Consider the following 72089-nt stretch of genomic DNA (forward strand, 5'->3'; position numbering starts at 1 on the left):
CACATCAAAGATGCTGAGAGTACATAAAAATGTCCCTATACCTTCTTTTTATGTCATGACACACCAAGAACAGTATAATTAAGTATCGATATTTAAAAAAAAAATAAAGAAAAAAAAAATAGGCTATCAGCGGGAATCGAACCCGGGTCGCTGCGTTAGTAGTCAAGTGCCCGCAACGAAAGACTAACGTGGCATTGCTGAAGGGAATTGTAATGAAAATTACTTTTAATACTATTGGTATCGTAAACTATCCCAAGCAAAGTCACCATCGGACTGGAGGTTACATTCGGGAAAAGCTTCAGGGTTACATTCGGGAATTTGTTTTACGAGTGTAACCTCCAAAAGGTTACAATCGATACTTTTTTTTCCGAATGTCAATTCCAAAAAGTAGCATTAGGAAAATAAAACAGTATACTTGGAAAAAAAGGTATATCAATTTATCGAGCGCTATGCTCTATGTTAGAATCTACTTAATCAAGTTATCCAAGGAATCTAGTTAGTTCTTGTGTGCATAAAATATGTACAGGATCCTGAACAAAGCATGAGCACATCAAAGATGCTGAGAGTACATTAAAATGTCCCTATACCTTCTTTTTATGTCATGACACACCAAGAACAGTATAATTAAGTATCGATATTAAAAAAAAAAAAATAAAGAAAAAAAAAAGGTTATAAGCGGGAATCGAACCCGGGTCGCTGCGTTAGTAGTCAAGTGCCCGCAACGAAAGACTAACGTGGCATTGCTGAAGGGAATTGTAATGAAAATTACTTTTAATACTATTGGTATCGTAAACTATCAAAAGCAAAGTCACCATCGGACTGGAGGTTACATTCGGGAAAAGCTTCAGGGTTACATTCGGGAATTTGTTTTACGAGTGTAACCTCCAAAAGGTTACAATCGATAATTTTTTCCCGAATGTAAATTCCAAAAAGTAACATTAGGAAAATAAAACAGTATACTCGGAAAAAAAGGTATATCAATCTATCGAGCGCTATGCTCTATGTTAGAATCTACTTAATCAAGTTATGCAAGGAATCTAGTTAGTTCTTGTGTGCATAAAATATGTGCAGGATCCTGAACAAAGCATGAGCACATCAAAGATGCTGAGAGTACATAAAAATGTCCCTATACCTTCTTTTTATGTCATGACACACCAAGAACAGTATAATTAAGTATCGATATTTAAAAAAAAATTAAAGAAAAAAAAAATAGGCTATCAGCGGGAATCGAACCCGGGTCGCTGCGTTAGTTGCAAGTGCCCGCAACGAAAGACTAACGTGGCATTGCTGAAAGGAATTGTAATGAAAATTACTTTTAATACTATTGGTATCGTACACTATCCCAAGCAAAGTCACCATCGGACTGGAGGTTACATTCGGGAAAAGCTTCAGGGTTACATTCGGGAATTTGTTTTACGAGTGTAACCTCCAAAAGGTTACAATCGATATTTTTTTTTCCGAATGTAAATTCCAAAAAGTAACATTAGGAAAATAAAACAGTATACTCGGAAAAAAAGGTATATCAATCTATCGAGCGCTATGCTCTATGTTAGAATCTACTTAATCAAGTTATCCAAGAAATCTAGTTAGTTCTTGTGTGCATAAAATATGTACAGGATCCTGAACAAAGCATGAGCACATCAAAGATGCTGAGAGTACATAAAAATGTCCCTATACCTTCTTTTTATGTCATGACACACCAAGAACAGTATAATTAAGTATCGATATTTAAAAAAAAATAAAGAAAACATAATAGGCTATCAGCGGGAATCGAACCCGGGTCGCTGCGTTAGAAGTGAAGTGCCCGCAACGAAAGACTAACGTGGCATTGCTGAAGGGAATTGTAATGAAAATTACTTTTAATACTATTGGTATCGTAAACTATCCCAAGCAAAGTCACCATCGGACTGGAGGTTACATTCGGGAAAAGCTTCAGGGTTACATTCGGGATTTGTTTTACGAGTGTAACCTCCAAAAGGTTACAATCGATAATTTTTTTTCCGAATGTAAATTCCAAAAAGTAACATTAGGAAAAATAAAACAGTATACTCGGAAAAAAGGTATATCAATCTATCGAGCGCTATGCTCTATGTTAGAATCTACTTAATCAAGTTATCCAAGAAATCTAGTTAGTTCTTGTGTGCATAAAATATGTACAGGATCCTGAACAAAGCATGAGCACATCAAAGATGCTGAGAGTACATAAAAATGTCCCTATACCTTCTTTTTATGTCATGACACACCAAGAACAGTATAATTAAGTATCGATATTAAAAAAAAAATAATAAAGAAAAAAAAATAGGCTATCAGAGGGAATCGAACCCGGGTCGCTGCGTTAGTAGTCAAGTGCCCGCAACAAAAGACAAACGTGGCATTGCTGAAGGGAATTGTAATGAAAATTACTTTTAATACTATTGGTATCGTAAACTATCCCAAGCAATGTCACCATCGGACTGGAGGTTACATTCGGGAAAAGCTTCCGGGTACATTCGGGAATTTGTTTTACGAGTGTAACCTCCAAAAGGTTACAATCGATAATTTTTTTTTCGAATGTAAATTCTAAAAAGTAACATTAGGAAAAATAAAACAGTATACTCGGAAAAAAGGTATATCAATCTATCGAGCGCTATGCTCTATGTTAGAATCTACTTAATCAAGTTATCCAAGAAATCTAGTTAGTTCTTGTGTGCATAAAATATGTACAGGATCCTGAACAAAGCATGAGCACATCAAAGATGCTGAGAGTACATAAAAATGTCCCTATACCTTCTTTTTATGTCATGACACACCAAGCACAGTATAATTAAGTATCGATATTAAAAAAAAATAAATAAAGAAAAAAAAAAATAGGCTATCAGCGGGAATCGAACCCGGGTCGCTGCGTTAGTAGTCAAGTGCCCGCAACGAAAGACAACCGTGGCATTACTGAAGGGAATTGTAATGAAAATTACTTTTAATACTATTGGTATCGTAAACTATCCCAAGCAATGTCACCATCGGACTGGAGGTTACATTTTGGAAAAGCTTCAGGGTTACATTCGGGAATTTGTTTTACGAGTGTAACCTCCAAAAGGTTACAATCGATAATTTTTTTTCCGAATGTAAATTCCAAAAAGTAACATTAGGAAAAATAAAACAGTATACTCGGAAAAAAGGTATATCAATCTATCGAGCGCTATGCTCTATGTTAGAATCTACTTAATCAAGTTATCCAAGGAATCTAGTTAGTTCTTGTGTGCATAAAATATGTACAGGATCCTGAACAAAGCATGAGCACATCAAAGATGCTGGGAGTACATAAAAATGTCCCTATACCTTCTTTTTATGTCATAACACACCAAGAACAGTATAATTAAGTATCGATATTAAAAAAAAAAATAAAGAAAAAAAAATAGGCTATCAGCGGGAATCGAACCCGGGTCGCTGCGTTAGTAGTCAAGTGCCCGCAACGAAAGACAAACGTGGCATTGCTGAAGGGAATTGTAATGAAAATTACTTTTAATACTATTGGTATCGTAAACTATCCCAAGCAAAGTCACCATCGGACTGGAGGTTACATTCGGGAAAAGCTTCAGGGTTACATTCGGGAATTTGTTTTACGAGTGTAACCTCCAAAAGAATATAATCGATATTTTTTTTTCCGAATGTAAATTCCAAAAAGTAACATTAGGAAAAATAAAACAGTATACTCGGAAAAAAAGGTATATCAATCTATCGAGCGCTATGCTCTATGTTAGAATCTACTTAATCAAGTTATCCAAGGAATCTAGTTAGTTCTTGTGTGCATAAAATATGTACAGGATCCTGAACAAAGCATGAGCACATCAAAGATGCTGAGAGTACATAAAAATGTCCCTATACCTTCTTTTTATGTCATGACACACCAAGAACAGTATAATTAAGTATCGATATTTAAAAAAAAATAAAGAAAAAAAAATAGGCTATCAGCGGGAATCGAACCCGGTTCGCTGCGTTAGTAGTCAAGTGCCCGCAACGAAAGACTAACGTGGCATTGCTGAAGGAAATTGTAATGAAAATTACTTTTAATACTATTGGTATCGTAAACTATCCCAAGCAAAGTCACCATCGGACTGGAGGTTACATTCGGGAAAAGCTTCAGGGTTACATTCGGGAATTTGTTTTGCGAGTGTAACCTCCAAAAGGTTACCATCGATAATTTTTTTTCCGAATGTAAATTCCAAAAAGTAACATTAGGAAAATAAAACAGTATACTCGGAAAAAAAGGTATATCAATCTATCGAGCGCTATGCTCTATGTTAGAATCTACTTAATCAAGTTATCCAAGGAATCTAGTTAGTTCTTGTGTGCATAAAATATGTACAGGATCCTGAACAAAGCATGAGCACATCAAAGATGCTGGGAGTACATAAAAATGTCCCTATACCTTCTTTTGATGTCATGACACACCAAGAACAGTATAATTAAGTATCGATATTAAAAAAAAAAATAAAGAAAAAAAAATAGGCTATCAGCGGGAATCGAACCCGGGTCGCTGCGTTAGTAGTCAAGTGCCCGCAACGAAAGACAAACGTGGCATTGCTGAAGGGAATTGTAATGAAAATTACTTTTAATACTATTGGTATCGTAAACTATCCCAAGCAAAGTCACCATCGGACTGGAGGTTACATTCGGGAAAAGCTTCAGGGTTACATTCGGGAATTTGTTTTACGAGTGTAACCTCCAAAAGGTTACAATCGATACTTTTTTTTCCGAATGTCAATTCCAAAAAGTAGCATTAGGAAAATAAAACAGTATACTTGGAAAAAAAGGTATATCAATTTATCGAGCGCTATGCTCTATGTTAGAATCTACTTAATCAAGTTATCCAAGGAATCTAGTTAGTTCTTGTGTGCATAAAATATGTACAGGATCCTGAACAAAGCATGAGCACATCAAAGATGCTGAGAGTACATTAAAATGTCCCTATACCTTCTTTTTATGTCATGACACACCAAGAACAGTATAATTAAGTATCGATATTAAAAAAAAAAAAATAAAGAAAAAAAAAAGGTTATCAGCGGGAATCGAACCCGGGTCGCTGCGTTAGTAGTCAAGTGCCCGCAACGAAAGACTAACGTGGCATTGCTGAAGGGAATTGTAATGAAAATTACTTTTAATACTATTGGTATCGTAAACTATCAAAAGCAAAGTCACCATCGGACTGGAGGTTACATTCGGGAAAAGCTTCAGGGTTACATTCGGGAATTTGTTTTACGAGTGTAACCTCCAAAAGGTTACAATCGATAATTTTTTCCCGAATGTAAATTCCAAAAAGTAACATTAGGAAAATAAAACAGTATACTCGGAAAAAAAGGTATATCAATCTATCGAGCGCTATGCTCTATGTTAGAATCTACTTAATCAAGTTATGCAAGGAATCTAGTTAGTTCTTGTGTGCATAAAATATGTGCAGGATCCTGAACAAAGCATGAGCACATCAAAGATGCTGAGAGTACATAAAAATGTCCCTATACCTTCTTTTTATGTCATGACACACCAAGAACAGTATAATTAAGTATCGATATTTAAAAAAAAATTAAAGAAAAAAAAAATAGGCTATCAGCGGGAATCGAACCCGGGTCGCTGCGTTAGTTGCAAGTGCCCGCAACGAAAGACTAACGTGGCATTGCTGAAAGGAATTGTAATGAAAATTACTTTTAATACTATTGGTATCGTACACTATCCCAAGCAAAGTCACCATCGGACTGGAGGTTACATTCGGGAAAAGCTTCAGGGTTACATTCGGGAATTTGTTTTACGAGTGTAACCTCCAAAAGGTTACAATCGATATTTTTTTTTCCGAATGTAAATTCCAAAAAGTAACATTAGGAAAATAAAACAGTATACTCGGAAAAAAAGGTATATCAATCTATCGAGCGCTATGCTCTATGTTAGAATCTACTTAATCAAGTTATCCAAGGAATCTAGTTAGTTCTTGTGTGCATAAAATATGTACAGGATCCTGAACAAAGCATGAGCACATCAAAGATGCTGAGAGTACATAAAAATGTCCCTATACCTTCTTTTTATGTCATGACACACCAAGAACAGTATAATTAAGTATCGATATTTAAAAAAAAATAAAGAAAACATAATAGGCTATCAGCGGGAATCGAACCCGGGTCGCTGCGTTAGAAGTGAAGTGCCCGCAACGAAAGACTAACGTGGCATTGCTGAAGGGAATTGTAATGAAAATTACTTTTAATACTATTGGTATCGTAAACTATCCCAAGCAAAGTCACCATCGGACTGGAGGTTACATTCGGGAAAAGCTTCAGGGTTACATTCGGGATTTGTTTTACGAGTGTAACCTCCAAAAGGTTACAATCGATAATTTTTTTTCCGAATGTAAATTCCAAAAAGTAACATTAGGAAAAATAAAACAGTATACTCGGAAAAAAGGTATATCAATCTATCGAGCGCTATGCTCTATGTTAGAATCTACTTAATCAAGTTATCCAAGAAATCTAGTTAGTTCTTGTGTGCATAAAATATGTACAGGATCCTGAACAAAGCATGAGCACATCAAAGATGCTGAGAGTACATAAAAATGTCCCTATACCTTCTTTTTATGTCATGACACACCAAGAACAGTATAATTAAGTATCGATATTAAAAAAAAAATAATAAAGAAAAAAAAATAGGCTATCAGAGGGAATCGAACCCGGGTCGCTGCGTTAGTAGTCAAGTGCCCGCAACAAAAGACAAACGTGGCATTGCTGAAGGGAATTGTAATGAAAATTACTTTTAATACTATTGGTATCGTAAACAATCCCAAGCAATGTCACCATCGGACTGGAGGTTACATTCGGGAAAAGCTTCCGGGTACATTCGGGAATTTGTTTTACGAGTGTAACCTCCAAAAGGTTACAATCGATAATTTTTTTTTCGAATGTAAATTCTAAAAAGTAACATTAGGAAAAATAAAACAGTATACTCGGAAAAAAGGTATATCAATCTATCGAGCGCTATGCTCTATGTTAGAATCTACTTAATCAAGTTATCCAAGGAATCTAGTTAGTTCTTGTGTGCATAAAATATGTACAGGATCCTGAACAAAGCATGAGCACATCAAAGATGCTGAGAGTACATAAAAATGTCCCTATACCTTCTTTTTATGTCATGACACACCAAGCACAGTATAATTAAGTATCGATATTAAAAAAAAATAAATAAAGAAAAAAAAAAATAGGCTATCAGCGGGAATCGAACCCGGGTCGCTGCGTTAGTAGTCAAGTGCCCGCAACGAAAGACAACCGTGGCATTACTGAAGGGAATTGTAATGAAAATTACTTTTAATACTATTGGTATCGTAAACTATCCCAAGCAATGTCACCATCGGACTGGAGGTTACATTTTGGAAAAGCTTCAGGGTTACATTCGGGAATTTGTTTTACGAGTGTAACCTCCAAAAGGTTACAATCGATAATTTTTTTTCCGAATGTAAATTCCAAAAAGTAACATTAGGAAAAATAAAACAGTATACTCGGAAAAAAGGTATATCAATCTATCGAGCGCTATGCTCTATGTTAGAATCTACTTAATCAAGTTATCCAAGGAATCTAGTTAGTTCTTGTGTGCATAAAATATGTACAGGATCCTGAACAAAGCATGAGCACATCAAAGATGCTGGGAGTACATAAAAATGTCCCTATACCTTCTTTTTATGTCATGACACACCAACAACAGTATAATTAAGTATCGATATTAAAAAAAAAAATAAAGAAAAAAAAATAGGCTATCAGCGGGAATCGAACCCGGGTCGCTGCGTTAGTAGTCAAGTGCCCGCAACGAAAGACAAACGTGGCATTGCTGAAGGGAATTGTAATGAAAATTACTTTTAATACTATTGGTATCGTAAACTATCCCAAGCAAAGTCACCATCGGACTGGAGGTTACATTCGGGAAAAGCTTCAGGGTTACATTCGGGAATTTGTTTTACGAGTGTAACCTCCAAAAGAATATAATCGATATTTTTTTTTCCGAATGTAAATTCCAAAAAGTAACATTAGGAAAAATAAAACAGTATACTCGGAAAAAAAGGTATATCAATCTATCGAGCGCTATGCTCTATGTTAGAATCTACTTAATCAAGTTATCCAAGGAATCTAGTTAGTTCTTGTGTGCATAAAATATGTACAGGATCCTGAACAAAGCATGAGCACATCAAAGATGCTGAGAGTACATAAAAATGTCCCTATACCTTCTTTTTATGTCATGACACACCAAGAACAGTATAATTAAGTATCGATATTTAAAAAAAAATAAAGAAAAAAAAATAGGCTATCAGCGGGAATCGAACCCGGTTCGCTGCGTTAGTAGTCAAGTGCCCGCAACGAAAGACTAACGTGGCATTGCTGAAGGAAATTGTAATGAAAATTACTTTTAATACTATTGGTATCGTAAACTATCCCAAGCAAAGTCACCATCGGACTGGAGGTTACATTCGGGAAAAGCTTCAGGGTTACATTCGGGAATTTGTTTTGCGAGTGTAACCTCCAAAAGGTTACCATCGATAATTTTTTTTCCGAATGTAAATTCCAAAAAGTAACATTAGGAAAATAAAACAGTATACTCGGAAAAAAAGGTATATCAATCTATCGAGCGCTATGCTCCATGTTAGAATCTACTTAATCAAGTTATCCAAGGAATCTAGTTAGTTCTTGTGTGCATAAAATATGTACAGGATCCTGAACAAAGCATGAGCACATCAAAGATGCTGGGAGTACATAAAAATGTCCCTATACCTTCTTTTGATGTCATGACACACCAAGAACAGTATAATTAAGTATCGATATTAAAAAAAAAAATAAAGAAAAAAAAATAGGCTATCAGCGGGAATCGAACCCGGGTCGCTGCAATAGTAGTCAAGTGCCCGCAACGAAAGACAAACGTGGCATTGCTGAAGGGAATTGTAATAAAAATTACTTTTAATACTATTGGTATCGTAAACTATCCCAAGCAAAGTCACCATCGGACTGGAGGTTACATTCGGGAAAAGCTTCAGGGTTACATTCGGGAATTTGTTTTACGAGTGTAACCTCCAAAAGGATACAATCGATATTTTTTTTTCCGAATGTAAATTCCAAAAAGTAACATTAGGAAAAATAAAACAGTATACTCGGAAAAAAAGGTATATCAATCTATCGAGCGCTATGCTCTATGTTAGAATCTACTTAATCAAGTTATCCAAGGAATCTAGTTAGTTCTTGTGTGCATAAAATATGTACAGGATCCTGAACAAAGCATGAGCACATCAAAGATGCTGAGAGTACATAAAAATGTCCCTATACCTTCTTTTTATGTCATGACACACCAAGAACAGTATAATTAAGTATCGATATTTAAAAAAAAAATAAAGAAAAAAAAAATAGGCTATCAGCGGGAATCGAACCCGGGTCGCTGCGTTAGTAGTCAAGTGCCCGCAACGAAAGACTAACGTGGCATTTCTGAAGGGAATTGTAATGAAAATTACTTTTAATACTATTGGTATCGTACACTATCCCAAGCAAAGTCACCATCGGACTGGAGGTTATATTCGGGAAAAGCTTCAGGGTTACATTCGGGAATTTGTTTTACGAGTGTAACCTCCAAAAGGTTACAATCGATAATTTTTTTTCCGAATGTCAATTCCAAAAAGTAGCATTAGGAAAATAAAACAGTATACTCGGAAAAAAAGGTATATCAATTTATCGAGCGCTATGCTCTTTGTTAGAATCTACTCAATCAAGTTATCCAAGGAATCTAGTTAGTTCTTGTGTGCATAAAATATGTACAGGATCCTGAACAAAGCATGAGCACATCAAAGATGCTGAGAGTACATAAAAATGTCCCTATACCTTCTTTTTATGTCATGACACACCAAGAACAGTATAATTAAGTATCGATATTTAAAAAAAAATAAAGAAAAAAAAATAGGCTATCAGCGGGAATCGAACCCGGGTCGCTGCGTTAGTAGTGAAGTGCCCGCAACGAAAGACTAACGTGGCATTGCTGAAGGGAATTGTAATGAAAATTACTTTTAATACTATTGGTATCGTAAACTATCCCAAGCAAAGTCACCATCGGACTGGAGGTTACATTCGGGAAAAGCTTCAGGGTAACATTCGGGATTTGTTTTACGAGTGTAACCTCCAAAAGGTTACCATCGATAATTTTTTTTCAGAATGTAAATTCCAAAAAGTAACATTAGGAAAGATAAAACAGTATACTCGGAAAAAATGGTATATCAATCTATCGAGCGCTATGCTCTATGTTAGAATCTACTTAATCAAGTTATCCAAGGAATCTAGTTAGTTCTTGTGTGCATGAAATATGTACAGGATCCTGAACAAAGCATGAGCACATCAAAGATACTGAGAGTACATAAAAATGTCCCTATACCTTCTTTTTATGTCATGACACACCAAGAACAGTATAATTAAGTATCGATATTTAATAAAAAAAAAAAAGAAAGAAAAATAGGCTATCAGCGGGAATCGAACCCGGGTCGCTGCGTTAGTATTCAAGTGCCCGCAACGAAAGACTAACGTGGCATTGCTGAAGGGAATTGTAATGAAAATTACTTTTAATACTATTGGTATCGTAAACTATCCCAAGCAAAGTCACCATCGGACTGGAGGTTACAGTCGGGAAAAGCTTCAGGGTTACATTCGGGAATTTGTTTTACGAGTGTAACCTCCAAAAGGTTACAATCGATAATTTTTTTTCCGAATGTAAATTCCAAAAAGTAACATTAGGAAAAATAAAACAGTATACTCGGAAAAAAAGGTATATCAATCTATCGAGCGCTATGCTCTATGTTAGAATCTACTTAATCAAGTTATCCAAGGAATCTAGTTAGTTCTTGTGTGCATAAAATATGTACAGGATCCTGAACAAAGCATAAGCACATCAAAGATGCTGAGAGTACATAAAAATGTCCCTATACCTTCTTTTTATGTCATGACACACCAAGAACAGTATAATTAAATATCGATATTTGAAAAAAAAAAAAAAAAAAAAAAATAGGCTATCAGCGGGAATCGAACCCGGGTCGCTGCGTTAGTAGTCAAGTGCCTGCAACGAAAGACTAACGTGGCATTGCTAAAGGGAATTGTAATGAAAATTACTTTTAATACTATTGGCATCGTAAACTATCCCAAGCAAAGTCACCATCGGACTGGAGGTTACATTCGGGAAAAGCTTCAGGGTTACATTCGGGAATTTGTTTTACGAGTGTAACCTCCAAAAGGTTACCATAGATAATTTTTTTTCCGAATGTAAATTCCAAAAAGTAACATTAGGAAAAATAAAACAGTATACTCGGAAAAAAGGTATATCAATCTATCGAGCGCTATGCTCTATGTTAGAATCTACTTAATCAAGTTATCCAAGGAATCTAGTTAGTTCTTGTGTGCATAAAATATGTACAGGATCCTGAACAAAGCATAAGCACATCAAAGATGCTGAGAGTACATAAAAATGTCCCTATACCTTCTTTTTATGTCATGACACACCAAGAACAGTATAATTAAATATCGATATTTGAAAAAAAAAAAAGAAAGAAAAATAGGCTATCAGCGGGAATCGAACCCGGGTCGCTGCGTTAGTATTCAAGTGCCCGCAACGAAAGACTAACGTGGCATTGCTTAAGGGAATTGTAATGAAAATTACTTTTAATACTATTGGTATCGTAAACTATCCCAAGCAAAGTCACCATCGGACTGGAGGTTACATTCGGGAAAAGCTTCAGGGTTACATTCGGGAATTTGTTTTACGAGTGTAACCTCCAAAAGGTTACCATAGATAATTTTTTTTCCGAATGTAAATTCCAAAAAGTAACATTAGGAAAAATAAAACAGTATACTCGGGAAAAAAGGTATATCAATCTATCGAGCGCTATGCTCTATGTTAGAATCTACTTAATCAAGTTATCCAAGGAATCTAGTTAGTTCTTGTGTGCATAAAATATGTACAGGATCCTGAACAAAGCATAAGCACATCAAAGATGCTGAGAGTACATAAAAATGTCCCTATACCTTCTTTTTATGTCATGACACACCAAGAACAGTATAATTAAATATCGATATTTGAAAAAAAAAAAAGAAAGAAAAATAGGCTATCAGCGGGAATCGAACCCGGGTCGCTGCGTTAGTATTCAAGTGCCCGCAACGAAAGACTAACGTGGCATTGCTTAAGGGAATTGTAATGAAAATTACTTTTTATACTATTGGTATCGTAAACTATCCCAAGCAAAGTCACCATCGGACTGGAGGTTACATTCGGGAAAAGCTTCAGGGTTACATTCGGGAATTTGTTTTACGAGTGTAACCTCCAAAAGGTTACCATCGATAATTTTTTTTCCGAATGTAAATTCCAAAAAGTAACATTAGGAAAAATAAAACAGTATACTCGGAAAAAAAGGTATATCAATCTATCGAGCGCTATGCTCTATGTTAGAATCTACTTAATCAAGTTAACCAAGGAATCTAGTTAGTTCTTGTGTGCATGAAATATGTACAGGATCCTGAACAAAGCATGAGCACATCAAAGATTCTGAGAGTACATAAAAATGCCCCTATACCTTCTTTTTATGTCATGACACACCAAGAACAGTATAATTAAGTATCGATATTTAAAAAAAAAAAAATAAAGAAAAAAAATTAGGCTATCAGCGGGAATCGAACCCGGGTCGCTGCGTTAGTAGTCAAGTGCCCGCAACGAAAGACTAACGTGGCATTGCTGAAGGGAATTGTAATGAAAATTACTTTTAATACTATTGGTATCGTAAACTATCCCAAGCAAAGTCACCATCGGACTGGAGGTTACATTCGGGAAAAGCTTCAGGGTTACATTCGGAAATTTGTTTTACGAGTGTAACCTCCAAAAGGTTACCATCGATAATTTTTTTTCCGAATGTAAATTCCAAAAAGTAACATTAGGAAAGATAAAACATAATACTCGGAAAAAAAGGTATATCAATCTATCGAGCGCTATGCTCTATGTTAGAATCTACTTAATCAAGTTATCCAAGGAATCTAGTTAGTTCTTGTGTGCATAAAATATGTACAGGATCCTGAACAAAGCATGAGCACATCAAAGATGCTGAGAGTACATAAAAATGTCCCTATACCTTCTTTTTATGTCATGACACACCAAGAACAGTTTAATTAAGTATCGATATTAAAAAAAAATAAAGAAAAAAAATAGGGTATCAGCGGGAATCGAACCCGGGTAGCTGCGTTAGTAGTCAAGTGCCCGCAACGAAAGACTAACGTGGCATTGCTGAAGGGAATTGTAATGAAAATTACTTTTAATACTATTGGTATCGTAAACTATCCCAAGCAAAGTCACCATCGGACTGGAGGTTACATTCGGGAAAAGCTTCAGGGTTACATTCGGAAATTTGTTTTACGAGTGTAACCTCCAAAAGGTTACAATCGATATTTTTGTTTTCCGAATGTAAATTCCAAAAAGTAAAATTAGGAAAAATAAAACAGTATACTTGGAAAAAAAGGTATATCAATCTATCGAGCGCTATGCTCTATGTTAGAATCTACTTAATCAAGTTATCCAAGGAATCTAGTTAGTTCTTGTTTGCATAAAATATGTACAGGATCCTGAACAAAGCATGAGCACATCAAAGATGCTGAGAGTACATAAAATTGTCCCTATACCTTTTTTTTATGTCATGACACTCCAAGAACAGTATAATTAAATATCGATATTTAAAAACAAAAAAAATATAGAAAAAAAATAGGCTATCAGCGGGAATCGAACTCGGGTCGCTGCGTTAGTAGTCAAGTGCCCGCAACGAAAGACTAACGTGGCATTGCTGAAGGAAATTGTAATGAAAATTACTTTTAATACTATTGGTATCGTAAACTATCCCAAGCAAAGTCACCATCGGACTGGAGGTTACATTCGGGACAAGCTTCAGGGTTACATTCGGGAATTTGTTTTACGAGTGTAACCTCCAAAAGGTTACAATCGATATTTTTTTTTTCGAATGTAAATTCCAAAAAGTAACATTAGGAAAAATAAAACAGTATACTCGGAAAAAAGGTATATCAATCTATCGAGCGCTATGCTCTATGTTAGAATCTACTTAATCAAGTTATCCAAGGAATCTAGTTAGTTCTTGTGTGCATAAAATATGTACAGGATCGTGAACAAAGCATGAGCACATCAAAGATGTTGAGAGTACATAAAAATGTCCCTATACCTTCTTTTTATGTCATGACACACCAAGAACAGTATAATTAAGTATCGATATATAAAAAAAAATAAAGATAAAAAATAGGCTATCAGCGGGAATCGAACCCGGGTCGCTGCGTTAGTAGTCAAGTGCCCGCAACGAAAGACTAACGTGGCATTGCTGAAGGAAATTGTAATGAAAATTACTTTTAATACTATTGGTATCGTAAACTATCCCAAGCAAAGTCACCATCGGACTGGAGGTTACATTCGGGACAAGCTTCAGGGTTACATTCGGGAATTTGTTTTACGAGTGTAACCTCCAAAAGGTTACAATCGATATTTTTTTTTCCGAATGTAAATTCCAAAAAGTAACATTAGGAAAAATAAAACAGTATACTCGGAAAAAAGGTATATCATTCTATCGAGCGCTATGCTCTATGTTAGAATCTACTTAATCAAGTTATCCAAGAAATCTAGTTAGTTCTTGTGTGCATAAAATATGTACAGGATCCTGAACAAAGCATGAGCACATCAAAGATGCTGAGAGTACATAAAAATGTCCCTATACCTTCTTTTTATGTCATGACACACCAAGAACAGTATAATTAAGTATCGATATTAAAAAAAAAATAATAAAGAAAAAAAAATAGGCTATCAGAGGGAATCGAACCCGGGTCGCTGCGTTAGTAGTCAAGTGCCCGCAACGAAAGACAAACGTGGCATTGCTGAAGGGAATTGTAATGAAAATTACTTTTAATACTATTGGTATCGTAAACTATCCCAAGCAATGTCACCATCGGACTGGAGGTTACATTCGGGAAAAGCTTCCGGGTTACATTCGGGAATTTGTTTTACGAGTGTAACCTCCAAAAGGTTACAATCGATAATTTTTTTTCGAATGTAAATTCCAAAAAGTAACATTAGGAAAAATAAAACAGTATACTCGGAAAAAAGGTATATCAATCTATCGAGCGCTATGCTCTATGTTAGAATCTACTTAATCAAGTTATCCAAGAAATCTAGTTAGTTCTTGTGTGCATAAAATATGTACAGGATCCTGAACAAAGCATGAGCACATCAAAGATGCTGAGAGTACATAAAAATGTCCCTATACCTTCTTTTTATGTCATGACACACCAAGCACAGTATATATAAGTATCGATATTAAAAAAAAATAAATAAAGAAAAAAAAAATAGGCTATCAGCGGGAATGGAACCCGGGTCGCTGCGTTAGTAGTCAAGTGCCCGCAACGAAAGACAACCGTGGCATTGCTGAAGGGAATTGTAATGAAAATTACTTTTAATACTATTGGTATCGTAAACTATCCCAAGCAATGTCACCATCGGACTGGAGGTTACATTTTGGAAAAGCTTCAGGGTTACATTCGGGAATTTGTTTTACGAGTGTAACCTCCAAAAGGTTACAATCGATAATTTTTTTTCCGAATGTAAATTCCAAAAAGTAACATTAGGAAAAATAAAACAGTATACTCGGAAAAAAGGTATATCAATCTATCGAGCGCTATGCTCTATGTTAGAATCTACTTAATCAAGTTATCCAAGGAATCTAGTTAGTTCTTGTGTGCATAAAATATGTACAGGATCCTGAACAAAGCATGAGCACATCAAAGATGCTGGGAGTACATAAAAATGTCCCTATACCTTCTTTTTATGTCATGACACACCAAGAACAGTATAATTAAGTATCGATATTAAAAAAAAATAAAATAAAGAAAAAAAAAATAGGCTATCAGCGGGAATCGAACCCGGGTCGCTGCGTTAGTAGTCAAGTGCCCGCAACGAAAGACAAACGTGGCATTGCTGAAGGGAATTGTAATGAAAATTACTTTTAATACTATTGGTATAGTAAACTATCCCAAGCAAAGTCACCATCGGACTGGAGGTTACATTCGGGAAAAGCTTCAGGGTTACATTCTTGAATTTGTTTTACGAGTGTAACCTCCAAAAGGTTACAATCGATAATTTTTTTTCCGAATGTAAATTCCAAAAAGTAACATTAGGAAAAACAAAACAGTATACTCGGAAAAAAAGGTATATCAATCTATCGAGCGCTATGCTCTATGTTAGAATCTACTTAATCAAGTTATCCAAGGAATCTAGTTAGTTCTTGTGTGCATAAAATATGTACAGGATCCTGAACAAAGCATGAGCACATCAAAGATGCTGAGAGTACATAAAAATAACCCTATACCTTCTTTTTATGTCATGACACTCCAAGAACAGTATAATTAAGTATCGATATTTAAAAAAAAAAGAAAGAAAAAAAAATAGGCTAGCAACAGCAAGAACAGTATCATTAAGTATTGAGATTAAAAAAAAAAAGAAAGAAAAAAAAATAGGCTATCAGCGGGAATCGAACCCGTGTCGCTGCGTTAGTAGTCAAGTGCCCGCAACGAAAGACCAACGTGGCATTGCTGAAGGGAATTGTAATGAAAATTACTTTTAATACTATTGGTATCGTAAACTATCCCAAGCAAAGTCACCATAGGACTGGAGGTTACATTCTGGAAAAGCTTCAGGGTTACATTCGGGAATTTGTTTTACGAGTGTAACCTCCAAAAGGTTACAATCGATAATTTGTTTTCCGAATGTAAATTCCAAAAAGTAACATTAGGAAAAATAAAACAGTATACTCGGAAAAAAAGGTATATCAATCTATCGAGCGCTATGCTCTATGTTAGAATTTACTTAATCAATTTATCCAAGGAATCTAGTTAGTTCTTGTGTGCATAAAATATGTACAGGATCCTGAACAAAGCATGAGCACATCAAAGATGCTGAGAGTACATAAAAATGTCCCTATACCTTCTTTTTATGTCATGACACACCAAGAACAGTATAATTAAGTATCGATATTTAAAACAAAAAAGAAAGAAAAAAAAAGAGGCTATCAGCCGGAATCGAACTCGGGTCGCTGCGTTAGTAGTCAAGTGCCCGCAACGAAAGACTAACGTGGCATTGCTGAAGGAAACACTGGAAAAATCGTATCTTACACCATGTATGTAAATAGTCAGCATATAGACTGTAAATCTAAAACACTAGATAAATGTACTTTTACAGAGTATGTAAAATCTTTGATTAGTCTGGAAATATTTTGTAAATAGTATGTAAATTTAGTCCTGGCTAAATAATGTTTGAATCCTATCTATGTAAATATCTAGCGAATATCTCGCAAATAATATGTAAATCTTGATTGCAAAGGGCTGGAAATATCTTGTAAATCATAGAAGACGACTGGAAATATCTTGTAGATAGCGTGTAAATATTCTACCAGGGCCTGGAAATATCTTGTAAATAGTATGTAAATATTCCACGAGGGCCTGGAAATATCTTGTAAATAGTATGTAAATATTCCACGAGGGCCTGGAAATATCTTGTAAATAGTATGTAAATATTCCACGAGGGCCTAGAAATATCTTGTAAATAGTATGTAAATATTCCACCAGGGCCTGGAAATATCTTGTAAATAGTATGTAAATATTCCACCAGGGCCTGGAAATATCTTGTAAATAGTATGTAAATATTCCACGATGGCCTGGAAATATCTTGTAGATAGCGTGTAAATCTTCCACGATCACCTGGGAATATCAAGTAAATGGTATGTAAATATTGAACAAGGGCCTGGAAATATCTAGTAGGTAGTATGTAAATCTTCCAAGAGGGGCTGGAAATATCTTGTAGATTGTTTGTAAATATCCCATCTAATTCTCCCATCCCAGGCTGTAAAAACATTAGAAATTGTGCGGATCTTCAATATTTTACAGAAAAAATATTGTGATATACTGTAGGCTTAAAATTAAAAAACATATAAATTTCATAATTTCAAGTTACAATAATCTTGAAGTACTGTTGACATATAGCAATATAAAATATGCATGGTAGATCACACTATTTTCATAATTTAATATGCAATGTAAAATATAGCTCCATTAATAATTTTTTTCATAATTTCAACAATTTAAAAATATATCTAAAAATATTTAATTTTGAAAAATTGTCATATAATTAAAAAATATGTATATAAATTTCATAAATTCAAGTTACAATAATCTTGAAGTACTGTTGACATATAGCAATTATATGCTTAGTAGATCACACTATTTTCATAATTTCATATGTAATGTAAAATATAGCTCCATTAAATAATTCAAAATATAATTTTTTTTCATCATTTCAACAATTTTAAAATATATCTAAAAAATATTTAAATTTGAAAAAATTGTTCATATAATATTGTTTCGCCAAAAAAAGCCATAAATTGTAATGTATTAAACTTTCCCATCTTTCCTACAACTCCTGTGCAGCAACACAAGGAAAATTATAGTACATCAAGCACATCTAGTCGTCCTTAGTTGTTCTTCTTAGATTTGAAAATGCAATGGGCCTTTCTTGATCCACTCTTACAACCTTCTTTGAATTGAACACTTCCTTCCCAATCATCTGCAATGCTGTAATTTTCTCTGTATTTTTGGGAGCAGCTATTTTCAGTTTAGAAAGATGTCTCTTAAGCACAGCCATCTGGGCATCTTCCTTTCGCTTTAAGCCAATATAAAACAGTCCGACCAGCATTGCCTTGTCTTTTGGAATCTGGAAGAGAATGCATGAATAAGTAATCAGAAAAAATTGATGGTTATTTTTAAACTTTATAATACAACCTGCTTATTATCTGGCATCTCTGCTGCAGCTAGTTTGCTATATAATTCTTTTAACCAACTTGTTTTGAGGTACTGTACATTATGTATTTTTAAAACATTTTATATAATGATCTTTATAAATAAAATGAAAAAGGCCTGTCAGCGGTCATTAACCCGAAATTTCTGAGGTTCCATCTATGATAGAAAATCTTGCAAGTGGACAGTGGCATCTACATCGACCATGTAGCTAGTGATGGCACTAACTTACATTGATCATGTAGTTAGTGGTATATATGCGAGCAAATTTTCATTGATATTTTCCATTGACAAAGTTTCATTGTTCAGATATCTACGCGAACAATGTTCCTACTTTTGTCAAATTTTCATTGCCAAATAAAAACAAACATGCTAGCTTTTAGTCAATGAACATTGCAAATTAAAAATTGGTGTTTTTTGGCACAATTAAATGTCCATTAAATGTTCATTGTGACAAATTTGCTTGTGCAGTTGGTCTTTGAGGAGTTAAATGAATGTATTAGATTTGAGCATTGGATCAACTTACAAATCCAAGGTTGATCAATGTATTGTTGTTGGCTTGTCTATTGTTTGCCACTCTCATTTCATACTCAGACACTTCCTGAAATAAAATAAACAGAATTGACTTTGGCCCTAAAAAGTTCAAGTGATTCTAGCATATTTCTGTGTCTACCTCTAAATCCTCTTCCTCTTCAGTTTCTTCTTCCTGGTCTTTAGCCTATGTGAAACAAAATATGTAGACATAAACATAAAAAAATATAAAAAAGTCGGGAAGTTATTCACCCTCCTTGCAGCTGAGGTTTGGTAAAGTTCCTATGGATTTTACCTAAAAAAACTACAAAGCAGTCTTTGATATTATCAAATATAAAAAATATAGTAGTGGCAAAAATAATAGTGTTAAATGAAATTGCAACAAGAAGTTTTAATTTGGTAAAATGTTTTAGTTTGGCACATGAGTGCACGAATCATAATAGGTATTTTCAATTCTTACCGAATCAAAACAAAAAGACAAAATTAATTTTCTTATTTCACAGAGCGTAGCTCCAAGGTTACCTGGCCTATGGTCTTTAAATAGTTGTGATCATAGACCAGAAGAATGAATACAGTGCACCAAAAACTGACTCTGAAGAAGTCTTATTAAAGTCTTGCCCTGAAAAAGTCTTAAGAAGAAAAGAGTGAAATATTTATTGATTCTTCTGGTCTTCAATCTTTACCAAATATACTTACAGTACCGCTCTCGAACATGTGGACATATGTTCGCGAAATTGTTCGCGAAATTCGGGAACACCGTTCGCGAAATTCGCGAACAACGTTCGCGAAATTCGCGAACACTGTTCGCGAAATTCGCGAACAACGTTCGCGAACAGCTGATGTTCGCGAACACAATGTTCGCGAACAGACCGGGACAAACCGTTTGACAAACGGGAACTCGTACCTCGTAACCGAAAACTTACAGTACTTATACTCACTTAAAATACATACAGGAGTTCTGCAAGCGATTCAAATAAATTGTTCGTGTAAAAGTCAGCTGAGAGCTATGGTTATCGTTAAAATCAGAAACAACAAATTCAGTTATAGTCTGATATGCCTTCAGTTCAATTATCCGTAGACGATCAAGACAAGACACTTTCAAGTTTGAGAAATAAAGACGATAAAGATGGCGGATGAAAGCCAAAGCATGCGAAGGATTCGATCGTGGATTTACGAGGGCAGACACAGGCAAAAAAGTTAGTTTATTCTCAAAAGCTTGCCTCGAAGAGGGAAGGAATGTCGATCGCTTGATATGCTTCGGAGATTGTCGAATGTGACAACTGCTAGCGAATACTTTTGAACAGCGGGAAGCCATTTATTTAACAAATACTTGTATTACACACGGGATAATTAATTTGGGGAAGGAATGCCGATCGCTTGATATTCTTCGATGATTTTCGAATGTGTGAAAACTGCTAGCGAAGAATTTTGAAATTCTATTTGACAAATACTTTTAATAAACACGGGAGAAGGAATGCCGATCGCTTGATATCCTTCGAAGATTTTCGAATGTGTGAAAACTGCTAGCGAAGAATTTTGAAATTCTATTTGACAAATACTTGTAATAAACACAGGAGAAGGAATGCCGATCGCTTGATATCCTTCGAAGATTTTCGAATGTGTGAAAACTGCTAGCGAAGAATTTTAAACATCGGAAAGCCATCTCTTTAGTTTGAGGAGGGAATGCCGATCGCTTGATATTATTCGAAGATTTTCGATTGTGTGAAAACTGCTAGCCAATCCTTTTGAACACTGGGAAGCCATTTATTTGACAAAAACTTGTATTAGACACGGGAGAATTTGTTTGGGGAAGTAATGCCGATCGCTTGATATTCTTCGATGATTTTCGAATGTGCGAAAACTGCTAGCAAAGAACTTTGAACCACGGGAATCCATTTATTTGACAAAGCAAAGACTTGTACTAAACACGGGAGAAGGGATGCCGATCGCTTGATATTCTTCGAAGATTTTCGAATGTGCGAAAACTGCTAGCGAAGAATTTTGAACCACGGGAATCCATTTATTTGACAAAGCAAAGACTTGTATTAGACACGGGAGAATTTGTTTGGGGAAGTAATGCCGCTCGCTTGATATTCTTCGAAGATTTTCGAATGTGTGAAAACTGCTAGCGAAGAATTTTGAAATTCTATTTGACAAATACTTGTAATAAACACGGGAGAAGGAATGCCGATCGCTTGATATCCTTCGAAGATTTTCGAATGTGTGAAAACTGCTAGCGAAGAATTTTGAAGTTCTATTTGACAAATACTTGTAATAAACACGGGAGAAGGGATGCCAATCGCTTGATATCCTTCGAAGATTTTCGAATGTGTGAAAACTGCTAGCGAAGAATTTTGAAATTCTATTTGACAAATACTTGTAATAAACACGGGAGAAGGAATGCCGATCGCTTGATATTCTACAAAACCCGAAAAGAAGACATTTATAGTAGAGCATGTTGTCGCTGACTCATGTATTCGAACACAAACGACTACTACTCACAGTTTTCACACATTCGAAAATCTTCGAAGAATATCAAGCGATCGGCATTCCTTCCTCAAACTAATTCTCCCGTGTCTAATACAAGTTTTTGTCAAATAAATGGCTTCCCAGTGTTTAAAAGGATTGGCTAGCAGTTTTCACACAATCGAAAATCTTCGAATAATATCAAGCGATCGGCATTCCCTCCTCAAACTAATTCTCCCGTGTTTAGTACAAGTCTTTGCTTTGTCAAATAATGGCTTCCCGCTGTTCAAAAGTCTTCGCTAGCAGTTTTCACACATTCGAAAATCTTCGAAGAATATCAAGCGATCGGCATTCCTTTCTCAAACTAATTCTCATGTGTTTATTACATGTCTTTGTCAAATAAATGGCTTCCCGCTGTTATTAAGTCTTCGCTAGCAGTTTTCACACATTTCGAAAATCTTCGGATAATATCAAGCGATCGATCGGCGTTCCTTCCTCAAACTAATTATCCTGTGTTTATTGCATGTCTTTGTCAAATAATGGCTTCCCGCTGTTATTAAGTCTACGCTAGCAGTTTTCACACATTTCGAAAATCTTCGAAGAAAATCAAGCGATCGGCATTCCCTCCTCAAACTAATTCTCCCGTGTTTAGTACAAGTCTTTGCTTTGTCAAATAATGGCTTCCCGCTTTTCAAAGTATTCGCTAGCAGTTAACACACATTCGACAATCTTCGAAGAATATCAAGAGATCGGCATTCCCTCCTCAAACTAATTCTCATGTGTTTATTACATGTCTATGTCAAATAAATGGCTTCCCGCTGTTATTAAGTCTTCGCTAGCAGTTTTCACACATTTCGAAAATCTTCGAATAATATCAAGCGATCGATCGGCGTTCCTTCCTCAAACTAATTCTCCTGTGTTTATTGCATGTCTTTGTCAAATAATGGCTTCCCGCTGTTATTAAGTCTACGCTAGCAGTTTTCGGACACATTTCGAAAATCTTCGAAGAAAATCAAGAGATCGGCATTCCCTCCTCAAACTAATTCTCCCGTGTTTAGTACAAGTCTTTGCTTTGTCAAATAAATGGCTTCCCGCTTTTCAAAGTATTAGCTAGCAGTTAACACACATTCGACAATCTTTGAAGAATATCAAGCGATCGGCATTCCCTCCTCAAACTAATTCTCCCGTGTTTAGTACAAGTCTTTGCTTTGTCAAATAAATGGCTTCCCGCTGTTTAAAAGTATTCGCTAGCAGTTAACACACATTCGAAAATCTTCAAGGAATATCAAGCGATCGGCATTCATTCCAAAACTTATATTCTGTCTAATACAAGTCTTTGTCAAATAAATGGCTTTTCGCTGTTCCAGCTGTTATTAAGCCCTGGATCACACGTTACCGTTCGTCAAACCGTTTATTTTGCATCTGTTCGCGAACAGCGTGTTCGCGAACAGTCTATATGTTCGCGAATTTCGCGAACGTTGTTCGCGAAAGTTTCGCGAACAGTGTCCCTATGTTCGTGAGCGGTACTGTATTACTACACACTTTTATTACCTTAGCCACCTCCAACTTTTCATTTTCTGGTCCTTCACTTGTTTTTGCATGCTTTTAAAATGGAAAGAAAATGGGCTGATAAGTTCCAAATACCATCTACAATTGTTACCCTTTGCAATCAAGACTTAAAGGATGTCCATCAGCCTCTCCTTTGCATATTATTGTGTTAAAAAATACATGGTCTATTTGCAAGTTAACCTCACAATAACCATGCACAATTTAAGTATGATACTTTATCAACAATGTTTAATCGAAAGGACCTATGCAGTTACATGCTTGAGTTTGCAGATGGAAATGGATGCTTTGAGTGACTTGTTATTGAATTACTGAACACAATTTGAATCATACAATAGAAAAGAAGAATGGTATTGGATCTATACCTTTCTCGCTTTCACACCTTCACCTTCCTTGTTGCTCTTCTGAAAAAATCAGTTAAGAAAATCTGAGGTCCAATTACCAGGTGTTTGTAATATCTCCTGCCAATGTCAGGCTAATACGAAGCAAATTGTATTGGCTTTCTGATCCAGGTTAATGTGAAATTAGTGAGGTAAAGAAGGGTTTGTGTGCCATACATTAAATTTCAGTTGGAAATAGGTGCTACCATATAATATGTACACATTAGTAAGAAAAGAGTAGGAAGCAAATATTGAAAGATTACTTACATTAGAGCGTCAGGCTAATACGAAGCAAATTGTATTGGCTTTCTGATCCAGGTTAATGTGAAATTAGTGAGGTAAAGAAGGGTTTGTGTGCCATACATTAAATTTCAGTTGGAAATAGGTGCTACCATATATATGTACACATTAGTAAGAAAAGAGTAGGAAGCAAATATTGAAAGATTACTTACATTAGAGCGACGTTTCAATGGTGCCCTTGATGTGTCCTTTTAAAGATAAAATATTATAGAGTTAATAAGAATTTCTGAACTCACACATTGTATTTTGTATTCCGAAACAGTGTAACAAACTACTTACATGATTGCTGAGAGTGCTTTCAGTTGATATATATATATATATATATATATATATATATATATATATATATATATATATATGAAATTCCTAATATATCCCTTAAGTGACTTCGAGGAAACAGTTTATCAACACTTACGTCATTGACAGAAGATCCCTCTTCATCTGAATCAGCCTTTTCCTAGAAGAGTAAAATACCTCTTTTAGATGTAACTGTACAATTTAGAATATGTCTTTTAGTTAAGAATGGCTTGATAATCATATAAGAGTTCTGTTCTTTCTAGAAGGGGTAATACCTTAATAAGAAAACAATGCAACATTTTTTTTCAATAGAAAAGGGTTGGTTAGAGTTTACCTTTCTAAGGGTTGTGGAAACGTTGCTGGAATATCTTTTTATTCAAAGGTAGTAATTTTATAAAGGAAAATTGTTAGAAGGAAAGTATATTTTGATAGTGTGCAAATCTGACTTATGTGACGCTGTTGTTTTGTTGTTGTTTTGAATGCTTAGAACCCCAAACAATTTACAAAAGTACAACTTACCCAGCATTGTTTGATACCCTAGAAATATAAAAGATTCTATTGTAGGATTGATTAAATTTCCTCTTGATTCAAAGGGGTTTCAATTCATATGCCCAGGGTTTCATAGCCTAAAAACCCATGTGTCACGCAAGTCAGATTGGAGGGCTTAGGCTCGTAGCAGCCAACATCAGTTGTTAAGTAAATGCAAACATTATTCTTCAAAAATATATAACTTACATTAGTAGCTTTACTTGAATTGTACTTCTTCTAAAAAAAAAGAAAACAATTAAAAAAATACTTCAACACTCCTCACATATATCCTCAATGTGTGATAAATCCTTAATTTCTACCCAACAAACCCAAAATATATGCAATTTAAACAAACAGCAAATGCTGTATACATCATCTACAGTATATACCCCTTTTTAACTAAGGTTGCACACTGTTTTATCTTATACACATTATCACAGTGTAAACATGAAATTGGTATGTAAGGACAGAAATTAAAACCATGTTCTTCTTTTCACAAACCTCATATGAAGAGGGCTTCCTCATATGAGCAAGCTTGGCAGCAATGAATTTCGATGCTGTCTTCTCATTAAGTTCTACAATCCCGTGGCCTGGCACCTCAAAGCGCCCATACAAGGCGGATATTTGTGGATTTGTGATAATACTCTCGGCTAAGCCACGGTTTTGGAGGGCCTGAGTGTTATCAGTGCCATGGTTTTTTCTCATGGCCCAGCTTCCTTCCCACTGCAGAGGCAAAATAAATATCTTTTTTTTGTAAAGTACATCTGGGTCAGTTTCACATAACATGTGCTTACTTTGAATGTTTTTTTAAACATATTTAATATTTGAATTCATGTTCAAACAATAAAATAAATTGATCACACTAGGCAGTAGCCTTAATTCAGTATTAGAGAAAAATTGAAATAACAGAATTCAAGATGTAGAGTTCAAAGGTGGAAAGGTCAGTATCCTGAAAGAGAGACACATAGGTGACAGTTATTGTGACCATTCTAGACCACACAGGTGTCGAATTGAATTTCTAATCACTTCATTAGTCATCCTGGAACAATAATAATCCACCCAAATTATCACACAACTTTCGTCTGAAGAAAACTCCTCGATTGTTGATTGTTTATGGTCTTTAATCACAAACGATGATACGATTCTACAATACAAATCGATATACAAACGTATGAATACCTAATACAAACAATTGGCTAATCATCTAAGGTAACAAACTTACGAATAAGAGTCAGTGTGTCTCTGTATCTCGGAGCATAACGAATGACCGTGATCCAAGATGGCCGACCGGGGAGACCTGTCAGCGGTCTTCTTGAGCCATCGGATCGGTCAGAGGTAGTCCCTTCATCCCCCCCAGTCCGAGGACCAATGTCACAATGATGGTGGGGCATAGGGGTGAGGACTCATTCGGTCCATGTCCCTGTCTCAGGTTCAAACTGTTTGGGTCGTCGTATGGTGCGACGGGGGCGTGCCGCTGCGTTGGGTGGGGATGGTAGAGTCATCGCTTCAGGTGTTGAGGGTCCTTGCTTCTCTTCAGCAGCGTCAGGTTCTTCAGGCGATACTTGTAGTGCTAGGGCGGCTGTGGCGAGGTCAGGGGTGGGAACACCTGGTGTGGTGGCTGGTGTCGCCGTCCTATTAGTATGGTGACATGTTTGAGAGGGCGGGGATGGGGCGTCTGGAGCCATTGATGGCGTCTTTGCTGGGGCCCCTGACGGCGCCTGTGGTATGGTTGGTAAGGCTGGTGTGTACGCACGTAGGAAGCGGCGGTTTCGTAGTGTTACGCGTCCGGAGCCATCTCCACTGGAAATATTAATGTTTACAAGTGTAGACAGGCGCTTGTTAAATTCATTCCAATTGGAATTTGCTAATTGCGCTTCAAGTGACTTTTTGCTCAACTTGATGAGCTCAGTCTTCTTTAGTATCTTGTTTGCTTTTGTTGTGGAGTCCAGTGATGTCTTGAGTTCTTTGCCTAAAAAAAACCAGAAATATTTCCATTTAGATTTGCTTTTAAAGGCTTGCATTTAAATACTGCAATAAAAGGAAAAATATAAAATGTAGTACAGTATATGTAGCTAAATTACATGTTTCTATACATGTAAGAGAATGTGGACTACAAGCTAGCCACAAATGTTTATATTTACCTTTATCCAAACTTTCAATCGCCTTTTGTAATTTAATTGCTACACACATAGGCAGCCCAGTTTTTTTGAAATCATCCTTTCCCAGCTCACAAATCAGCTTCAGGTCAGAAACAGTTGTGAACTGCAAGAGAACATGCATTTACATACAATAAGGAACAATTAGAAGTTGTACTTTTAGAGAGATTTGCCAATTCATAAATTGTAACCAATCGATAGAGGTACCACTATTTTGTAAATCTGTAACACCCTAAATCGTATAATATTTAAAAGGAAATTGCATAATCAAGGCTGGAGGCTGAAAGTCAAATCTAATTGTGTCTGCAAAGTAGAGGGGGGGGGGGTGATAGAATTGGCACTGCATTGCTCTAAATATAAAAGGCTTGGCACTGAAGGCTTAAACACAAGGTTCTGCTATAACGAATTTGCAATTATAATCAGAACACTGACATGCTAGCAGTCACAAAGTCTCCTGTAAAAATGCTTATCTCTGAGCCTCAGTTGGTTTGAATAAAACTATTTTTACACAGATAAAAAGACATTTGTGTTAGTAGATTGATAAATTAATGATTTTGCTGTCCACTCTGTCCACGTTTTCGGTGCAAAATTTAAATTTTGCGTTATCCATAATCTAGCGCATCTGCATAAATTATTCTAGCGCTGTGACGAAAATGCTCATATTTTAGAGTGCACACAGCTTGGTATGACATGATAAATAGAAACATTTTAGGAATGCTATTTAATTTGGTTTAGAATATAACATTTGAATTTTGTGCTCAGAGCAATTGTTCTTTCACGTTGACTCATTGACGGCTGATTGATAACTGATTGTTCTTGGGCCAGGGGTGGGAGAAGCTTTCCCATTTATAGTGGAAACTCATGTTTAAACTGATATTCTCCAAAACTTTTGACTCACCTTTTCCCTCTCAACCAGTTCAGTAATATGGTCTTCAAGACCATGTATTTTTAAGAATTCTTTGGCACTCAAATCACAAGAGACCTACAGTAGAAAGAACAACAATGTAAGTTTAGTATAGTAGTTTTATACACTAATGACGAAATAAAAATATTGATCAGAATATTGTAAATTTGTGCGTTGTAGTACTCAAAACAAGTGCTTATATTTGAAGTAAAAAAAATACAGTTAAAGCTCTAGTAAGCGACAACTGGGAACCAAATACGAACAATACTGTGTGTTGGTTGTTTATGAGATTATTTTGAATGGGATCTGAGAGCTATTGTGATATTTGTTGGTGGTTTGAGAGAACGATTAACTTAGAATTATAGTTTGCGTGTCTATTCAATCAGTAATTCGTGATTGTGGTTGTTATTGTGGTAGTTATTTCAACGTGATTCAAGCAGATTGGATTCGCCACTGAAACGAATGCATCATGAGTACTCTAGTTTTGGTGCGCAAAGAGAAAAAACATAAAAGCATCGAATGTTTGGAGAATACAGCGCTTGAAAGCTTAATACGGTATATGGTCTGTGTATTATGACCTTACCTTTGAACTCGAAGACATGGTTTACGAAGGTAGTGTTGAGATAAGATAAAAAAATAGAGCATCCACCGTAACAACGCGCCTGTAGAGCTTGAACGTTGAAAAGAAGAGGAAATTGGCGGGAAGAAATCTGAGATCCACGCATGTGCAGTACGTGGCTAGCTTACCGCAAACATTGCGGGCTCGATATTTACATCGCACACAGGAAAGAAGCTAAAACTGGAACACGTGTGTTCACTAAATCTCTCTGTACTTGGCGCTTCTTACGTGTTGGAGAATATCCTAAGGGATCTTTACGCGATAGACGCGTGGAATTAAGATAGGCTTTCACGACAAAATAATGTTCGAGTTGCTTCTTTTTACTCATGGATAAAATTGAAAAAGGTGAGCTCTCTCATGTGTACCTCTTCCCCGGTGTTTTGAATCTAAATATCTCGTCATTTCGAAAAATATAGTTTTCCCTGTATTATTATTTACTCTAGAAATTCTATTTCGATGTTTGTTTTGCAGGATGGATTTAATTTTACAATGACTCAATCAGGTTGAGTTTGCTAATGAAATGGATATCACATCTGCATAGCCTTGGCTCTTGTGGTTTCCCTGTGGTTACGTTTGTTGCTTCTGTCGTATCTATACACAAAACGAGACTCTGATTGGCTCAGAATTTTTTAACAGATGGAACAGAAAAGCCCAAAACTGATCATCGCGATACATCGAAATCAGCTATAATTTTGTAATTAATCTATTACTATTTTTGACAGATCAAACAGGAAAACAACAAAAATCATATCGTCCCTGTTACTGCAGGATTTGCCATGGAAAACTGCGTGACAAGAGAACAGTGCGACAGCATTCACAACAGTACCTACCCAAAGGTACTGAAGAAACAGTGGTTGTCAATGTTGAACACCATGCTGTTTTCCCCCCCGAATCTTGTGTGGTTAATCACGAAGGAAATCGTTCCATGGATAGCCATGAGACAGATCATGACCAATCAGTAAACAATGAAAGTGATGATACGACTGTTGATTTCAATGCCAATGGTGATCCACAAGACAACCGAGGCAGAGATTTAGAAAGTGATGACTCAACTGTTGGCAGCGTTAGTGATGATGATGGAAATGATGACCCTCAAGAAGACAGAGGTGAAGATCTAGAGGATAGAATCAAGAAAGGGATTCTAAGAATAATCAAGTGCAAAGTAAAGTATGGATGGTCCCAGGAAGAAACACTGAGCCAGCTAAGGAACTTGTTTGAAATCACTGGTTATGATAAAATACCCCATAAATCATGGTCTTCTGTTATCAGTTTTTTAAAGGAGTTAGGTTATAAAAATCCTAGACACTACAAAGTGTGCTGTGGTGAAAATCATGTCACACTACTGGAATGTGATGAGGACTGCCCAAATTGTGGTGCTGAAAGGCACACCTGTGCTGACTACTATGTGCTAGGCTTGAACCTAGAATCAATCTTTTTGAGTGAAAGAAAGATGAAGAATCATATGGCGCACTGGGAGGAAAAAGAACAATGGTTCAATAAATCAGTCATCACAACCCCTTATAAGGAACTGTGGCATGGGGCGCATTTTCGAGAGCTGTCATTTTTCTGGGATGAGAACAAGGAGAGCCTCTTACCAGTTTGTTGTCCAAATTGTGACAATGTTATATCTGTGGCTGAGATAGAAAAGATGTTTGGTAACCCATTAGTGTTGGGCAACCCTATACATGTCAGTTGTCCACAGTGCTGCTTCGATTTTGTTCATAGGCCATTATCTATGAGAGGAAGCCCAATTAACCAAGCATTCATTTTTCATGAAGATGGTTTTAATGCCTTCTCTAAGAAGACACGAGGGATTTCTGCTATCCATTACAGTGCTGCATGTACTCGATAGGAAGAGCGGCTCCATGGCAAAGCTTTGAGAACATACAGCTTCATACCAAGCTGTAAAATAGGTGAAGGTATTCCACATAAGATGGATGCCTTCCTAAAGCCGCTGATGGATGAAATCACCAGCCTTTATATCAACGGCATTGATATACACCTTGACAGACATATTCCCATCGGAGAGACTGTGATAACAGCCGGTTATCATAAAGTCAGGGCACTTATTCTTATGGGGACAGCTGACTTAAAGGCCCATGCTGAGATTTCACTATATGCAGGAGGTATGTTTTCTTTAGTACCGTGTTGCTATCCCCCAGTTTAAAAAAACATATAAAGGGTATTTTCCCAAAGAGTTACTTTCATATCTTTGAGCTTTATTGTTATTTAATCACTACTGTAAGTAGATGTGGAGTTTTTCCTCTTATGAGTTTTCAGCACCTAAATTTGTAGTGGCAAAATGATCCTTTACAGTACATGTGTACCTTTCTTTACTGTAGTTCATTTTGCTCCACCGCTTCGTTTCTGTTATATACAGAGTGCCTATATGGAGCTTGTTATGTTTGTTTTCTTTTTAATCCAAGATCCCTTATCAGTTACCCTCTTGAAATTGTGGATGCATTGCAGTATATATTTCTATACTGGTTTCTTATTTCCCACAAACTCATGTCCCATCTTTTGCGGTTATTCCTTTCTTTATAGGTGGCAGAATTGGATGCAGACGTTGTCTTATCCACGGAGTCTACATTCCATGCAAGCGCCATTATTACTATGGAAAATTTCGAGAACGCTACAGAGCACCATGCCCATTAAGAACGGCTACTTACCACTTGGAACATGGTGTCTTGGTTGATGGAGCATTGACAGCAGCTGCACGCCAACTTCTTGTGACCTCATCTGGAGTTTGTGGTCTAAGCATCCTGTTTGTACTATACAGACTTTATGGTTTTGATCCAGTTAAGGATATGGTGATTGACCGCATGCATCTCACATTTAATATGATAAAGCGTGAATTTCTGGAGAAGATGTGGAAGGATATGGGAGATAATGCTACATTGCCTGTCAATGAAAGAGATCCACAGTCTGGTGGGCTTCTTAACAGAGCTGACTTCAGTGCTGCACTAGAGGCTGTTAATTGGACCACTGAGGAAAAGGCTAAAGGAGTCGCACGTCTAAAATCTCTGACAGACAAACTAGGAGCTTGGAAGTCTAATGAGTTCAAGAGGTTAGAGTGATGTCGAAGCTGTTTCAATGAAGATTTGCCTGATTTATACTTGTGACATAAATAGCTTCAATGTATATACTAACATAAATTGTGGAAATACATGCAAAAAATATAATTTCAACTTTTATTGCAGTTTATTTTTACTACACAAAGTTTAGTGTTTTGTAGGATACAGAGGCTACAACCACAAACAGAGAAAAAAAGACTGCTGACATGATGATTTTCTTTACTAGATTCTCATGTTTAATGCACCCAGACAAGGGGTATATTTCTTTCTTAGAGGATTACATAATAACATCATTACCTGATAACAACATCAACCTTTGGATATTCATAAAGGATGTTTAATGCCGCATTGTCACCAATTTACTTCCAGTCGATTACATATCAATCTCAAATAATTTTTAATGGAAAACGCAAAAAAAATACTTCAAAGTTGTAAAAGCAGTGTGTCCCTTTTAATTTTCTTTGAGGATGTGACTGATAATTTAAAGCTGATGACCGTTAAATAGTGCCGCTTCTAATATATTCTTTTGTCTCTTCTTGGTTGAGGTTTCCGTCAGTCCTCCGGAAGTAGACTGGTGACAATGCAACTTTAATTCTCAGAGCATAAATGTTAACCTGATCTTTTTTTTATTATAGTAAGTCCAAACCTCTACCTGTCTTTTGGTTTCTTTTTTTATCAAGCAAAAAGTAATCATATTTTTTGTATTACTTTTTAGGTTCAGTAGTGTTGCTAGAGAAGTGTTGGCAGAAAAAATCCCCTCAAAGGCATATGACTGCTTCATGCTTCTTTGTGATGCAGTCAAAATGCTGTACAACAGGAAGTTACAGCTTGCTGGGTGGACGAATGATGACATAGAGAAATTACGCAGACTCCTATGGGCACATGCTGTCAAATGTGAAGAGTACTATGGCCTGGAGTACTGCACTGAGAATCTAGAGTGCTCTGTTCATGCTGCTGATGAAATACATCGACATTCTAGCATGGACAACTACTCCTGCGAGCTATATGAGAGAGCCATTTTAAGGCACAAACTACAAAAGCATAATGCTAAGGGCATTGAGAAAACGTTTGCAACAAGAGAAGCTCTCGGAAATTTCCTTGAGGATTACGAGGAAGTCAATGGGATGATCTCTTCCTACGGGGAAGGGAATCAGAAGTACAGATTTAGTATGGATGAGGCAGCACCGTTTTACCTTCACGAGTCATCATTTGCCTCATCCAAGCTACTGTTGGAAGACCTGAAGGGACATGTTGACGAATATAAAGCCCATGCGTCATCCTATGGTGTAGGTATTGGAAAAACAAAGAGGAGTGCATTTCAACAACATATCATTGTGGATATTAAACGATTCTTTGCCCGACAAGGAATTGAAACTGATATTCCAAATATCCTAAAGACTGTTAAGAGTTTGGCATTTACTGATGAATTTGGGGAAGTAGAAAGGATCTCAGAAGGCACTGCTTGCAAGATAGCCACTAACAATAATGGAGAAGAATGGACAATGCAAGTGTCAACAATAATATTGGTGGGACCAATACAAGATAAGTACTTCTACTTTGTGAATGGTGATTACATTGTCCCTCTAGTTGAAGACAACTCCCAAGTGCTCCACGAGTGGTGTCAGTCCCCTAAAGTGATTCCTAGGGCATATAGAAGAGACAGTGTTCAGCCGTCAAACTTGATCAAGCGCAAGGTGATCCTTTATCCTGAACCCTCAAATATTGCAAACCCTGCCTACTGGCTGATAATTGACAACAAGACCATTAAAGTCCTCAAGGATGTCTCTGTTCCAGTCTATCCTAGAGAAGGAGAAATAGTGCAGACTTTAGGGGCTGACAATCAGATGTGGTATGGACAAGTGGAGGTTGTACTTCCAAATGAAAATGAGGCAAGAGTAGTTTGGCTCAAGGACACCCAAAGACCTGGAGTTTGGGTGCCGACTCGTCAATCCGATACAGTTCATTTTGGGTCAATGATACGCATTTGCCAAGTGAAACGAGTATTTGGAGGCATTTCAATTGAATAGTCATCACCAACAGCAAAATTTCCCTGCAAGCTGCATTTGAGTGCAAGTGCCAGAACCACTACGGACCACACCTGAGTCACCACTATTGTTATATCCCCCTGCAGACAGCACCTGAGTCACCACCAGTGTCAGATCCCCCTGTGGACAGCACCTTAGTCACCACCAGTGTCAGATCCCCCTGTGGACAGCACCTGAGTCACCACCAGTGTCAGATCCCCCTGTGGACAGCACCTGAGTCACCACCAGTGTCAGATCCCCCTGTGGACAGCACCTGAGTCACCACCAGTGTCAGATCCCCCTGTGGACAGCACCTGAGTCACCACCAGTGTCAGATCCCCCTGTGGACAGCACCTGAGTCACAACCAGTGTCAGATCCCCCTGTGGACAGCACCTGAGTCACCACCAGTGTCAGATCCCCCTGTGGACAGCACCCGAGTCACCACCAGTGTCAGATCCCCCCTGTGGATAGCACTAGGACAGTGCTCTTTTCAGAGACAAAAGTCATGACCTTATGCAACCAACCCCTAGTTACAAATAAAGAGTAGATAGATAGTACTCCTTTAAAGCAAAATGAACAGTGATAATATACTGTACAACTTATATTTTGTATATGAAGTATCCTTACTCTAACTAAATCTACATTGCACAAGTTATTTTTTGTGGAAACCCTAATGTTGGCATGAAGATCGTCTTGTACTTTTTATCTATCTGTGGGGCCATGGATGGAACACTCTAGTGCTTTATTAATGATCACCATAGCTTTCTCTATTGTGATTCGTTTGCTAGGATAGTGATGAGTTAATAGCTGGCCAAGTTTAAAAAGTTCATTGTACCCTTCTCGGCTATCTGTTTCAAAAATCACCTTTAAAGAGGTACAATATAAATAGCCAAATGAAAAGATATCACTTGCAATGCTTTGCCGTTTACCAACAGAGATCTCAGGTGCTATGTGTGGGTACTTTCTTCTGTATAATGTCCTTTCTGAATAAGTCATCTTTGCCATTGCTAAAAATTAAAAAGATGATAGTTAAGACAGTTTTACAGGGGGTCCATTTGAGGTAAAGTAAAGTAATGCTCTGTAAAAGAACTAGGCAACCTAACACCAAGTGCATGCTGACATGTGTTATATGGCTTATTAGACAAATGTAATGTGGGAAAGTCAAGCAAAGACTATTGTTCTTCCTCTTTTTGAGGAAAATCTCCAATTGTGAGGAAAATCTCCAATAAGATATATTAGGGAGCACATGTTTCACATAATTTCCTCAAAATCATATTATACTGTATATGTTGTGCCTGTATGTTTAATACAAAAATATCCTGTGGGGAAAGCTTTTTGTCACAGGACACTGGGACTAGTTCTTGCATGGATAATTTAAATGGGAAAGAGAAAAACTTTTGAAAATAAGCTTTTTCTAATTTAAGCAGCAACAAGTGTAATAGTCAAAGTGTAGCCAAGCCAGAACAAAAGAGTACAAAGACAAGAGTGTATTGAAAATACTGGGTTTATGAAAACCAACAAGCCTTACCGAATTAATGTTTCCAGTATTTGTAATGTAATGGTCAAAGTAAAATGTGTCCAGGCAAGTGAGTCGAATATCCAATATTATGGGGGGAAAATAACGAAATGGAAGGCCCATCCTATTAACTTGGAAGAGTGATAAGGTGTAACTCACCTCTTGGTCTATTTTCTCTTGTTGCTTTCCCAAAGTCAATCAGTATGGGCCGTATCCTACTGCCCACTTTCTCAATTATGAAATTGTTTGACTTGATGTCATTGTGCAATATGTGTTGCTGATGCATATGACTAATCGCAAAGCACATGTCATACATCACAGATAGAAATACTCCCTTACTTAAGGAATTATTTTCTTCCCTTAAAAATGTTGAGTATGTCTTTGGAATTCCATTGATTGTGCAGAGTTTGGTTAGGAGGAGAAATGGAATTTCATCTGTGGATACTCCTACAAGCATGGCAATGTTTGGATGGCTTGGTATCTCAGTAAGGATCTCACACTCTTTGTGGACAGCCTTATAATCCTGTTGGTCTTTAAATGTTTTGACCGCAACTGTTACTCCTTTATATATTCCTGAAAAGCACTTTCCAAATGTCCCTTCACCTATGCAGTCTTGCTGGCTTAACTGAAGATCTCCCCGGAATATGTTAAGTGAAGGTATTTTGTAACATTTGAACTCAGTACCTGGTTGACTATTGTTTGTGGTGTTTAGCTTGTCTTGATCAGCATGTGCTGTTAGTGCAGGAGTGCTTGGTTTAACAAGCACACAAGAATCTTGTTCCTTTGCTTTAATGCCAAAGTAATACCAGCATGAGTGAATCCGTTTCCTTTGCACATTTGGGAAGGTCTTTTTTATCACACGTCCCAAACAGTGAGGTGAAATCTCAAATAAACCCAATAAGCCTCCTTGCAAACGGTTTCTGACAGTGAGTACCATCACTCTGTCAAAGGGCTGGCCAGTTGTAAAAATCTCATTTAGCCTGTAGTAAACAAAATAACCATAAGCTTAACTAGTATAAGCTTTTAACCTTGATTAAGTTCTTATCCTCTTATGTCTAGAGGGCAATGCGGTATGATAAAAATTGAATTAAGTAAATTCTGTTTAGGAAAGTGAGCTAATAAAAGGTATAAGCCTACAAGCCGACTTGCGTGACGCGTGGTCTCGTAGGTTATGAAACCCTATGTATATGGAATTAAATCCGCTTGGATCACGGTGAAATGTCGTCCATCCTACAATATAATCGGCTATATTATATTTTTAGGGTATCAAACAATGCTGCGTAAGATATATTTTTCAAAATGAAACAAAACAAAACAACTGTCACGTAAGTCGGATTCACACAATCAATAATCGGGCAATTTAAGCGACTCCCGACAGAAAACTTTTGCACTTTGTCTTGTTGGGTACAATATACATTCATACCCTAACCTTTCACGTATGATCCTTTCCCTTACACGCGCAGATGAACGGCTAGAAAAAATGCAAACTTCTTTCTGGACCTTCTCCGCCATAACTAAGTATTCTTGGCCCGCAAACAACTTTATATGCACAGGGAACCCGCGAGTAAACTTAGCGGAATTTTACAAGATATGCCGTAGGCGATTTTACAAACTATTTCCATACTATTTACAAGGTTTCATAGGGCCCCCTTTCTGCACTTTTCCATACTATTTACAAGATGTGCGCTAGGCGATTTACAGACTATTTCCATACTATTTACAAGGTGAAATCGGGCCCCCTTTCTGCACTTTTCCATACTATTTACAAGATGTGCGGTAAGCGATTTACAAGCTATTTCCATACTATTTCCATACTATTTACAAGGTAAAATCAGGCCCCCTTTCTGCACTTTTCCACACTATTTACAAGATGTGCGTTAAGCGATTTACAAGCTATTTCCATACTATTTACAGACAATATACAAAGTTAGTTCTGCTGTCCTTGTGTATTTTTCCATACTATTTACAATATGTGTCTCGTAGATTTACAAGATATCTCCATACTTTTTCCATACTATTTACATGGTATTAAGTACTTGCTTCTGCGTGTAAATAGCTTGTAAATTTTTCCAACACACAGTATGTAAATCCTAGTTTTACAGAGTATGCAAATGGAAATGCTCACTTACAAAGTGTGTAAATAGTATGTAAACATATTTCCATAGTTTGTAAACAACAATTTACATAGGTTTTACATACATGGTGTAAGATACGTTGTAATGAAAATTACTTTTAATACTATTGGTATCGTAAACTATCCCAAGCAAAGTCACCATCGGACTGGAAGTTACATTCGGGACAAGCTTCAGGGTTACATTCGGGAATTTGTTTTACGAGTGTAACCTCCAAAAGGTTACAATCGATAATTTTTTTTCCGAATGTAAATTCCAAAAAGTAACATTAGGAAAAATAAAACAGTATACTCGGAAAAAAAAGGTATATCAATCTATCGAGCGCTATGCTCTATGTTAGAATCTACTTAATCAAGTTATCCAAGGAATCTAGTTAGTTCTTGTGTGCATAAAATATGTACAGGATCGTGAACAAAGCATGAGCACATCAAAGATGCTGAGAGTACATAAAAATGTCCCTATAACTTCTTTTTATGTCATGACACACCAAGAACAGTATAATTAAGTATCGATATATAAAAAAAAATAAAGATAAAAAATAGGCTATCAGCGGGAATCGAACCCGGGTCGCTGCGTTAGTAGTCAAGTGCCCGCAACGAAAGACTAACGTGGCATTGCTGAAGGGAATTGTAATGAAAATTACTTTTAATACTATTGGTATCGTAAACTATTCCAAGCAAAGTCACCATCGGACTGGAGGTTACATTCGGGAAAAGCTTCAGGGTTACATTCGGAAATTTGTTTTACGAGTGTAACCTCCAAAAGGTTACAATCGATATTTTTTTTTTCCGAATGTAAATTCCAAAAAGTAAAATTAGGAAAAATAAAACAGTATACTTGGAAAAAAAGGTATATCAATCTATCGAGCGCTATGCTCTATGTTAGAATCTACTTAATCAAGTTATCCAAGGAATCTAGTTAGTTCTTGTGTGCATAAAATATGTACAGGATCCTGAACAAAGCATGAGCACATCAAAGATGCTGAGAGTACATAAAATTGTCCCTATACCTTTTTTTTATGTCATGACACTCCAAGAACAGTATAATTAAGTATCGATATTTAAAAACAAAAAAAATATAGAAAAAAAAATAGGCTATCAGCGTTAATCGAACCCGGGTCGCTGCGTTAGTAGTCAAGTGCCCGCAACGAAAGACTAACGTGGCATTGCTGAAGGGAATTGTAATGAAAATTACTTTTAATACTATTGGTATCGTAAACTATCTCAAGCAAAGTCACCATCGGACTGGAGGTTACATTCGGGAAAAGCTTCAGGGTTACATTCGGGAATTTGTTTTACGAGTGTAACCTCCAAAAGGTTACAATCGGTAATTTTTTTTTCGAATGTAAAATCAAAAAGTAACATTAGGAAAAATAAAACAGTATACTCGGAAAAAAAGGTATATCAATCTATCAAGCGCTATGCTCTATGTTAGAATCTACTTAATCAAGTTATCCAAGGAATCTAGTTAGTTCTTGTGTGCATAAAATATGTACAGGATCCTGAACAAAGCATGAGCACATCAAAGATGCTGAGAGTACATAAAAATGTCCCTATACCTTCTTTTTATGTCATGACACACCAAGAACAGTATAATTAAGTATCGATATTTAAAAAAAAAAGAAAGAAAAAAAAATAGGCTAGCAACAGCAAGAACAGTATCATTAAGTATTGAGATTAAAAAAAAAAAGAAAGAAAAAAAAATAGGCTATCAGCGGGAATCGAACCCGGGTCGCTGCGTTAGTAGTCAAGTGCCCGCAACGAAAGACCAACGTGGCATTGCTGAAGGGAATTGTAATGAAAATTACTTTTAATACTATTGGTAACGTAAACTATCCCAAGCAAAGTCACCATCGGACTGGAGGTTACATTCTGGAAAAGCTTCAGGGTTACATTCGGGAATTTGTTTTACGAGTGTAACCTCCAAAAGGTTACAATCGATAATTTGTTTTCCGAATGTAAATTCCAAAAAGTAAAATTAGGAAAAATAAAACAGTATACTCGGAAAAAAAGGTATATCAATCTATCGAGCGCTATGCTCTATGTTAGAATTTACTTAATCAAGTTATCCAAGGAATCTAGTTAGTTCTTGTGTGCATAAAATATGTACAGGATCCTGAACAAAGCATGAGCACATCAAAGATGCTGAGAGTACATAAAAATGTCCCTATACCTTCTTTTTATGTCATGACACACCAAGAACAGTATAATTAAGTATCGATATTTAAAACAAAAAAGAAAGAAAAAAAAAGAGGCTATCAGCCGGAATCGAACTCGGGTCGCTGCGTTAGTAGTCAAGTGCCCGCAACGAAAGACTAACGTGGCATTGCTGAAGAAAATTGTAATGAAAATTACTTTTAATACTATTGGTATCGTAAACTATCCCAAGCAAAGTCACCATCGGACTGGAGGTTACATTCGGGACAAGCTTCAGGGTTACATTCGGGAATTTGTTTTACGAGTGTAACCTCCAAAAGGTTACAATCGATAATTTTTTTTCCGAATGTAAATTCCAAAAAGTAACATTAGGAAAAATAAAACAGTATACTCGGAAAAAAAAGGTATATCAATCTATCGAGCGCTATGCTCTATGTTAGAATCTACTTAATCAAGTTATCCAAGGAATCTAGTTAGTTCTTGTGTGCATAAAATATGTACAGGATCGTGAACAAAGCATGAGCACATCAAAGATGTTGAGAGTACATAAAAATGTCCCTATACCTTCTTTTTATGTCATGACATACCAAGAACAGTATAATTAAGTATCGATATATAAAAAAAAATAAAGATAAAAAATAGGCTATCAGCGGGAATCGAACCCGGGTCGCTGCGTTAGTAGTCAAGTGCCCGCAACGAAAGACTAATGTGGCATTGCTGAAGGGAATTGTAATAAAAATTACTTTTAATACTATTGGTATCGTAAACTATTCCAAGCAAAGTCACCATCGGACTGGAGGTTACATTCGGGAAAAGCTTCAGGGTTACATTCGGAAATTTGTTTTACGAGTGTAACCTCCAAAAGGTTACAATCGATATTTTTTTTTCCGAATGTAAATTCCAAAAAGTAAAATTAGGAAAAATAAAACAGTATACTTGGAAAAAAAGGTATATCAATCTATCGAGCGCTATGCTCTATGTTAGAATCTACTTAATCAAGTTATCCAAGGAATCTAGTTAGTTCTTGTGTGCATAAAATATGTACAGGATCCTGAAGAAAGCATGAGCACATCAAAGATGTTGAGAGTACATAAAAATGTCCCTATACCTTCTTTTTATGTCATGACACACCAAGAACAGTATAATTAAGTATCGATATATAAAAAAAAAATAAAGAAAAAAAAATAGGCTAGCAGCGGGAATCGAACCCGGGTCGCTGCGTTAGTAGTCAAGTTCCCGCAACGAAAGACTAACGTGGCATTGCTGAAGATAGTTGTAATGAAAATTACTTTTAATACTATTGGTATCGTAAACTATCCCAAGCAAAGTCACCATCGGACTGGAGGTTACATTCGGGAAAAGCTTCAGGGTTACATTCGGGAATTTGTTTTACGAGTGTAACCTCCAAAAGGTTACAATCGATAAATTTTTTTCCGAATGTAAATTCCAAAAAGTAACATTAGGAAAAATAAAACAGTATACTCGGAAAAAAAAGGTATATCAATCTATCGAGCGCTATGCTCTATGTTAGAATCTACTAAATCAAGTTATCCAAGGAATCTAGTTAGTTCTTGTGTGCATAAAATATGTACAGGATCCTGAAAAAAGCATGAGCACATCAAAGATGCTGAGAGTACATAAAAATGTCCCTATACCTTCTTTTTATGTCATGACACACCAAGAACAGTATAATTAAGTATCGATATTTAAAAAAAAAAAAAGAAAAAAAAATAGGCTATCAGAGGGAATCGAACCCGGGTCGCTGCGTTAGTAGTCAAGTTCCCGCAACCAAAGACTAAGGTGGCATTGCTGAAGGGAATTGTAATGAAAATTACCTTTAATACTATTTTAAACAAAACAAAACAAATGACCACAAACTGTCCATTAACATAGTTTTCAATATAATATTGCATATTATTTAATAAGGTATTGACAGCTTTTAAAAAGTTCAACTGTTTGTAGACACTTAAAAGCCTACAATAAACACTGACTCCAGACATGCGCAGTACTATGCTGCTGCCCCTTTAAAGTAAACTACAGCTTTACTTAGTCAGCGTAGACAATATTGCGGATTTTGTCAATATTCTAATATGAATATGCCAATATTCTCCCCCTTACGTCTTTATTTCTATTTATTTTATGGTTTTCACATGATACCAAAACAGCGTCTTTTTTCTTCGCTAATTTGATGTCATGTGCACAATAAAAGAGATGCGCCCGTGCGCATGGCGAGTCCCCAAGGGACCCAAGACGCCCAAATAGACCTCTAATTTTTGTCATCCACAATCTCGGCGAGCTGTGCGTGGCGTAACCGTATTACAGGCCTGGGATCCTGGTTATTGTCCTCCCCATTAATGCGCGGGTTGGGATAACCTTGCAAGAGTGTTGTACAGCATATTCGCTCGGAAATATCGGTGCTTGGGGCCTTCGGGTTCTTTACAGCCTTCCGTAAAAGCCTTGTGCTGCCATACCGATTGGGTAATCCGTATGTATGGTTTCCGTTTTCTTCTTCAGACCGGGTTCGATCCAAGGCCAATGGGCTTTTTTTTATTCGTTTTCTTTCTTTGTGCTTGACCCCCCTAATCCTGAATGGTTTTGCGCAAAAATAATAAAAAAGTGAGTTTGCAAAATAAGCTTGCTAGATTTATTGATTATATGTATTCAATTTGTTCCTAGGAAGTTAACAAAAAACACAAAGCAAAGAGTTTGAGGAAGTAAACAAGTATGTGAACTTTAATGTTCTATTTGAAGGGGTGCATTTTGTACAGGGAAGCATACATAGAATGCTTAACTGGTGGAGAGGGAAGAGGTAAAAGTTTATTGAGCATAATTTCAACAATAGCAGGGGGAAGAGAGGGGCACTCTCTTCATACAATATTGCAGTTGTTACCTATTATTAAATAAGTTTGTAACATGTCTTTGTTTATTAAGCAAGGTCTATTTCTGAGACAAGCAAACTCAAGTAAGGCTGTTGAAATAACAGGTGAGTGTTAAAAGAAAAACAATTATCTGATTAGAAAACTACTGTAGATTCCTTTGCACCAAAATAAGAACAAACTTCATTTTGTTTGTTATTTATGAGGAACGAGATGAGCTCTACAAAGCCATAAAGAAATATGTATTGCTCATCTAAATTATACAAGTAAATGATAATATTAAAAAAGAACTACTGTAAGTAATTAGAGTGGTTTTCATTAACCCGTGAAACAAAGTGTGATAGTTAAACGGTAATAGTTAGAAAAAAAAAAACACAAAAAAGAACAATAGAATCAGATCACCACAAAGTGTAATACGCTAAAGCGTAGTTCACGGGTTAATGAAGGTTTTGACATTTCAACCTTACATCCACATGAAAGTAATGCCTAATATCGAGTGCCCTACAGTAAGTGTTTTGCAGTCAAGTTGTTTTCTGTTAGTAGGTAAAAAATTACTCTAAATAATAGTAATCATAGCTATGGTCACCACTTACACATATAGCACTTGTAATGAAAAGAAAGAAAAAATATATATATATGCAGTCAAACACCAGAATTGCATGATAACCTTGAATATATTGAATAAAGGACTGCAAAAAAACATCTTTTGTACTAGTTGCTAGAATTGACCCTTGGCTATTTTTAGCTGAATTCCCCTCCCCCTCTAAAAAAGAAAATAATAATAATAATAATAGAACAAAACTAAAAAGAAAATAAACACAACAGAGACCCCCACCAACAATTTTGATTTTTTTTTACTTTCCTTTAAAAGGGGAGTGTCATGGTTAAGAGATTTGCAATAGCTCTAGAGCCCTGACACAATGAACTTCAGTGAAATTCTAATACTGACTTAAGAGCTTTTGGTACATGTGGGAGACTTTAAACAAAACAAAAAAAATGACCACAAACTGTCCATTAACATAGTTTTCAATATAATATTGCATATTATTTAATAAGGTATTGACAGCTTTTAAAAAGTTCAACTGTTTGTAGACACTTAAAAGCCTACAATAAACACTGACTCCAGACATGCGCAGTACTATGCTGCTGCCCCTTTAAAGTAAAATATAGCTTTACTTAGTCAGCGTAGACAATATTGCGGATTTTGTCAATATTCTAATATGAAGATGTCAATATTCTCCCCCCTTACGTCTTTATTTCTATTTATTTTATGATTTTCACATGATACCAAAACAGCGTCTTTTTTCTTCGCTAATTTGATGGCATGTACACAATAAAAGAGATGCGCCCGTGCGCATGGCGAGTCCCCAAGGGACCCAAGACGCCCAAATAGACCTCTATTTTTTGTCATCCACAATCTCGGCGAGCTGTGCGTGGCGTAACCGTATTACAGGCCTGGGATCCTGGTTATTGTCCTCCCCATTAATGCGCGGGTTGGGATAACCTTGCAAGAGTGTTGTACAGCATATTCGCTCGGAAATATCGGTGCTTGGGGCCTTCGGGTTCTTTACAGCCTTCCGTAAAAGCCTTGTGCTGCCATACCGATTGGGTAATCCGTATGTATGGTTTCCGTTTTCTTCTTCAGACCGGGTTCGATCCCAGGACAATGGGCTTTTTTTTTAATTCGTTTTTTTTTCTTTGTGCTGGACCCCCTAATCCTGATAGGTTTTGCGCAAAAATAATAAAAAAAAGTGAGTTTGCAAAATAAGCTTGCTAGATTTATTGATTATATGTATTCAATTTGTTCCTAGGAAGTTAACAAAAAACACAAAGCAAAGAGTTTGAGGAAGTAAACAAGTATGTGAACTTTAATGTTCTATTTGAAGGGGTGCATTTTGTACAGGGAAGCATACATAGAATGCTTAACTGGTGGAGAGGGAAGAGGTAAAAGTTTATTGAGCATAATTTCAACAATAGCAGGGGGAAGAGAGGGGCACTCTCTTCATACAATATTGCAGTTGTTACCTATTATTAAATAAGTTTGTAACATGTCTTTGTTTATTAAGAAAGGTCTATTTCTGAGACAAGCAAACTCAAGTAAGGCTGTTGCAATACCAGGTGAGTGTTAAAAGAAAAACAATTATCTGATTAGAAAACTACTGTAGATTCCTTTGCACCAAAATAAGAACAAACTTCATTTTGTTTGTTATTTATGAGGAACGAGATGAGCTCTACAAAGCCATAAAGAAATATGTATTGCTCATCTAAATTATACAAGTAAATGATAATATTAAAAAAGAACTACTGTAAGTAATTAGAGTGGTTTTCATTAACCCGTGAAACAAAGTGTGATAGTTAAATGCTAATAGTTAGAAAAAAAAAACAAAAAAGAACAATAGAATCAGATCACCACAAAGTGTAATACGCTAAAGCGTAGTTCACGGGTTAATGAAGGTTTTGACATTTCAACCTTACATCCACATGAAAGTAATGCCTAATATCGAGTGCCCTACAGTAAGTGTTTTGCAGTCAAGTTGTTTTCTGTTAGTAGGTAAAAAATTATTCTAAATAATAGTAATCATAGCTATGGTCACCACTTACACATATAGCACTTGTAATGAAAAGAAAGAAAAAATATATATATATGCAGTCAAACACCAGAATTGCATGATAACCTTGAATATATTGAATAAAGGACTGCAAAAAAACATCTTTTGTACTAGTTGCTTGAATTGACCCTTGGCTATTTTTAGCTGAATTCCCCTCCCCCTCTAAAAAAGAAAATAATAATAATAATAATAATAGAACAAAACTAAAAAGAAAACAAACACAACAGAGACCCCCACCAACAATTTTGATTTTTTTTAATTTCCTTTAAAAGGGGAGTGTCATGGTTAAGAGATTTGCAATAGCTCTAGAGCCCTGACACAATGAACTTCAGTGAAATTCTAATACTGACTTATGAGCTTTTGGTACATGTGGGAGACTTTAAACAAAACAAAAAAAATGACCACAAACTGTCCATTAACATAGTTTTCAATATAATATTGCATATTATTTAATAAGGTACTGACAGCTTTTAAAAAGTTCAACTGTTTGTAGACACTTAAAAGCCTACAATAAACACTGACTCCAGACATGCGCAGTACTATGCTGCTGCCCCTTTAAAGTAAAATATAGCTTTACTTAGTCAGCGTAGACAATATTGCGGATTTTGTCAATATTCTAATATGAAGATGTCAATATTCTCCCCCCTTACGTCTTTATTTCTATTTATTTTATGATTTTCACATGATACCAAAACAGCGTCTTTTTTCTTCGCTAATTTGATGTCATGTGCACAATAAAAGAGATGCGCCCGTGCGCATGGCGAGTCCCCAAGGGACCCAAGACGCCCAAATAGACCTCTATTTTTTGTCATCCACAATCTCGGCGAGCTGTGCGTGGCGTAACCGTATTACAGGCCTGGGATCCTGGTTATTGTCCTCCCCATTAATGCGCGGGTTGGGATAACCTTGCAAGAGTGTTGTACAGCATATTCGCTCGGAAATATCGGTGCTTGGGGCCTTCGGGTTCTTTACAGCCTTCCATAAAAGCCTTGTGCTGCCATACAGATTGGGTAATCCGTATGTATGGTTTCCGTTTTGTTCTTCAGACCGGGTTCGATCCCAGGCCAATGGGCTTTTTTTTTATTCGTTTTCTTTCTTTGTGCTTGACCCCCCTAATCCTGATTGGTTTTGCGCAAAAATAATAAAAAAAAGTGAGTTTGCAAAATAAGCTTGCTAGATTTATTGATTATATGTATTCAATTTGTTCCTAGGAAGTTAACAAAAAACACAAAGCAAAGAGTTTGAGGAAGTAAACAAGTATGTGAACTTTAATGTTCTATTTGAAGGGGTGCATTTTGTACAGGGAAGCCTACATAGAATGCTTAACTGGTGGAGAGGGAAGAGGTAAAAGTTTATTGAGCATAATTTCAACAATAGCAGGGGGAAGAGAGGGGCACTCTCTTCATACAATATTGCAGTTGTTACCTATTATTAAATAAGTTTGTAACATGTCTTTGTTTATTAAGCAAGGTCTATTTCTGAGACAAGCAAACTCAAGTAAGGCTGTTGAAATAACAGGTGAGTGTTAAAAGAAAAGCAATTATCTGATTAGAAAACTACTGTAGATTCCTTTGCACCAAAATAAGAACAAACTTCATTTTGTTTGTTATTTATGAGGAACGAGATGAGCTCTACAAAGCCATAAAGAAATATGTATTGCTCATCTAAATTATACAAGTAAATGATAATATTAAAAAAGAACTACTGTAAGTAATTAGAGTGGTTTTCATTAACCCGTGAAACAAAGTGTGATAGTTAAACGGTAATAGTTAGAAAAACACAAAAAAGAACAATAGAATCAGATCACCACAAAGTGTAATACGCTAAAGCGTAGTTCACGGGTTAATGAAGGTTTTGACATTTCAACCTTACATCCACATGAAAGTAATGCCTAATATCGAGTGCCCTACAGTAAGTGTTTTGCAGTCAAGTTGTTTTCTGTTAGTAGGTAAAAAATTATTCTAAATAATAGTAATCATAGCTATGGTCACCACTTACACATATAGAACTTGTAATGAAAAGAAAGAAAAAATATATATATAAGCTGTCAAACAACAGAATTGCATGACAACCTTGAATATATTGAATAAAGGACTGCAAAAAAACATCTTTTATACTAGTTGCTTGAATTGACCCTTGGCTATTTTTAGCTGAATTCCCCTCCCCCTCTAAAAAAGAAAATAATAATAATAATAATAGAACAAAACTAAAAAGAAAACAAACACAACAGAGACCCCCACCAACAATTTTGATTTTTTTTACTTTACTTTAAAAGGGGAGTGTCATGGTTAAGAGATTTGCAATAGCTCTAGAGCCCTGACACAATGAACTTCAGTGAAATTCTAATACTGACTTATGAGCTTTTGGTACATGTGGGAGACTTTAAACAAAACAAAAAAAATGACCACAAACTGTCCATTAACATAGTTTTCAATATAATATTGCATATTATTTAATAAGGTATTGACAGCTTTTAAAAAGTTCAACTGTTTGTAGACACTTAAAAGCCTACAATAAACACTGACTCCAGACATGCGCAGTACTATGCTGCTGCCCCTTTAAAGTAAAATACAGCTTTACTTAGTCAGCGTAGACAATATTGCGGATTTTGTCAATATTCTAATATGAATATGAAAATATTCTCCCCCCTTACGTCTTTATTTCTATTTATTTTATGATTTTCACATGATACCAAAACAGCGTCTTTTTTCTTCGCTAATTTGATGTCATGTGCACAATAAAAGAGATGCGCCCGTGCGCATGGCGAGTCCCCAAGGGACCCAAGACGCCCAAATAGACCTCTATTTTTTGTCATCCACAATCTCGGCGAGCTGTGCGTGGCGTAACCGTATTACAGGCCTGGGATCCTGGTTATTGTCCTCCCCATTAATGCGCGGGTTGGGATAACCTTGCAAGAGTGTTGTACCGCATATTCGCTCGGAAATATCGGTGCTTGGGGCCTTCGGGTTCTTTACAGCCTTCCGTAAAAGCCTTGTGCTGCCATACCGATTGGGTAATCCGTATGTATGGTTTCCGTTTTGTTCTTCAGACCGGGTTCGATCCCAGGCCAATGGGCTTTTTTTTTATTCGTTTTCTTTCTTTGTGCTTGACCCCCCTAATCCTGATTGGTTTTGCGCAAAAATAATAAAAAAAGTGAGTTTGCAAAATAAACTTGCTAGATTTATTGATTATATGTATTCAATTTGTTCCTAGGAAGTTAACAAAAACACAAAGCAAAGAGTTTGAGGAAGTAAACAAGTATGTGAACTTTAATGTTCTATTTGAAGGGGTGCATTTTGTACAGGGAAGCATACATAGAATGCTTAACTGGTGGAGAGGGAAGAGGTAAAAGTTTATTGAGCATAATTTCAACAATAGCAGGGGGAAGAGAGGGGCACTCTCTTCATACAATATTGCAGTTGTTACCTATTATTAAATAAGTTTGTAACATGTCTTTGTTTATTAAGCAAGGTCTATTTCTGAGACAAGCAAACTCAAGTAAGGCTGTTGAAATAACAGGTGAGTGTTAAAAGAAAAACAATTATCTGATTAGAAAACTACTGTAGATTCCTTTGCACCAAAATAAGAACAAACTTCATTTTGTTTGTTATTTATGAGGAACGAGATGAGCTCTACAAAGCCATAAAGAAATATGTATTGCTCATCTAAATTATACAAGTAAATGATAATATTTAAAAAGAACTACTGTAAGTAATTAGAGTGGTTTTCATTAACCCGTGAAACAAAGTGTGATAGTTAAACGGTAATAGTTAGTAAAACACAAAAAAGAACAATAGAATCAGATCACCACAAAGTGTAATACGCTAAAGCGTAGTTCACGGGTTAATGAAGGTTTTGACATTTCAACCTTACATCCACATGAAAGTAATGCCTAATATCGAGTGCCCTACAGTAAGTGTTTTGCAGTCAAGTTGTTTTCTGTTAGTAGGTAAAAAAATATTCTAAATAATAGTAATCATAGCTATGGTCACCACTTACACATATAGAACTTGTAATGAAAAGAAAGAAAAAATATATATATAAGCTGTCAAACAACAGAATTGCATGACAACCTTGAATATATTGAATAAAGGACTGCAAAAAAACATCTTTTATACTAGTTGCTTGAATTGACCCTTGGCTATTTTTAGCTGAATTCCCCTCCCCCTCTAAAAAAGAAAATAATAATAATAATAATAATAGAACAAAACTAAAAAGAAAACAAACACAACAGAGACCCCCACCAACAATTTTGATTTTTTTTACTTTCCTTTAAAAGGGGAGTGTCATGGTTAAGAGATTTGCAATAGCTCTAGAGCCCTGACACAATGAACTTCAGTGAAATTCTAATACTGACTTATGAGCTTTTGGTACATGTGGGAGACTTTAAACAAAACAAAAAAAATGACCACAAACTGTCCATTAACATAGTTTTCAATATAATATTGCATATTATTTAATAAGGTATTGACAGCTTTTAAAAAGTTCAACTGTTTGTAGACACTTAAAAGCCTACAATAAACACTGACTCCAGACATGCGCAGTACTATGCTGCTGCCCCTTTAAAGTAAAGTACAGCTTTACTTAGTCAGCGTAGACAATATTGCGGATTTTGTCAATATTCTAATATGAATATGCCAATATTCTCCCCCCTTACGTCTTTATTTCTATTTATTTTATGATTTTCACATGATACCAAAACAGCGTCTTTTTTCTTCGCTAATTTGATGTCATGTGCACAATAAAAGAGATGCGCCCGTGCGCATGGCGAGTCCCCAAGGGACCCAAGACGCCCAAATAGACCTCTATTTTTTGTCATCCACAATCTCGGCGAGCTGTGCGTGGCGTAACCGTATTACAGGCCTGGGATCCTGGTTATTGTCCTCCCCATTAATGCGCGGGTTGGGATAACCTTGCAAGAGTGTTGTACAGCATATTCGCTCGGAAATATCGGTGCTTGGGGCCTTCGGGTTCTTTACAGCCTTCCGTAAAAGCCTTGTGCTGCCATACCGATTGGGTAATCCGTATGTATGGTTTCCGTTTTGTTCTTCAGACCGGGTTCGATCCCAGGCCAATGGGCTTTTTTTTATTCGTTTTCTTTCTTTGTGCTTGACCCCCCTAATCCTGATTGGTTTTGCGCAAAAATAATAAAAAAAAGTGAGTTTGCAAAATAAGCTTGCTAGATTTATTGATTATATGTATTCAATTTGTTCCTAGGAAGTTAACAAAAACACAAAGCAAAGAGTTTGAGGAAGTAAACAAGTATGTGAACTTTAATGTTCTATTTGAAGGGGTGCATTTTGTACAGGGAAGCATACATAGAATGCTTAACTGGTGGAGAGGGAAGAGGTAAAAGTTTATTGAGCATAATTTCAACAATAGCAGGGGGAAGAGAGGGGCACTCTCTTCATACAATATTGCAGTTGTTACCTATTATTAAATAAGTTTGTAACATGTCTTTGTTTATTAAGCAAGGTCTATTTCTGAGACAAGCAAACTCAAGTAAGGCTGTTGAAATAACAAGTGAGTGTTAAAAGAAAAACAATTATCTGATTAGAAAACTACTGTAGATTCCTTTGCACCAAAATAAGAACAAACTTCATTTTGTTTGTTATTTATGAGGAACGAGATGAGCTCTACAAAGCCATAAAGAAATATGTATTGCTCATCTAAATTATACAAGTAAATGATAATATTTAAAAAGAACTACTGTAAGTAATTAGAGTGGTTTTCATTAACCCGTGAAACAAAGTGTGATAGTTAAACGGTAATAGTTAGTAAAACACAAAAAAGAACAATAGAATCAGATCACCACAAAGTGTAATACGCTAAAGCGTAGTTCACGGGTTAATGAAGGTTTTGACATTTCAACCTTACATCCACATGAAAGTAATGCCTAATATCGAGTGCCCTACAGTAAGTGTTTTGCAGTCAAGTTGTTTTCTGTTAGTAGGTAAAAAAATATTCTAAATAATAGTAATCATAGCTATGGTCACCACTTACACATATAGAACTTGTAATGAAAAGAAAGAAAAAATATATATATAAGCTGTCAAACAACAGAATTGCATGACAACCTTGAATATATTGAATAAAGGACTGCAAAAAAACATCTTTTATACTAGTTGCTTGAATTGACCCTTGGCTATTTTTAGCTGAATTCCCCTCCCCCTCTAAAAAAGAAAATAATAATAATAATAATAATAGAACAAAACTAAAAAGAAAACAAACACAACAGAGACCCCCACCAACAATTTTGATTTTTTTTACTTTCCTTTAAAAGGGGAGTGTCATGGTTAAGAGATTTGCAATAGCTCTAGAGCCCTGACACAATGAACTTCAGTGAAATTCTAATACTGACTTATGAGCTTTTGGTACATGTGGGAGACTTTAAACAAAACAAAAAAAATGACCACAAACTGTCCATTAACATAGTTTTCAATATAATATTGCATATTATTTAATAAGGTATTGACAGCTTTTAAAAAGTTCAACTGTTTGTAGACACTTAAAAGCCTACAATAAACACTGACTCCAGACATGCGCAGTACTATGCTGCTGCCCCTTTAAAGTAAAATACAGCTTTACTTAGTCAGCGTAGACAATATTGCGGATTTTGTCAATATTCTAATATGAATATGCCAATATTCTCCCCCCTTACGTCTTTATTTCTATTTATTTTATGCTTTTCACATGATACCAAAACAGCGTCTTTTTTCTTCGCTAATTTGATGTCATGTGCACAATAAAAGAGATGCGCCCGTGCGCATGGCGAGTCCCCAAGGGACCCAAGACGCCCAAATAGACCTCTATTTTTTGTCATCCACAATCTCGGCGAGCTGTGCGTGGCGTAACCGTATTACAGGCCTGGGATCCTGGTTATTGTCCTCCCCATTAATGCGCGGGTTGGGATAACCTTGCAAGAGTGTTGTACAGCATATTCGCTCGGAAATATCGGTGCTTGGGGCCTTCGGGTTCTTTACAGCCTTCCGTAAAAGCCTTGTGCTGCCATACCGATTGGGTAATCCGTATGTATGGTTTCCGTTTTGTTCTTCAGACCGGGTTCGATCCCAGGCCAATGGGCTTTTTTTTTATTCGTTTTCTTTCTTTGTGCTTGACCCCCCTAATCCTGATTGGTTTTGCGCAAAAATAATAAAAAAAGTGAGTTTGCAAAATAAGCTTGCTGGATTTATTGATTATATGTATTCAATTTGTTCCTAGGAAGTTAACAAAAACACAAAGCAAAGAGTTTGAGGAAGTAAACAAGTATGTGAACTTTAATGTTCTATTTGAAGGGGTGCATTTTGTACAGGGAATCATACATAGAATGCTTAACTGGTGGAGAGGGAAGAGGTAAAAGTTTATTGAGCATAATTTCAACAATAGCAGGGGGAAGAGAGGGGCACTCTCTTCATACAATATTGCAGTTGTTACCTATTATTAAATAAGTTTGTAACATGTCTTTGTTTATTAAGCAAGGTCTATTTCTGAGACAAGCAAACTCAAGTAAGGCTGTTGAAATAACAGGTGAGTGTTAAAAGAAAAACAATTATCTGATTAGAAAACTACTGTAGATTCCTTTGCACCAAAATAAGAACAAACTTCATTTTGTTTGTTATTTATGAGGAACGAGATGAGCTCTACAAAGCCATAAAGAAATATGTATTGCTCATCTAAATTATACAAGTAAATGATAATATTTAAAAAGAACTACTGTAAGTAATTAGAGTGGTTTTCATTAACCCGTGAAACAAAGTGTGATAATTAAACGGTAATAGTTAGTAAAACACAAAAAAGAACAATAGAATCAGATCACCACAAAGTGTAATACGCTAAAGCGTAGTTCACGGGTTAATGAAGGTTTTGACATTTCAACCTTACATCCACATGAAAGTAATGCCTAATATCGAGTGCCCTACAGTAAGTGTTTTGCAGTCAAGTTGTTTTCTGTTAGTAGGTAAAAAAATATTCTAAATAATAGTAATCATAGCTATGGTCACCACTTACACATATAGAACTTGTAATGAAAAGAAAGAAAAAATATATATATATGCAGTCAAACAACAGAATTGCATGATAACCTTGAATATATTGAATAAAGGACTGCAAAAAAACATCTTTTATACTAGTTGCTTGAATTGACCCTTGGCTATTTTTAGCTGAATTCCCCTCCCCCTCTAAAAAAGAAAATAATAATAATAATAATAATAGAACAAAACTAAAAAGAAAACAAACACAACAGAGACCCCCACCAACAATTTTGATTTTTTTTACTTTCCTTTAAAAGGGGAGTGTCATGGTTAAGAGATTTGCAATAGCTCTAGAGCCCTGACACAATGAACTTCAGTGAAATTCTAATACTGACTTATGAGCTTTTGGTACATGTGGGAGACTTTAAACAAAACAAAAAAAATGACCACAAACTGTCCATTAACATAGTTTTCAATATAATATTGCATATTATTTAATAAGGTATTGACAGCTTTTAAAAAGTTCAACTGTTTGTAGACACTTAAAAGCCTACAATAAACACTGACTCCAGACATGCGCAGTACTATGCTGCTGCCCCTTTAAAGTAAAGTACAGCTTTACTTAGTCAGCGTAGACAATATTGCGGATTTTGTCAATATTCTAATATGAATATGCCAATATTCTCCCCCCTTACGTCTTTATTTCTATTTATTTTATGATTTTCACATGATACCAAAACAGCGTCTTTTTTCTTCGCTAATTTGATGTCATGTGCACAATAAAAGAGATGCGCCCGTGCGCATGGCGAGTCCCCAAGGGACCCAAGACGCCCAAATAGACCTCTATTTTTTGTCATCCACAATCTCGGCGAGCTGTGCGTGGCGTAACCGTATTACAGGCCTGGGATCCTGGTTATTGTCCTCCCCATTAATGCGCGGGTTGGGATAACCTTGCAAGAGTGTTGTACAGCATATTCGCTCGGAAATATCGGTGCTTGGGGCCTTCGGGTTCTTTACAGCCTTCCGTAAAAGCCTTGTGCTGCCATACCGATTGGGTAATCCTTATGTATGGTTTCCGTTTTGTTCTTCAGACCGGGTTCGATCCCAGGCCAATGGGCTTTTTTTTATTCGTTTTCTTTCTTTGTGCTTGACCCCCCTAATCCTGATTGGTTTTGCGCAAAAATAATAAAAAAAAGTGAGTTTGCAAAATAAGCTTGCTAGATTTATTGATTATATGTATTCAATTTGTTCCTAGGAAGTTAACAAAAACACAAAGCAAAGAGTTTGAGGAAGTAAACAAGTATGTGAACTTTAATGTTCTATTTGAAGGGGTGCATTTTGTACAGGGAAGCATACATAGAATGCTTAACTGGTGGAGAGGGAAGAGGTAAAAGTTTATTGAGCATAATTTCAACAATAGCAGGGGGAAGAGAGGGGCACTCTCTTCATACAATATTGCAGTTGTTACCTATTATTAAATAAGTTTGTAACATGTCTTTGTTTATTAAGCAAGGTCTATTTCTGAGACAAGCAAACTCAAGTAAGGCTGTTGAAATAACAGGTGAGTGTTAAAAGAAAAACAATTATCTGATTAGAAAACTACTGTAGATTCCTTTGCACCAAAATAAGAACAAACTTCATTTTGTTTGTTATTTATGAGGAACGAGATGAGCTCTACAAAGCCATAAAGAAATATGTATTGCTCATCTAAATTATACAAGTAAATGATAATATTTAAAAAGAACTACTGTAAGTAATTAGAGTGGTTTTCATTAACCCGTGAAACAAAGTGTGATAGTTAAACGGTAATAGTTAGTAAAACACAAAAAAGAACAATAGAATCAGATCACCACAAAGTGTAATACGCTAAAGCGTAGTTCACGGGTTAATGAAGGTTTTGACATTTCAACCTTACATCCACATGAAAGTAATGCCTAATATCGAGTGCCCTACAGTAAGTGTTTTGCAGTCAAGTTGTTTTCTGTTAGTAGGTAAAAAAATATTCTAAATAATAGTAATCATAGCTATGGTCACCACTTACACATATAGAACTTGTAATGAAAAGAAAGAAAAAATATATATATAAGCTGTCAAACAACAGAATTGCATGACAACCTTGAATATATTGAATAAAGGACTGCAAAAAAACATCTTTTATACTAGTTGCTTGAATTGACCCTTGGCTATTTTTAGCTGAATTCCCCTCCCCCTCTAAAAAAGAAAATAATAATAATAATAATAATAATAGAACAAAACTAAAAAGAAAACAAACACAACAGAGACCCCCACCAACAATTTTGATTTTTTTTACTTTCCTTTAAAAGGGGAGTGTCATGGTTAAGAGATTTGCAATAGCTCTAGAGCCCTGACACAATGAACTTCAGTGAATTTCTAATACTGACTTATGAGCTTTTGGTACATGTGGGAGACTTTAAACAAAACAAAAAAATGACCACAAACTGTCCATTAACATAGTTTTCAATATAATATTGCATATTATTTAATAAGGTATTGACAGCTTTTAAAAAGTTCAACTGTTTGTAGACACTTAAAAGCCTACAATAAACACTGACTCCAGACATGCGCAGTACTATGCTGCTGCCCCTTTAAAGTAAAATACAGCTTTACTTAGTCAGCGTAGACAATATTGCGGATTTTGTCAATATTCTAATATGAATATGCCAATATTCTCCCCCCTTACGTCTTTATTTCTATTTATTTTATGCTTTTCACATGATACCAAAACAGCGTCTTTTTTCTTCGCTAATTTGATGTCATGTGCACAATAAAAGAGATGCGCCCGTGCGCATGGCGAGTCCCCAAGGGACCCAAGACGCCCAAATAGACCTCTATTTTTTGTCATCCACAATCTCGGCGAGCTGTGCGTGGCGTAACCGTATTACAGGCCTGGGATCCTGGTTATTGTCCTCCCCATTAATGCGCGGGTTGGGATAACCTTGCAAGAGTGTTGTACAGCATATTCGCTCGGAAATATCGGTGCTTGGGGCCTTCGGGTTCTTTACAGCCTTCCGTAAAAGCCTTGTGCTGCCATACCGATTGGGTAATCCGTATGTATGGTTTCCGTTTTGTTCTTCAGACCGGGTTCGATCCCAGGCCAATGGGCTTTTTTTTTATTCGTTTTCTTTCTTTGTGCTTGACCCCCCTAATCCTGATTGGTTTTGCGCAAAAATAATAAAAAAAGTGAGTTTGCAAAATAAGCTTGCTGGATTTATTGATTATATGTATTCAATTTGTTCCTAGGAAGTTAACAAAAACACAAAGCAAAGAGTTTGAGGAAGTAAACAAGTATGTGAACTTTAATGTTCTATTTGAAGGGGTGCATTTTGTACAGGGAATCATACATAGAATGCTTAACTGGTGGAGAGGGAAGAGGTAAAAGTTTATTGAGCATAATTTCAACAATAGCAGGGGGAAGAGAGGGGCACTCTCTTCATACAATATTGCAGTTGTTACCTATTATTAAATAAGTTTGTAACATGTCTTTGTTTATTAAGCAAGGTCTATTTCTGAGACAAGCAAACTCAAGTAAGGCTGTTGAAATAACAGGTGAGTGTTAAAAGAAAAACAATTATCTGATTAGAAAACTACTGTAGATTCCTTTGCACCAAAATAAGAACAAACTTCATTTTGTTTGTTATTTATGAGGAACGAGATGAGCTCTACAAAGCCATAAAGAAATATGTATTGCTCATCTAAATTATACAAGTAAATGATAATATTTAAAAAGAACTACTGTAAGTAATTAGAGTGGTTTTCATTAACCCGTGAAACAAAGTGTGATAATTAAACGGTAATAGTTAGTAAAACACAAAAAAGAACAATAGAATCAGATCACCACAAAGTGTAATACGCTAAAGCGTAGTTCACGGGTTAATGAAGGTTTTGACATTTCAACCTTACATCCACATGAAAGTAATGCCTAATATCGAGTGCCCTACAGTAAGTGTTTTGCAGTCAAGTTGTTTTCTGTTAGTAGGTAAAAAAATATTCTAAATAATAGTAATCATAGCTATGGTCACCACTTACACATATAGAACTTGTAATGAAAAGAAAGAAAAAATATATATATATGCAGTCAAACAACAGAATTGCATGATAACCTTGAATATATTGAATAAAGGACTGCAAAAAAACATCTTTTATACTAGTTGCTTGAATTGACCCTTGGCTATTTTTAGCTGAATTCCCCTCCCCCTCTAAAAAAGAAAATAATAATAATAATAATAATAGAACAAAACTAAAAAGAAAACAAACACAACAGAGACCCCCACCAACAATTTTGATTTTTTTTACTTTCCTTTAAAAGGGGAGTGTCATGGTTAAGAGATTTGCAATAGCTCTAGAGCCCTGACACAATGAACTTCAGTGAAATTCTAATACTGACTTATGAGCTTTTGGTACATGTGGGAGACTTTAAACAAAACAAAAAAAATGACCACAAACTGTCCATTAACATAGTTTTCAATATAATATTGCATATTATTTAATAAGGTATTGACAGCTTTTAAAAAGTTCAACTGTTTGTAGACACTTAAAAGCCTACAATAAACACTGACTCCAGACATGCGCAGTACTATGCTGCTGCCCCTTTAAAGTAAAGTACAGCTTTACTTAGTCAGCGTAGACAATATTGCGGATTTTGTCAATATTCTAATATGAATATGCCAATATTCTCCCCCCTTACGTCTTTATTTCTATTTATTTTATGATTTTCACATGATACCAAAACAGCGTCTTTTTTCTTCGCTAATTTGATGTCATGTGCACAATAAAAGAGATGCGCCCGTGCGCATGGCGAGTCCCCAAGGGACCCAAGACGCCCAAATAGACCTCTATTTTTTGTCATCCACAATCTCGGCGAGCTGTGCGTGGCGTAACCGTATTACAGGCCTGGGATCCTGGTTATTGTCCTCCCCATTAATGCGCGGGTTGGGATAACCTTGCAAGAGTGTTGTACAGCATATTCGCTCGGAAATATCGGTGCTTGGGGCCTTCGGGTTCTTTACAGCCTTCCGTAAAAGCCTTGTGCTGCCATACCGATTGGGTAATCCTTATGTATGGTTTCCGTTTTGTTCTTCAGACCGGGTTCGATCCCAGGCCAATGGGCTTTTTTTTATTCGTTTTCTTTCTTTGTGCTTGACCCCCCTAATCCTGATTGGTTTTGCGCAAAAATAATAAAAAAAAGTGAGTTTGCAAAATAAGCTTGCTAGATTTATTGATTATATGTATTCAATTTGTTCCTAGGAAGTTAACAAAAACACAAAGCAAAGAGTTTGAGGAAGTAAACAAGTATGTGAACTTTAATGTTCTATTTGAAGGGGTGCATTTTGTACAGGGAAGCATACATAGAATGCTTAACTGGTGGAGAGGGAAGAGGTAAAAGTTTATTGAGCATAATTTCAACAATAGCAGGGGGAAGAGAGGGGCACTCTCTTCATACAATATTGCAGTTGTTACCTATTATTAAATAAGTTTGTAACATGTCTTTGTTTATTAAGCAAGGTCTATTTCTGAGACAAGCAAACTCAAGTAAGGCTGTTGAAATAACAGGTGAGTGTTAAAAGAAAAACAATTATCTGATTAGAAAACTACTGTAGATTCCTTTGCACCAAAATAAGAACAAACTTCATTTTGTTTGTTATTTATGAGGAACGAGATGAGCTCTACAAAGCCATAAAGAAATATGTATTGCTCATCTAAATTATACAAGTAAATGATAATATTTAAAAAGAACTACTGTAAGTAATTAGAGTGGTTTTCATTAACCCGTGAAACAAAGTGTGATAGTTAAACGGTAATAGTTAGTAAAACACAAAAAAGAACAATAGAATCAGATCACCACAAAGTGTAATACGCTAAAGCGTAGTTCACGGGTTAATGAAGGTTTTGACATTTCAACCTTACATCCACATGAAAGTAATGCCTAATATCGAGTGCCCTACAGTAAGTGTTTTGCAGTCAAGTTGTTTTCTGTTAGTAGGTAAAAAAATATTCTAAATAATAGTAATCATAGCTATGGTCACCACTTACACATAAAGAACTTGTAATGAAAAGAAAGAAAAAATATATATATAAGCTGTCAAACAACAGAATTGCATGACAACCTTGAATATATTGAATAAAGGACTGCAAAAAAACATCTTTTATACTAGTTGCTTGAATTGACCCTTGGCTATTTTTAGCTGAATTCCCCTCCCCCTCTAAAAAAGAAAATAATAATAATAATAATAATAGAACAAAACTAAAAAGAAAACAAACACAACAGAGACCCCCACCAACAATTTTGATTTTTTTTACTTTCCTTTAAAAGGGGAGTGTCATGGTTAAGAGATTTGCAATAGCTCTAGAGCCCTGACACAATGAACTTCAGTGAATTTCTAATACTGACTTATGAGCTTTTGGTACATGTGGGAGACTTTAAACAAAACAAAAAAATGACCACAAACTGTCCATTAACATAGTTTTCAATATAATATTGCATATTATTTAATAAGGTATTGACAGCTTTTAAAAAGTTCAACTGTTTGTAGACACTTAAAAGCCTACAATAAACACTGACTCCAGACATGCGCAGTACTATGCTGCTGCCCCTTTAAAGTAAAATACAGCTTTACTTAGTCAGCGTAGACAATATTGCGGATTTTGTCAATATTCTAATATGAATATGCCAATATTCTCCCCCCTTACGTCTTTATTTCTATTTATTTTATGCTTTTCACATGATACCAAAACAGCGTCTTTTTTCTTTGCTAATTTGATGTCATGTGCACAATAAAAGAGATGCGCCCGTGCGCATGGCGAGTCCCCAAGGTACCCAAGACGCCCAAATAGACCTCTATTTTTTGTCATCCACAATCTCGGCGAGCTGTGCGTGGCGTAACCGTATTACAGGCCTGGGATCCTGGTTATTGTCCTCCCCATTAATGCGCGGGTTGGGATAACCTTGCAAGAGTGTTGTACAGCATATTCGCTCGGAAATATCGGTGCTTGGGGCCTTCAGGTTCTTTACAGCCTTCCGTAAAAGCCTTGTGCTGCCATACCGATTGGGTAATCCTTATGTATGGTTTCCGTTTTGTTCTTCAGACCGGGTTCGATCCCAGGCCAATGGGCTTTTTTTTATTCGTTTTCTTTCTTTGTGCTTGACCCCCCTAATCCTGATTGGTTTTGCGCAAAAATAATAAAAAAAAGTGAGTTTGCAAAATAAGCTTGCTAGATTTATTGATTATATGTATTCAATTTGTTCCTAGGAAGTTAACAAAAACACAAAGCAAAGAGTTTGAGGAAGTAAACAAGTATGTGAACTTTAATGTTCTATTTGAAGGGGTGCATTTTGTACAGGGAAGCATACATAGAATGCTTAACTGGTGGAGAGGGAAGAGGTAAAAGTTTATTGAGCATAATTTCAACAATAGCAGGGGGAAGAGAGGGGCACTCTCTTCATACAATATTGCAGTTGTTACCTATTATTAAATAAGTTTGTAACATGTCTTTGTTTATTAAGCAAGGTCTATTTCTGAGACAAGCAAACTCAAGTAAGGCTGTTGAAATAACAGGTGAGTGTTAAAAGAAAAACAATTATCTGATTAGAAAACTACTGTAGATTCCTTTGCACCAAAATAAGAACAAACTTCATTTTGTTTGTTATTTATGAGGAACGAGATGAGCTCTACAAAGCCATAAAGAAATATGTATTGCTCATCTAAATTATACAAGTAAATGATAATATTTAAAAAGAACTACTGTAAGTAATTAGAGTGGTTTTCATTAACCCGTGAAACAAAGTGTGATAGTTAAACGGTAATAGTTAGTAAAACACAAAAAAGAACAATAGAATCAGATCACCACAAAGTGTAATACGCTAAAGCGTAGTTCACGGGTTAATGAAGGTTTTGACATTTCAACCTTACATCCACATGAAAGTAATGCCTAATATCGAGTGCCCTACAGTAAGTGTTTTGCAGTCAAGTTGTTTTCTGTTAGTAGGTAAAAAAATATTCTAAATAATAGTAATCATAGCTATGGTCACCACTTACACATATAGAACTTGTAATGAAAAGAAAGAAAAAATATATATATATGCAGTCAAACAACAGAATTGCATGATAACCTTGAATATATTGAATAAAGGACTGCAAAAAAACATCTTTTATACTAGTTGCTTGAATTGACCCTTGGCTATTTTTAGCTGAATTCCCCTCCCCCTCTAAAAAAGAAAATAATAATAATAATAATAATAGAACAAAACTAAAAAGAAAACAAACACAACAGAGACCCCCACCAACAATTTTGATTTTTTTTACTTTCCTTTAAAAGGGGAGTGTCATGGTTAAGAGATTTGCAATAGCTCTAGAGCCCTGACACAATGAACTTCAGTGAATTTCTAATACTGACTTATGAGCTTTTGGTACATGTGGGAGACTTTAAACAAAACAAAAAAATGACCACAAACTGTCCATTAACATAGTTTTCAATATAATATTGCATATTATTTAATAAGGTATTGACAGCTTTTAAAAAGTTCAACTGTTTGTAGACACTTAAAAGCCTACAATAAACACTGACTCCAGACATGCGCAGTACTATGCTGCTGCCCCTTTAAAGTAAAATACAGCTTTACTTAGTCAGCGTAGACAATATTGCGGATTTTGTCAATATTCTAATATGAATATGCCAATATTCTCCCCCCTTACGTCTTTATTTCTATTTATTTTATGCTTTTCACATGATACCAAAACAGCGTCTTTTTTCTTTGCTAATTTGATGTCATGTGCACAATAAAAGAGATGCGCCCGTGCGCATGGCGAGTCCCCAAGGTACCCAAGACGCCCAAATAGACCTCTATTTTTTGTCATCCACAATCTCGGCGAGCTGTGCGTGGCGTAACCGTATTACAGGCCTGGGATCCTGGTTATTGTCCTCCCCATTAATGCGCGGGTTGGGATAACCTTGCAAGAGTGTTGTACAGCATATTCGCTCGGAAATATCGGTGCTTGGGGCCTTCGGGTTCTTTACAGCCTTCCGTAAAAGCCTTGTGCTGCCATACCGATTGGGTAATCCGTATGTATGGTTTCCGTTTTGTTCTTCAGACCGGGTTCGATCCCAGGCCAATGGGCTTTTTTTTTATTCGTTTTCTTTCTTTGTGCTTGCCCCCCCTAATCCTGATTGGTTTTGCGCAAAAATAATAAAAAAAGTGAGTTTGCAAAATAAGCTTGCTGGATTTATTGATTATATGTATTCAATTTGTTCCTAGGAAGTTAACAAAAACACAAAGCAAAGAGTTTGAGGAAGTAAACAAGTATGTGAACTTTAATGTTCTATTTGAAAAGGTGCATTTTGTACAGGGAATCATACATAGAATGCTTAACTGGTGGAGAGGGAAGAGGTAAAAGTTTATTGAGCATAATTTCAACAATAGCAGGGGGAAGAGAGGGGCACTCTCTTCATACAATATTGCAGTTGTTACCTATTATTAAATAAGTTTGTAACATGTCTTTGTTTATTAAGCAAGGTCTATTTCTGAGACAAGCAAACTCAAGTAAGGCTGTTGAAATAACAGGTGAGTGTTAAAAGAAAAACAATTATCTGATTAGAAAACTACTGTAGATTCCTTTGCACCAAAATAAGAACAAACTTCATTTTGTTTGTTATTTATGAGGAACGAGATGAGCTCTACAAAGCCATAAAGAAATATGTATTGCTCATCTAAATTATACAAGTAAATGATAATATTTAAAAAGAACTACTGTAAGTAATTAGAGTGGTTTTCATTAACCCGTGAAACAAAGTGTGATAATTAAACGGTAATAGTTAGTAAAACACAAAAAAGAACAATAGAATCAGATCACCACAAAGTGTAATACGCTAAAGCGTAGTTCACGGGTTAATGAAGGTTTTGACATTTCAACCTTACATCCACATGAAAGTAATGCCTAATATCGAGTGCCCTACAGTAAGTGTTTTGCAGTCAAGTTGTTTTCTGTTAGTAGGTAAAAAAATATTCTAAATAATAGTAATCATAGCTATGGTCACCACTTACACATATAGAACTTGTAATGAAAAGAAAGAAAATATATATATATATATGCAGTCAAACAACAGAATTGCATGATAACCTTGAATATATTGAATAAAGGACTGCAAAAAAACATCTTTTATACTAGTTGCTTGAATTGACCCTTGGCTATTTTTAGCTGAATTCCCCTCCCCCTCTAAAAAAGAAAATAATAATAATAATAATAGAACAAAACTAAAAAGAAAACAAACACAACAGAGACCCCCACCAACAATTTTGATTTTTTTTTACTTTCCTTTAAAAGGGGAGTGTCATGGTTAAGAGATTTGCAATAGCTCTAGAGCCCTGACACAATGAACTTCAGTGAAATTCTAATACTGACTTATGAGCTTTTGGTACATGTGGGAGACTTTAAACAAAACAAAAAAAATGACCACAAACTGTCCATTAACATAGTTTTCAATATAATATTGCATATTATTTAATAAGGTATTGACAGCTTTTAAAAAGTTCAACTGTTTGTAGACACTTAAAAGCCTACAATAAACACTGACTCCAGACATGCGCAGTACTATGCTGCTGCCCCTTTAAAGTAAAATACAGCTTTACTTAGTCAGCGTAGACAATATTGCGGATTTTGTCAATATTCTAATATGAATATGCCAATATTCTCCCCACTTACGTCTTTATTTCTATTTATTTTATGATTTTCACATGATACCAAAACAGCGTCTTTTTTCTTCGCTAATTTGATGTCATGTGCACAATAAAAGAGATGCGCCCGTGCGCATGGCGAGTCCCCAAGGGACCCAAGACGCCCAAATAGACCTCTATTTTTTGTCATCCACAATCTCGGCGAGCTGTGCGTGGCGTAACCGTATTACAGGCCTGGGATCCTGGTTATTGTCCTCCCCATTAATGCGCGGGTTGGGATAACCTTGCAAGAGTGTTGTACAGCATATTCGCTCGGAAATATCGGTGCTTGGGGCCTTCGGGTTCTTTACAGCCTTCCGTAAAAGCCTTGTGCTGCCATACCGATTGGGTAATCCGTATGTATGGTTTCCGTTTTGTTCTTCAGACCGGGTTCGATCCCAGGCCAATGGGCTTTTTTTTTATTCGTTTTTTTTCTTTGTGCTTGCCCCCCCTAATCCTGATTGGTTTTGCGCAAAAATAATAAAAAAAAGTGAGTTTGCAAAATAAGCTTGCTGGATTTATTGATTATATGTATTCAATTTGTTCCTAGGAAGTTAACAAAAAACACAAAGCAAAGAGTTTGAGGAAGCAAACAAGTATGTGAACTTTAATGTTCTATTTGAAGGGGTGCATTTTGTACAGGGAAGCATACATAGAATGCTTAACTGGTGGAGAGGGAAGAGGTAAAAGTTTATTGAGCATAATTTCAACAATAGCAGGGGGAAGAGAGGGGCACTCTCTTCATACAATATTGCAGTTGTTACCTATTATTAAATAAGTTTGTAACATTTCTTTGTTTATTAAGCAAGGTCTATTTCTGAGACAAGCAAACTCAAGTAAGGCTGTTGAAATAACAGGTGAGTGATAAAAGAAAAACAATTATCTGATTAGAAAACTACTGTAGATTCCTTTGCACCAAAATAAGAACAAACTTCATTTTGTTTGTTATTTATGAGGAACGAGATGAGCTCTACAAAGCCATAAAGAAATATGTATTGCTCATCTAAATTATACAAGTAAATGATAATATTTAAAAAGAACTACTGTAAGTAATTAGAGTGGTTTTCATTAACCCGTGAAACAAAGTGTGATAGTTAAACGGTAATAGTTAGTAAAACACAAAAAAGAACAATAGAATCAGATCACCACAAAGTGTAATACGCTAAAGCGTAGTTCACGGGTTAATGAAGGTTTTGACATTTCAACCTTACATCCACATGAAAGTAATGCCTAATATCGAGTGCCCTACAGTAAGTGTTTTGCAGTCAAGTTGTTTTCTGTTAGTAGGTAAAAAAATATTCTAAATAATAGTAATCATAGCTATGGTCACCACTTACACATATAGAACTTGTAATGAAAAGAAAGAAAAAAAATATATATATGCAGTCAAACAACAGAATTGCATGATAACCTTGAATATATTGAATAAAGGACTGCAAAAAAACATCTTTTATACTAGTTGCTTGAATTGACCCTTGGCTATTTTTAGCTGAATTCCCCTCCCCCTCTAAAAAAGAAAATAATAATAATAATAATAGAACAAAACTACAAAGAAAACAAACACAACAGAGACCCCCACCAACAATTTTGATTTTTTTTTACTTTCCTTTAAAAGGGGAGTGTCATGGTTAAGAGATTTGCAATAGCTCTAGAGCCCTGACACAATGAACTTCAGTGAAATTCTAATACTGACTTATGAGCTTTTGGTACATGTGGGAGACTTTAAACAAAACAAAAAAAATGACCACAAACTGTCCATTAACATAGTTTTCAATATAATATTGCATATTATTTAATAAGGTATTGACAGCTTTTAAAAAGTTCAACTGTTTGTAGACACTTAAAAGCCTACAATAAACACTGACTCCAGACATGCGCAGTACTATGCTGCTGCCCCTTTAAAGTAAAATACAGCTTTACTTAGTCAGCGTAGACAATATTGCGGATTTTGTCAATATTCTAATATGAATATGCCAATATTCTCCCCCCCCTTACGTCTTTATTTCTATTTATTTTATGATTTTCACATGATACCAAAACAGCGTCTTTTTTCTTCGCTAATTTGATGTCATGTGCACAATAAAAGAGATGCGCCCGTGCGCATGGCGAGTCCCCAAGGGACCCAAGACGCCCAAATAGACCTCTATTTTTTGTCATCCACAATCTCGGCGAGCTGTGCGTGGCGTAACCGTATTACAGGCCCGGGATCCTGGTTATTGTCCTCCCCATTAATGCGCGGGTTGGGATAACCTTGCAAGAGTGTTGTACAGCATATTCGCTCGGAAATATCGGTGCTTGGGGCCTTCGGGTTCTTTACAGCCTTCCGTAAAAGCCTTGTGCTGCCATACCGATTGGGTAATCCGTATGTATGGTTTCCGTTTTCTTCTTCAGACCGGGTTCGATCCCAGGCCAATGGGCTTTTTTTTTATTCGTTTTCTTTCTTTGTGCTTGCCCCCCCCTAATCCTGATTGGTGTTGCGCAAAAATAATAAAAAAAAGTGAGTTTGCAAAATAAGCTTGCTGGATTTATTGATTATATGTATTCAATTTGTTCCTAGGAAGTTAACAAAAACACAAAGCAAAGAGTTTGAGGAAGTAAACAAGTATGTGAACTTTAATGTTCTATTTGAAGGGGTGCATTTTGTACAGGGAAGCATACATAGAATGCTTAACTGGTGGAGAGGGAAGAGGTAAAAGTTTATTGAGCATAATTTCAACAATAGCAGGGGGAAGAGAGGGGCACTCTCTTCATACAATATTGCAGTTGTTACCTATTATTAAATAAGTTTGTAACATGTCTTTGTTTATTAAGCAAGGTCTATTTCTGAGACAAGCAAACTCAAGTAAGGCTGTTGAGATAACAGGTGAGTGTTAAAAGAAAAACAATTATCTGATTAGAAAACTACTGTAGATTCCTTTGCACCAAAATAAGAACAAACTTCATTTTGTTTGTTATTTATGAGGAACGAGATGAGCTCTACAAAGCCATAAAGAAATATGTATTGCTCATCTAAATTATACAAGTAAATGATAATATTTAAAAAGAACTACTGTAAGTAATTAGAGTGGTTTTCATTAACCCGTGAAACAAAGTGTGATAGTTAAACGGTAATAGTTAGTAAAAGAAAAAAAAGAACAATAGAATCAGATCACCACAAAGTGTAATACGCTAAAGCGTAGTTCACGGGTTAATGAAGGTTTTGACATTTCAACCTTACATCCACATGAAAGTAATGCCTAATATCGAGTGCCCTACAGTAAGTGTTTTGCAGTCAAGTTGTTTTCTGTTAGTAGGTAAAAAAATATTCTAAATAATAGTAATCATAGCTATGGTCACCACTTACACATATAGAACTTGTAATGAAAAGAAAGAAAAAATATATATATATGCAGTCAAACAACAGAATTGCATGATAACCTTGAATATATTGAATAAAGGACTGCAAAAAAACATCTTTTATACTAGTTGCTTGAATTGACCCTTGGCTATTTTTAGCTGAATTCCCCTCCCCCTCTAAAAAAGAAAATAATAATAATAATAATAGAACAAAACTAAAAAGAAAACAAACACAACAGAGACCCCCACCAACAATTTTGATTTTTTTTTACTTTCCTTTAAAAGGGGAGTGTCATGGTTAAGAGATTTGCAATAGCTCTAGAGCCCTGACACAATGAACTTCAGTGAAATTCTAATACTGACTTATGAGCTTTTGGTACATGTGGGAGACTTTAAACAAAACAAAAAAAAATGACCACAAACTGTCCATTAACATAGTTTTCAATATAATATTGCATATTATTTAATAAGGTATTGACAGCTTTTAAAAAGTTCAACTGTTTGTAGACACTTAAAAGCCTACAATAAACACTGACTCCAGACATGCGCAGTACTATGCTGCTGCCCCTTTAAAGTAAAATACAGCTTTACTTAGTCAGCGTAGACAATATTGCGGATTTTGTCAATATTCTAATATGAATATGCCAATATTCTCCCCCCTTACGTCTTTATTTCTATTTATTTTATGATTTTCACATGATACCAAAACAGCGTCTTTTTTCTTCGCTAATTTGATGTCATGTGCACAATAAAAGAGATGCGCCCGTGCGCATGGCGAGTCCCCAAGGTACCCAAGACGCCCAAATAGACCTCTATTTTTTGTCATCCACAATCTCGGCGAGCTGTGCGTGGCGTAACCGTATTACAGGCCTGGGATCCTGGTTATTGTCCTCCCCATTAATGCGCGGGTTGGGATAACCTTGCAAGAGTGTTGTACAGCATATTCGCTCGGAAATATCGGTGCTTGGGGCCTTCGGGTTCTTTACAGCCTTCCGTAAAAGCCTTGTGCTGCCATACCGATTGGGTAATCCGTATGTATGGTTTCCGTTTTCTTCTTCAGACCGGGTTCGATCCCAGGCCAATGGGCTTTTTTTTTATTCGTTTTCTTTCTTTGTGCTTGCCCCCCCTAATCCTGATTGGTTTTGCGCAAAAATAATAAAAAAAAGTGAGTTTGCAAAATAAGCTTGCTGGATTTATTGATTATATGTATTCAATTTGTTCCTAGGAAGTTAACAAAAAACACAAAGCAAAGAGTTTGAGGAAGTAAACAAGTATGTGAACTTTAATGTTCTATTTGAAGGAGTGCATTTTGTACAGGGAAGCATACATAGAATGCTTAACTGGTGGAGAGGGAAGAGGTAAAAGTTTATTGAGCATAATTTCAACAATAGCAGGGGGAAGAGAGGGGCACTCTCTTCATACAATATTGCAGTTGTTACCTATTATTAAATAAGTTTGTAACATGTCTTTGTTTATTAAGCAAGGTCTATTTCTGAGACAAGCAAACTCAAGTAAGGCTGTTGAAATAACAGGTGAGTGTTAAAAGAAAAACAATTATCTGATTAGAAAACTACTGTAGATTCCTTTGCACCAAAATAAGAACAAACTTCATTTTGTTTGTTATTTATGAGGAACGAGATGAGCTCTACAAAGCCATAAAGAAATATGTATTGCTCATCTAATTTATACAAGTAAATGATAATATTAAAAAAGAACTACTGTAAGTAATTAGAGTGGTTTTCATTAACCCGTGAAACAAAGTGTGATAGTTAAACGGTAATAGTTAGTAAAACACAAAAAAGAACAATAGAATCAGATCACCACAAAGTGTAATACGCTAAAGCGTAGTTCACGGGTTAATGAAGGTTTTGACATTTCAACCTTACATCCACATGAAAGTAATGCCTAATATCGAGTGCCCTACAGTAAGTGTTTTGCAGTCAAGTTGTTTTCTGTTAGTAGGTAAAAAAATATTCTAAATAATAGTAATCATAGCTATGGTCACCACTTACACATATAGAACTTGTAATGAAAAGAAAGAAAATGTATATATATATGCAGTCAAACAACAGAATTGCATGATAACCTTGAATATATTGAATAAAGGACTGCAAAAAAACATCTTTTATACTAGTTGCTTGAATTGACCCTTGGCTATTTTTAGCTGAATTCCCCTCCCCCTCTAAAAAAGAAAATAATAATAATAATAATAGAACAAAACTAAAAAGAAAACAAACACAACAGAGACCCCCACCAACAATTTTGATTTTTTTTTACTTTCCTTTAAAAGGGGAGTGTCATGGTTAAGAGATTTGCAATAGCTCTAGAGCCCTGACACAATGAACTTCAGTGAAATTCTAATACTGACTTATGAGCTTTTGGTACATGTGGGAGACTTTAAACAAAACAAAAAAAATGACCACAAACTGTCCATTAACATAGTTTTCAATATAATATTGCATATTATTTAATAAGGTATTGACAGCTTTTTAAAAGTTCAACTGTTTGTAGACACTTAAAAGCCTACAATAAACACTGACTCCAGACATGCGCAGTACTATGCTGCTGCCCCTTTAAAGTAAAATACAGCTTTACTTAGTCAGCGTAGACAATATTGCGGATTTTGTCAATATTCTAATATGAATATGCCAATATTCTCCCCCCTTACGTCTTTATTTCTATTTATTTTATGATTTTCACATGATACCAAAACAGCGTCTTTTTTCTTCGCTAATTTGATGTCATGTGCACAATAAAAGAGATGCGCCCGTGCGCATGGCGAGTCCCCAAGTGACCCAAGACGCCCAAATAGACCTCTATTTTTTGTCATCCACAATCTCGGCGAGCTGTGCGTGGCGTAACCGTACTACAGGCCTGGGATCCTGGTTATTGTCCTCCCCATTAATGCGCGGGTTGGGATAACCTTGCAAGAGTGTTGTACAGCATATTCGCTCGGAAATATCGGTGCTTGGGGCCTTCGGGTTCTTTACAGCCTTCCGTAAAAGCCTTGTGCTGCCATACCGATTGGGTAATCCGTATGTATGGTTTCCGTTTTGTTCTTCAGACCGGGTTCGATCCCAGGCCAATGGGCTTTTTTTTTATTCGTTTTCTTTCTTTGTGCTTGCCCCCCCTAATCCTGATTGGTTTTGCGCAAAAATAATAAAAAAAAGTGAGTTTGCAAAATAAGCTTGCTGGATTTATTGATTATATGTATTCAATTTGTTCCTAGGAAGTTAACAAAAAACACAAAGCAAAGAGTTTGAGGAAGTAAACAACTATGTGAACTTTAATGTTCTATTTGAAGGGGTGCATTTTGTACAGGGAAGCATACATAGAATGCTTAACTGGTGGAGAGGGAAGAGGTAAAAGTTTATTGAGCATAATTTCAACAATAGCAGGGGGAAGAGAGGGGCACTCTCTTCATACAATATTGCAGTTGTTACCTATTATTAAATAAGTTTGTAACATGTCTTTGTTTATTAAGCAAGGTCTATTTCTGAGACAAGCAAACTCAAGTAAGGCTGTTGAAATAACAGGTGAGTGTTAAAAGAAAAACAATTATCTGATTAGAAAACTACTGTAGATTCCTTTGCACCAAAATAAGAACAAACTTCATTTTGTTTGTTATTTATGAGGGACGAGATGAGCTCTACAAAGCCATAAAGAAATATGTATTGCTCATCTAAAATATACAAGTAAATGATAATATTTAAAAAGAACTACTGTAAGTAATTAGAGTGGTTTTCATTAACCCGTGAAACAAAGTGTGATAGTTAAACGGTAATAGTTAGTAAAACACAAAAAAGAACAATAGAATCAGATCACCACAAAGTGTAATACGCTAAAGCGTAGTTCACGGGTTAATGAAGGTTTTGACATTTCAACCTTACATCCACATGAAAGTAATGCCTAATATCGAGTGCCCTACAGTAAGTGTTTTGCAGTCAAGTTGTTTTCTGTTAGTAGGTAAAAAAATATTCTAAATAATAGTAATCATAGCTATGGTCACCACTTACACATATAGAACTTGTAATGAAAAGAAAGAAAAAATATATATATATGCAGTCAAACAACAGAATTGCATGATAACCTTGAATATATTGAATAAAGGACTGCAAAAAAACATCTTTTATACTAGTTGCTTGAATTGACCCTTGGCTATTTTTAGCTGAATTCCCCTCCCCCTCTAAAAAAGAAAATAATAATAATAATAATAATAATAGAACAAAACTACAAAGAAAACAAACACAACAGAGACCCCCACCAACAATTTTGATTTTTTTTTACTTTCCTTTAAAAGGGGAGTGTCATGGTTAAGAGATTTGCAATAGCTCTAGAGCCCTGACACAATGAACTTCAGTGAAATTCTAATACTGACTTATGAGCTTTTGGTACATGTGGGAGACTTTAAACAAAACAAAAAAAATGACCACAAACTGTCCATTAACATAGTTTTCAATATAATATTGCATATTATTTAATAAGGTATTGACAGCTTTTAAAAAGTTCAACTGTTTGTAGACATTTAAAAGCCTACAATAAACACTGACTCCAGACATGCGCAGTACTATGCTGCTGCCCCTTTAAAGTAAAATACAGCTTTACTTAGTCAGCGTAGACAATATTGCGGATTTTGTCAATATTCTAATATGAATATGCCAATATTCTCCCCCCTTACGTCTTTATTTCTATTTATTTTATGATTTTCACATGATACCAAAACAGCGTCTTTTTTCTTCGCTAATTTGATGTCATGTGCACAATAAAAGAGATGCGCCCGTGCGCATGGCGAGTCCCCAAGGGACCCAAGACGCCCAAATAGACCTCTATTTTTTGTCATCCACAATCTCGGCGAGCTGTGCGTGGCGTAACCGTATTACAGGCCTGGGATCCTGGTTATTGTCCTCCCCATTAATGCGCGGGTTGGGATAACCTTGCAAGAGTGTTGTACAGCATATTCGCTCGGAAATATCGGTGCTTGGGGCCTTCGGGTTCTTTACAGCCTTCCGTAAAAGCCTTGTGCTGCCAT

At 35.9% G+C, this 72089-nt stretch overlaps 3 protein-coding genes across 7 annotated transcripts; 1 reads left to right on the top strand and 2 right to left on the bottom strand.

The window, feature by feature from the left end:
- Positions 1-18525: 18525 nt before the first annotated feature.
- Positions 18526-25685, bottom strand: LOC125557468. Of its 5 annotated transcripts, none has more exons than XM_048720110.1 (9): positions 25463-25685; positions 25169-25195; positions 24552-24593; positions 24289-24324; positions 23822-23860; positions 23442-23492; positions 19567-19611; positions 19420-19494; positions 18526-18810 (listed from the first exon to the last, which is right to left on the bottom strand). In XM_048720110.1, the coding sequence occupies exons 1-9, from the start codon at positions 25664-25666 to the stop codon at positions 18562-18564; spliced, it is 768 nt and encodes a 255-aa protein (XP_048576067.1). In that variant the 5' UTR covers positions 25667-25685; the 3' UTR covers positions 18526-18561. The 5 variants fall into 5 exon arrangements, with proteins under 5 accessions (XP_048576067.1, XP_048576068.1, XP_048576066.1 ...); XM_048720111.1 differs by having other exon boundaries at positions 23822-23857; positions 25169-25198; XM_048720109.1 differs by having other exon boundaries at positions 25169-25198.
- A 4880-nt stretch (positions 25686-30565) lies between these two features.
- On the top strand, positions 30566-34391 carry LOC125557470. The gene is made up of 3 exons (XM_048720114.1): positions 30566-30766; positions 31185-31707; positions 32430-34391. Exons 1-3 carry the CDS (start codon positions 30574-30576, stop codon positions 33739-33741), a joined length of 2028 nt encoding a protein of 675 aa, XP_048576071.1. The 5' UTR covers positions 30566-30573; the 3' UTR covers positions 33742-34391.
- LOC5500619 (probable serine/threonine-protein kinase DDB_G0280461) lies at positions 34288-44145 on the bottom strand (the record flags this gene model as incomplete). The annotated part of the gene is made up of 4 exons (XM_048719443.1): positions 34288-34746; positions 35415-36235; positions 36685-36794; positions 44098-44145. Coding segments are annotated over 4 exons (1284 nt in total), but the record flags the coding sequence as incomplete, so codon positions are not given.
- Positions 44146-72089: the final 27944 nt, after the last annotated feature.

The sequence above is a fragment of the Nematostella vectensis genome, chromosome 12 (genome assembly GCF_932526225.1).
Source record: "Nematostella vectensis chromosome 12, jaNemVect1.1, whole genome shotgun sequence".
Classification (NCBI taxonomy): domain Eukaryota; kingdom Metazoa; phylum Cnidaria; class Anthozoa; order Actiniaria; family Edwardsiidae; genus Nematostella; species Nematostella vectensis.

What these genes read in the sequence shown, in the direction of transcription:
- LOC125557468 (XM_048720109.1), bottom strand. Translation starts at nt 25,666, where the DNA reads ATGAGAAAAAACCATGGCACTGATAACACTCAGGCCCTCCAAAACCGT. An exon ending in AGGGATCTTCTGTCAATGAC is followed by an intron (nt 24,325 to 24,551) that starts GTAAGTGTTGAT and finishes TATCTTTAAAAG; the next exon opens with GACACATCAAGGGCACCATT. An exon ending in CATTGATCAACCTTGGATTT is followed by an intron (nt 18,811 to 19,419) that starts GTAAGTTGATCC and finishes ATTCTCTTCCAG; the next exon opens with ATTCCAAAAGACAAGGCAAT.
- LOC125557470 (XM_048720114.1), top strand. Translation starts at nt 30,574, where the DNA reads ATGGATGCCTTCCTAAAGCCGCTGATGGATGAAATCACCAGCCTTTAT. An exon ending in GATTTCACTATATGCAGGAG is followed by an intron (nt 30,767 to 31,184) that starts GTATGTTTTCTT and finishes CTTTCTTTATAG; the next exon opens with GTGGCAGAATTGGATGCAGA. An exon ending in AAGTCTAATGAGTTCAAGAG is followed by an intron (nt 31,708 to 32,429) that starts GTTAGAGTGATG and finishes ATTACTTTTTAG; the next exon opens with GTTCAGTAGTGTTGCTAGAG.